Source organism: Miscanthus floridulus, chromosome 2 (assembly GCF_019320115.1).
Source record: "Miscanthus floridulus cultivar M001 chromosome 2, ASM1932011v1, whole genome shotgun sequence".
NCBI lineage: Eukaryota > Viridiplantae > Streptophyta > Magnoliopsida > Poales > Poaceae > Miscanthus > Miscanthus floridulus.
The window spans coordinates 106,197,719-106,269,807 of record NC_089581.1 but is presented as its reverse complement, the minus strand read 5'-3'; the positions used below and the strand labels follow the sequence as shown (position 1 = coordinate 106,269,807).

General features: G+C 46.0%; 3 protein-coding genes across 3 annotated transcripts; 2 read left to right on the top strand and 1 right to left on the bottom strand.

The window, feature by feature from the left end:
* Positions 1-5,624: 5,624 nt before the first annotated feature.
* On the top strand, positions 5,625-6,266 carry LOC136536843 (phosphatidylinositol-3-phosphatase myotubularin-2-like). The gene is made up of 2 exons (XM_066529001.1): positions 5,625-5,843; positions 6,060-6,266. The coding sequence occupies exons 1-2, from the start codon at positions 5,625-5,627 to the stop codon at positions 6,264-6,266; spliced, it is 426 nt and encodes a 141-aa protein (XP_066385098.1).
* Positions 6,267-54,341: 48,075 nt separating this feature from the next.
* Positions 54,342-56,183, bottom strand: LOC136536842 (uncharacterized). The gene is made up of 4 exons (XM_066529000.1): positions 56,020-56,183; positions 55,519-55,936; positions 54,626-54,752; positions 54,342-54,433 (listed from the first exon to the last, which is right to left on the bottom strand). Exons 1-4 carry the CDS (start codon positions 56,181-56,183, stop codon positions 54,342-54,344), a joined length of 801 nt encoding a protein of 266 aa, XP_066385097.1.
* An 8,388-nt stretch (positions 56,184-64,571) lies between these two features.
* LOC136539306 (serine/threonine-protein kinase BSK2-like) lies at positions 64,572-69,130 on the top strand. The gene is made up of 10 exons (XM_066531259.1): positions 64,572-64,871; positions 64,986-65,242; positions 65,326-65,461; positions 65,800-65,933; positions 66,174-66,279; positions 66,627-66,712; positions 66,987-67,175; positions 67,256-67,414; positions 68,160-68,273; positions 68,517-69,130. The coding sequence occupies exons 1-10, from the start codon at positions 64,787-64,789 to the stop codon at positions 68,766-68,768; spliced, it is 1,518 nt and encodes a 505-aa protein (XP_066387356.1). The 5' UTR covers positions 64,572-64,786; the 3' UTR covers positions 68,769-69,130.
* The last annotated feature ends 2,959 nt before the right edge of the window (positions 69,131-72,089 follow it).

Here is a 72,089-nt window from a genome sequence, read left to right as displayed (position 1 = left end):
AGGTAAAAGTTGATTGGCATTGCATACATCCTTGCTAAGGACATGTTTAGTGCATCTAGACATCTTTCACATTTAATAGACTCATTCATGAAAATCAAATGAATTTAATGATTATATGGTACCACTATTGCTTCTATGCTTGACTTGATCTAGTGGTAGCATATGACATATTTGTCGGCTTGTAAACCTAGTGTTTGATCTAGAAAATGAGCTATAAGTGTTTAACTCAACATGGTACAAGATAACCCTTATTTGGAGGTGTGAAGAATCTTGTCCTTGGATCAAACCGAGTTAAATATCTTTGGCAAATGATCTAGATTGGACCAAATTTTGGGAAAATGATCCTCACCCCATTGATTGACATTGATAATCTCAACCTATCTACTTTTTAAACCTTTGTGGTCATTGATAACAAAGGGGGAGAAATAGTGCACAAAGATAGTGAAAAGACAACAAAAGAGAGAGAAATAAAGATATAAGTGATAGAGGGAGAACTTGACATAAGGGGAGAGATATAACAAAGGAAAGGGATCAATTAAAATTTTGAGCATACAAGTAGGGGGAGCAAGCTCATGAACTTGTATGCTGCATTTGAATGTGCATTTCATATGTTTGCTTGCATGGCACAAGTTTTAAAATTCAATATCCATGCTTGTGTGGTGTATCCTAGTTGTAGGTTTGAATGATGAAATGAAAATCTAGCATGCATAAGTTTATCTAGTGATTTTATTTCCAAGTGTTTCCAAGTGGTATCAAGCTAACCATGGTGCTAAGGATGGTATAATGGTGCACTCCAATTAGTATCACGCTTCAAAGGTCCATCTTTTATACCATAGCATCATTTGGTAGACATTGTCTCCTATATTTCCTATCTAAGCATCTGTGCAAGCTACAATCCAAACTCTTAGCACATATGTAGCGGGAGCAATTGCTACCATTTGGGGTTCATGAAACTTGTCCATATCCTTTTACACATGGTAAATATGCTTGGGCAAGCAACATGGATTCAATTGAATTTCAATTCATATCTTTGTGAAAGGGTTGTCATCAATTACCAAAAAGGGGGAGATTGAAAGCTCTAGTTTGGTTTTGGTGAATTGATGAAACCCTAAGTGCTAATCTAGTTTATCAAGTAATCATGAGATAGGTAGCACATTACAAGTGGTGAAGCAAATGAAGATTATGACATGATGATGGTGATGCCATGGTGATGATTAAGTGCTTGGACTTGAAAAGAAGAAAGAGAAAAACAAAATACTCAAGGCAAAGGTATAAATGGTAGGAGCCATTTTATTTTGGTAATCAAGGCACTTAGTGAGTGTGATCACATTTAGGATCGATAGCCATTCTATTAAGAGGGGTGAAACTCGTATCGAAATGCGGTTATCAAAGTGCCACTAGATGCTCTAACTCATTGCATATGCATTTAGGATCTAGTGGAGTGCTAACTATCTTGAAAATGTTTGTGAAAATATGTTAACACATGTGCAGAAGGTGATACACTTGGTGGTTGGCACATTTGAGCAAGGGTAAGATACTTCACCAGTGGAGTGTCCGACCGTAGAGTACGGATAGTCTGATGGTGCCACCGGCGCCCTATATAAAAAAGACAGAGGTCACTATGAGTGACCAGATGCTGGTCTCGGAAGGACTGGCGCATCTGATCAGTAGAAGCAGTGAAGATGCTAGCATCAGTCTCTGACCGGACGCTGGAGGGCTGCATCCGGTCCTGCTGACGTGGTAGGGCACAGGGGAGACATCGAGTGACTGGACGCTGGGTGAGTCCGGTCTGGTCATGATTTCTCATTTTTGGATGCTTACTAAAAATGACCGGTCACTTCACAGCAGTGTCCGATCACCAAACAATGCTGGAAAAAATTTGCAAGCTTCAAAAATCCATTTATGGGTTAAAGAAAGCATCTCGGAGTTGGAACATTCGTTCTGATGAAGTGGTTAAAGGGTTTGGCTTCCGTCAGAATGAAGAAGAACCTTGTGTTTACAAGAAGGAAAGTGGGAGCGCTGTTGTATTTCTAATCTTGTATGTGGATGACATATTATTGATTGGGAATGACATTCCTATGTTGCAATCCATAAAGACTTCACTGAATAATAATTTTTCTATGAAGGATTTAGGAGAAGCAGCATACATTTTGGGCTTCAGCCAAGATACGTACATTGACAAGGTGTTGAAATGATTCAATATGGAACAGTCCAAGAAAGGGTTATTGCCTATGTCACATGGTATGCGTTTTAGCGATAAACAGTGTCCTTCAACAGCTGATGAGTAGAAGCGCATGAGTAAGGTTCCATACGCCTCGGCAGTTGGTTCCATCATGTACGCCATGATATGTACTTGCCCAGATGTCTCATATGCTCTAAGTGTTATGAGCAGGTACCAAGCTGATCCAGGAGAGAGTCACTAGACACTTGTTAAAAACATTCATAAGTACTTGAGAAGGACTAAAGATGTGTTCCTAATCTATGGAGGTGAGGAGGAGCTCGTTGTAAATGGTTACACCGATGCTAGCTTCCAAACTGACATGGTTGATTCACATTCTCAATCAAGTTTTGTGTTCACAATAAATGGTGGTGTTGTAAGTTGGAAAAGTTCCAAGCAAGAGACGGTGACCGATTCTACAGTAGAGGCCAAGTACATAGCAGCTTCTAGAGCTGCGAAGGAAGGTGTTTGGATGAGGAGGTTCCTCATTGAACTTGGTGTGTTTCCAAATGCGTCCAGCCCATTGAATCTACATTGTGACAATAATGGGGCAATTGCGCAGGCTAAGGAGCCAAGGAATCACCAAAAGAACAAACATGTACCATAGAAATTTCACCTCATTCAAGAGTTCGTTAGATGAGATGAGATCAAGATGTGCAAGATACACATAGATTTGAATGTTGCAGATCCTTTGACAAAGGCTCTTCCACAGCCTATGCATGAGGCGCACATGAGAGCTATGGGTATTAGATATCTTTGAGATTAACTCTAGTGCAAGTGGGGAGATTGTTGGGAGTATGCCCTAGAGATAATCATAAAGAAGATTATATTGCCTTGTATCCATGATATATTATGAGTTCATTGAATTTCCATTAAAGACAATCTGTATCGATTAGCAATTATGTGAATTGTTTGTGAAACTCTTTTACTTGTATGGTTATTCTAATGTTTTCCCTAGTCAGAGTTCATGTGAGGACACACATGAATAATGGATCAGCATATTATTAGTTGATGACTATGTTTCACAAGTCATAGACATGGAGATGTCAAACTAATAATGTGGGCACATGTATGACATGGGGCTGGACTGACCCAACGTGAGATGTTGTTATTATCTCTATTCACATCATGTATGTTTTGTCTATAGACCTGAGATTGTTGTATGTATTTAAGATGTGAAATGACCTACTCAGGGACTATCAAACGCTACTCCATAACAGGGTAGTTAAAAAGGTGGTTTTTGGGTTTGTCGGGAAACATGTTATGAGACATAGACAATCAAGATGAAATTTGCCCCTCTGTATATGAGAGAGATATCACTGGATCACTCTAATGATTAGATCAAAAAATGGATGGCCATGCTTGGGTTAAGTGTTAACCTATGAGTTGGACCAAATATCGTGAGGCAAGGGAATAACATGTATGTGGTTTTATGGTGGTTCGTCTGATATGATCTTTTCATACACATAGGAGTTGACATGCCTTGCTAGAGGCTGCTATCAATTAATGGCTGAGTAGGAGTACTCGGGCCATGTCTATGTGTGCGTTAACCCATAGGGTCACACGCTTAAGGGGCTGGAAGCCTAATTCGGATTGGATCCGAGTTAGACAAGGCTTAGGGTTACTAATGGGCCTCCAATTCGGGAGCTCATTAGGGACGCCTATAAATATGTGGGGTGGGCAACGGGGCTAAATAATCCATGCCTTTTGGCAGCCATCGCCGCCCATCCTACGCCCGTGCATGTTGCTCCTCGTAGACCTAGCAGTCCGAAGGCGCGATGCTTCCTCTATGTATGTGTGGATACCTCGGAGGTGCTACATCTGGAGCACAAGGATGAACCGCATGAAGGGGACGGACGTACGGACGACCTTGCAACTGCACGACACTACTACGACGCGTTTGACTACATCGAGTTGCTTCCGCTGCACCTATGCGTCTAGTGGTAATCCTGTGATCTATAACTAGCAGTAGATCCTAGTTTATGAGGTCAAAATTTGTTTTCCGACTAGCGTAGCATCCTCATAACCCTACAGTGGTATCAAAGCCATTTACTATATTGTTATTGGTTTAGATGAGTGCGTATGGAGATATACGCGGTTGTAGATGAGTCTCTGATCATGGTTCGTGATTTTACCGTGTTGGTCTTGTAATGATCTACTCGTACCGGTCGGAATTCCGCCATCCGAGTTAAGTGATACATGTAAATCTAGTTATGGCAAGATGAAGATCAATCAGATTGATTGAATCGAACCTAGGTCAAGTGCCGAGCACATGTGATGCGCAACGGTGATAGATTGGATCTACTGCCGGGCGCCGGGGTGTAAGAAAAAGTGATGTTCGGTAAAACAGTCATAACTTTTGCATACGACCTCAGATTGAGACGAACTCTATATGAAAATTGTAGAGAAAAAAATTTACATATGATTCTCACCGCCTTTGGCGGTTTCGCTGAAATTAGATTTGCGAAAAACAGCCAGGAAGATGGTGTTTTCGGCATTTTAAGATTAGACGTCGGAATCGGTTAACTCTGTTTTGCAGGAATTTGTGACTGGTATAGCCCTTATGTGTATGTGATGCATGTATGTAATTAATTCATGGCTTGCATGTCGTGAGTATGACAATATGGCTGGATCCACTAAGATATTGTCAAATTGATGTAATGGCATGCGTGCCAAACTGTGATGATCCTATCCGTGACTATGTAATCTTCTTCACTGCCTTGCGTTAGTGATAGCTAGTCTTGGTGGACTCATCACTGAAGGATGGCATACATGGATCATGGAGATGGAGATCATCATGAGGAATAGTTCGATGGAGATGGAGATCCCCAAAGGAACATTGGGCTATACCATGTCATATCTGTGTTAATTCTGTTCTTACTATGTTCTACTTTCACGTGCGATAATGTTTTTGTCTACATGCGATGGTGAAGTAGAATGATCCCTCGGCAATATTTAAGTTAAAATGCTTCCCCAAACCTTGCACTGTCATGTGTCTTGTACAATCGGTGGTGGGTCTATGAAATTAGGGTGCCATTGGTTTTCCTTGACTAGACAGGTTCGTATTGGATACTTACAGTAGAAGGGTTGGTTACTTGAACAAGGTCATCCTAACGGTTAGGGACCTTGGAGCATGAGTAGTTGGGCACCAAAGCATAGAGATGCTACCCAACAACAAGTGTCATATGTGATATGATTAGCAAAGAGTTGCTTACCAATCTACCATGTCTTCTAGCGGTGATGCTAAAGCTCACTAGTAGACTTGTTAGTTGTGGGTCTTGAATCACTAAGTTTCAATAGAGGGATATTGATTTTAGTGGGAGTAGATTATATTAAAGGTTTAATATTGTTTACTCTGTCTTGGATACATTGTCTTAGTATTTTGTATTACTTTTGTTGTAGATAAATGGTGCCTAGCAATCAACCATTTACTTTGCGTTCAATTCTTGAGAAAGATAAGTTGAATGGAACAAACTATGCAGATTGGATCCGCAACCTAAGAATTGTTCTTAGGGCTGAGAAAAAGGAAGAAATTCTAGATACCCCATTACCAGATGAGCCTGCTGATAATGCACCTGCTGCAGAGAAAAATGCTTACAAGAAAGCATGTGATGCTGATCTTGAAGTGAGTTGCCTTATGCTTGCTTGTATAGAACCAGATCTGCAGTTGTAGTTTGACAATAACCATGCAGCGCACGATATGATTGTGGCGCTCAATGATATGTTCCAGACTCAAGCTAGGACTGAAAGGTTCAATGTCTCAAAGGCTTTTGCTGAAACCAAGCTAGCAGAGGGCGCAACAGTTGGGCCACATGTGATCAAAATGGTTAGTTACACTCAGAGGTTGGAGAAGCTGGGCTTCCCAATTGGCCCTGAATTAGCTGCTGATTTTATTCTCGCATCTCTTCCGCCCAGCTATAGAAATTTTGTCGTGAACTACCATATGCATGGGGCGGAGAAGGGCTTGAATGAATTATGTGGCATGCTTAAAATAGCAGAGGCTGACATCAAGAAAGGTGCTGGCAGTAGCCATGTGATGGCGGTCTAAAACAAACCTAAGTTTAAGAAGAAGGGCAATTCTTGGAAGAAAAAGGGCAAGGCTAAAGATGAGATCTCTAAGCCAAACCCACCTGTGCCCAAGGCTGGACCAACTACTGATGCTAAGTGCTTTCATTGTCATGGGAAAGGTCACTGGAAGAGGAACTGCAAGTTGTACCTAGAATCCATAAAGGATCACGGCAGTAAAGGTACTCCCATAGCTTGTACACTTGTTGTTTATGTTACGGACATTTTCCTTGCTAATTCTTACATTAATTCTTGGGTATTTGATACCGGATCGGTTGCTCATATTTGCAATACGATGCAGGGAATGATAAGAAGTAGAAGCGTGGAAAAGGGAGAAGTTGATTTCCACGTGGGCAATAATGCAAGAGTTGCTGCGTTGAACATCAGGACGATGCAACTCCACCTCCCATTAGGATTTATTATGGAGTTGAATAATTGTTATTTTGTTCCTAGTTTAAGTTGAAACATTGTGTCACCTTCATGTTTGATGAAGGATGGTTATTCATTTGCGAGTAAAGACAATGGTTGTGTGATCTCTAAAAATGACATGTTTGTGGCTTCTGCATCCATTGTGAATGTGTTATTTATTTTAAATCTTGAAGATGCTCCTGTCTATAATATAAGTGCTAAAAAGCCTCGGCTTAATGAGTTAAGTCCTACCTATATGTGGCATTGTCGTTTAGGTCATATAAGTGAGAATCGCATGAAGAGGCTCCATTCTGATGGGCTTTTAACTTTGTTTGATTTTGAATCATACGAGACATGTGAGGCTTGCCTACTGGGCAAGATGACCAAGACACCTTTCACAGGTTTTCCTGAGAGGGCGGCAGACTTACTGGAACTCATACATACTGATGTGTGCGGACCAATGAGTACGACAGCAAGAGGCGGATTCCAATACTTCATAACCTTCACTGATGACTTTAGTAGATATGGTTATGTCTACTTAATGAAACATAAGTCTGAGACATTTGAAAAGTTCAAGGAGTTTCAGAGTGAAGTAGAGAATCAACATGGCAAGAAAATTAAGGCTTTGCGATCTGATCGTGGAGGTGAATATTTGAGCCATGAGTTTAGCAATCATCTAAAGAGTTGTGGAATTATTCCACAGCTTATGCCACCTGGAACGCCTCAGAGAAATGGCATGTCCGAGTGACATAATCGGACTTTGTTGGACATGGTTCGGTCTATGATGAGCCAGTCAGACCTACCGTTATCATTTTGGGGATACGCTCTAGAAACAACCGCTTTCACATTGAATAGTGTACCATCTAAGTCAGTAGTTAAGACACCACATGAGATGTGGACTGGTAAGAGTCCTAGTTTGTCTTTTCTAAAAATTTGGGGTTGTGAAGTTTATGTCAAACGACTTATGACAGATAAACTAACACCCAAATCAGACAAATGCTTTTTCATGGGATATCTGAAGGAAACTTTAGGGTATTACTTCTACAACCGATCAGAGGGCAAAGTGTTTGTTGCTCGGAACGGTGTTTTCTTAGAGAAAGAGTTTCTCAAAAGAGAGAAAAGTGGACAGAAGGTGTATCTTGAAGAAGTTCAAGATAAGCTAGTTGGGAAGGACTCTACGAGTGATGCTAATGTAGCAGAACAAGTTGAGATACCCGTGGCAATAGAAACACCACCACAACCACGAAGGTCAGCAAGAATCCATGAGTTGCATGGGGATTTGTTATTGTTAGATGATGATGAACCTGCGACTTATGCGGAAGCAATGATGGACCCAGATTCCAAGAAATGGCAAAGTGCCATGAGATCCGAGATAGATTCCATGGGAAACAATCAAGTTTGGAACTTGGTTGACCTACCGGATGGGGTTAGACCCATAGAGTGCAAATGGATCTATAAAAAGAAAAAAGGATATGGATGGAAATGTTTACATCTATAAAGCTCGACTTGTTGCAAAGGGTTTTTGACAAGTTCAAGGAATTGACTACAATGAGACTTTCTTGCCGGCAGCGATGCTTAAATCTATCCGAATCATTCTAGCAATAGCTGCTTATTTCGATTATGAGATATGGCAAATGGATGTTAAAACAGCCTTTCTAAATGGAAATTTGGATGAGGATGTGTATATGATACAGCCCGAAGGTTTTGTTGATCCAAACAATGCTGGAAAAATTTGCAAGCTTTAGAAATCCATTTATGGGTTAAAGCAAGCATCTCAGAGTTGGAACATTCATTTTGATGAAGTGGTCAAAGGGTTTGGCTTTCGTTAGAATGAAGAAGAACCTTGTGTTTACAAGAAGGAAAGTGGGAACGCTGTTGTATTTCTAATCTTGTATGTGGATGACATATTATTGATTGGGAATGACATTCCTATGTTGCAATCCATAAAGACTTCACTGAATAATAATTTTTCTATGAAGGATTTAGGAGAAGTAGCATACATTTTGGGCATCAAGATCTATAGAGATAGATCGAAGAGGCTTATAGGATTAAGCCAAGATACATACATTGACAAGGTGTTGAAACGATTCAATATGGAACAGTCCAAGAAAGGGTTCTTGCCTATGTCACATGGTATGCATTTTAGCGATAAACAATGTCCTTCGACAACTGATGAGCGGAAGCGCATGAGTAAGGTTCCATACGCCTCGATAGTTGGTTCCATCATGTACGCCATGATATGTACTCACCTAGATGTCTCATATGCTCTAAGTGTTACGAGCAGGTACCAAGCTGATCCAGGAGAGAGTCACTAGACACTTGTTAAAAACATTCTTAAGTACTTGAGAAGGACTAAAGATGTGTTCCTAATCTATGGAGGTGAGGAGGAGCTCGTTGTAAATGGTTACACCGATGCTAGCTTCCAAACTGATATGGATGATTCACATTCTCAATCAGGTTTTGTGTTCACAATAAATGGTGGTGCTGTAAGTTGGAAAAGTTCCAAGCAAGAGATGGTGACCAATTCTATAGCAAAGGCTAAGTACATAGCAGCTTCTAGAGCTACGAAGGAAGGTGTTTGGATGAGGAGGTTCCTCATTGAACTTGGTGTGTTTCCAAATGCGTCTAGCCCATTGAATCTACATTGTGACAACAATGGGGCAATTGCGCAGGATAAGGAGCCAAGGAATCACCAAAAGAACAAACATGTACTATGGAAATTTCACCTCATTCAAGAGTTCATTAGATGAGATGAGATCAAGATGTGCAAGATACACACAGATTTGAATGGTGCAGATCCTTTAACAAAGGCTCTTCCATAGCCTAAGCATGAGGCGCACATGAGAGCTGTGGGTATTAGATATCTTCGAGATTAACTCTAGTGCAAGTGGGAGATTGTTGGGAGTATGCCCTAGAGATAATCATAGAGATGATTATATTGCCTTGTATCCATGATATATTATGAGTTCATTGAATTTCCATTAAAGACAACCTGTATCGATTAGCAATTTTGTGAATTGTTTGTGAAACTCTTTTACTTGTATGGTTATTCTAATGTTGTCTCTGGTCAAAGTTCATGTGAGGACACACATGAATAATGGATCAGCACATTATTAGTTGATGACTATGTTTCACAAGTCATAGACATGGAGATGTCAAACTAATAATGTGGGCACATGTATGACATGGGACTGGACTGACCCAATGTGAGATGTTGTTATTATCTCTATTCATGTCATGTACGTTATGTCCTTAGACCTGAGATTGTTGTATGTATTTAAGATGTGAAACGACCTACTCAGGGACTATCAAACACTACTCCATAACAGGGTAGTTATAAAGGTGGTTTTCGGGGTTGCTGGGAAACATGCTATGAGACATAGACAATCAAGATGGAATTTGTCCCTCTCTATATATGAGAGAGATATCACTGGATCACTCTAATGATTAGATCAAGAAATGCATGGCCATGCTTGGGTTAAGTGTTAACCTATGAGTTGGACCAAATATCGTGAGGCAAGGGAATAACAAGTGTGTGGTTTTGTGGTGGTTCGTCTGATATGATCTTTGCGTACACATAGGAGTTGACATTCCTTGCTAGAGGCCGTTGTCAACTAATGGCCGAGTAGGAGTACTCGGGCCATGTCTATGTGTGCGTGAACCCATAGGGTTGCACGCTTAAGGGGCTAGAAGCCTAATTTGGATTGGATCTGAGTTAGACAAGGATTAGGGTTACTAATGGGCCTCCAACTCAGGAGCTCATTAGGGACGCCTATTAATATATGGGGTGGGCAATGAGGCTAAATAATCCATGCCTTTTGGCAGCCGCCGCTGCCCATCCTACGCCCGTGCCTGTTGCTCCTCGTGGACCTAGCAGTCCAGAGGCACGACGCTTCCTCTTTGAACGTGTGGATACCTTAGAGGTGCTACGTCTAGAGCACAAGGATGAACCACATGAAGGGGACGGACGTACAGACGACATTGCAACTACACGGCACTGCTACGACGCATTCGACAACATCGAGTTGCTTCCGCTGCACCTGCGCGTCTAGTGGTAATCCTGTGATCTATAACTAGTAGTAGATCCTAGTTTATGAGGTCAAAATTTTGTTTTTCGGCTAGCGTAGCATCCTCATAACCCTTCACATGCTTGGTGCCTGGCCGAGTACATGTAGCCATATAATTGTCGGTGAAGACTTTTCAGCTCTTCCTAGGATCCGATGGAGTCCAGGGCAAGGCTTGTGAACTAGTTCATGGCGATCGGCGTGAGCATGATGGGAAGATAGTTCACCATGACACTGGTGTCTCCTCCGGTGGCATGGACAGCAATGGCATAAGCCTATAGCCATTGTGTTGGGTTCATCCTTCCTTCATAGGGCTCGACCCTAGTGATTTTAAAACCATGGGGCCATTGAAGTGTTCGGAGCACCCTCGTGAATGCTGGGGGTCCTTCGGGGTTGGTAGCACCATCGTCTATAGCGTTGCCGGCGTTGAGCGGCTCAAGAGCTGAGTCTGGGTAACTGTACTCTTGCTCATACTCCTAGCGGCGGCGTACTTCTTCTTCATGGCAACCAAAGTGGCATTCATCGATACGTCGTCGTGCATATTGGAGATTGTTGAGGTGCACTCGGACGTCCTAGTCATGTTGGTGTTGATGTTCGATGCGGTTGCCCCTAGCTCCGCTGTAGCACCCGGTTTTAAAGACAAAACCAGATACACACTATATGTGAGCCCAGGAAGTCAAATCCCACATATAGCCACAAATAAGGGTAATATCAAGAAACAATACTTATTACATAACGTATAAGTAAAAGGAAAATAACCTTAGAGTAAAGATAGTGGAAAGTTGACTCCGATCTTCTGGCAAAGACTCCAAATTCACAGGGACGACTGACTGGGTGACCACAAGCCTAACTCCTCCAAACCAGCAATCTAGTACCCATCTAGGATTTTTATCCAAAGTATAGAAAAGTAAAACGAGCGTAAGTACATGTCATACTTAACAATTATATCATGGGGTTCATTAGACTCAAAAGGGCTGACACTGGTTTACTGCGATTAGCTTTAATAGGTTATCTTTTTAAGCAATTGAGTGGCACAAAATTTATCATTCCCATAAACACATGATCGGGTAAACATGATAATGTATAGCATAAACAATTAATCATTAGTATCATTATCCATTTGTGATCATCACTATTCCATAAGGGTCCAAGGCCGCTCGTGACCATGAGCATGGCTGATATAACAGTTTTATACTCTGTAGAGTTTGTACACTTTCACTATGAGTCATGATTTACCCTTTTGCCCAAGGTGATCAGCCTCTTGACCCACTACCAAGGAAGGTCGGTAGAGTTCACTATGAAGCATTTCAAAGGTTCGTCTAACAAGTTAGGGCCGCTAGGCGTATGTGGCCCATCTCTAGAAGTGGCACGTGTGGGCATCATAGCACGGTACACACAACCTAGCAAAAAAGAAACATACCCTCATGCGCCTTAAAGGTAACCACTAACAAGCTAGAAAAGGTCCTCATACTAAGTTAAAGCTAGAGCCATATAGCTCTCACAGTTGTACTATAAGTCCTGGATGATCGCTTACAAATAAGTCCTTAGGGAAAGGAATCTGAAGCATTTAGAAAGTAGCAAAACACTCTAGCCCCCTGTTTTCATGTTGCTAAAAAGTCATATTTTAATGTTTATTGCATATACCATTAGTCAAGTTACAAGATCATGGTTTTGATTAAGCACTAGCAAAAACTACCCAATGTAATGTCCTAAAGGTTTCAAGGAACAAGATATCAAATATCTAGGATATCCTTATTGGCATCAAGGTAGACACATGCAATATGAATTAAGTGATGAAATGTGAATAGGTAACAAGGATGGTCCCATGCTATACTTGCCTTACACACCGATCCTTCGGTAAGCTTTACTCTTCACGTCCTCCTTCTAGATCACCACGTGTATCTCACCGACTGGACGTAATTGTAGAACACCACACAAACATCCATACACATACATGCATAGCATACAATTGCATCTATATCAGAATAGTACACCAATCATATAAAAATAAGTAAAAGAGATTAAAATATGATTCTACGCATCGCTACGATCACACAGTCACGAGAGGCACACTAATCGAAGCTACGATTGAAAAGTTACGACTACCGAGAGATTTGCTTAATACGTGGAATAGAAAACTATAGGCTTTATTTATATTAACTATATGAATTCATATACAAAAGATATTTTACAAACAATATGGATTGAATTAAGTCAATTTTAGATTTAAATTATAAAATAATAGTAAAACAAATCATATTTTATGTATAAAACCAGTTGCATATTCATTAATCAAGATATGATTTAAACCATGTCATTTTAGAAATACAATATAGTAAACACTATTACTAACATGTAGATCTCATCGTTATGAAACAAACGCAACTTGAACGGACTATTTCGGAGTTAAAACAAAGAAATTATGATTTAAACAAGTTTTACTATAGTTAAATAATAGATTAAATGTACCCATGAATTTGAAATATTGGAAACATGCCTAACAGTTGTATAAACATGTAGAAAACGTAAATACGATCCTAACGCAACTCGAACGGGTCAAATCGGACTTAAATTGCAAAAAGTTACGCATGAAATAAGGTCTAATGGCATTCCTATAATTAATTGAACCCAATTTTGAATTTAAACAATTAAAATTCTGAATTTAAACGTATTTTGGACTATGCACACTAATTCTGGAAACTACAGGGTCCTAAATGAATAAAAACAGGGCTGAATTGTAATTAGTTTGAACTAGAACGGAGTGCGGGTTGATTACTGAAAACTACAGGGACTAAACTGCAAAACATGCGTGTCTTTGACTGCTGGGCTGACCCGGGTGCTGACCAGGCGAACATGTGGTGCTACGCGAGTGGTGCGGTTCACCACGCGGTGTGGGCGCGTGCTGACGCGGTGCCGTGGACCGAGTCCACGGGTCTTGGTGGACCGGTTACTTAACCCCGAAGGGGTATCTAATCTAGTCCGCTCATTCCAGATCTGACGGCGTAGGCATGATGGAAGCAGCGGGTCATTGGGGAAGACATGCAGGATGGCGGCGCCATGGCCGGCGGCGTGCCAAGCTTGGCGGTGGACCCCGGGGCGATGATTCCGGCCACCCCAGACCAAGCTAAGGGCACCTACATGTAGCACGGGGTCTCACGAACTCAATGGCTACCTATCAGGGCTAGAGACCATGTCGGGGAGGTGGTCCCGTGGTGGCGCCATTGTTGGCGGCTTAGGAGCTCGTTGCTATGCCATTCTAGGGCACCAAATGCGGTGGTAAAGGACCGAGGGTGTTCAGGAGCTCACCACGAGTCGTCAGGAGGGGAGCGTAGCGTCCAAGAAGATCTCCGAGGCACAGTTCGTCGGCGGTGGTGAACTGGGGAGAGAGAGAATACGTGGGTGAGGGAGAATCCATGCAATCGAAGGCCAAATCGAGGACTTGGTGGTACCTTCGGTAGAGTAGGGTCACGACGAAGTTCTAGGTCGCGTCGACGTCGAAGATTGGGCACCAGAGCAGCAGCTACGGGCCGGCGATGGCGAGTGCTAGAGCAGATGGGAAAGGGAGAGATGGAGGGGGCTCGACCCGGGCTTTATAGGCGGGGTGAAGCGCTATAGAAGGAAAGGGGAAACAGGGGCGTGGGCGGATTGGGCGGGTGCTTGCCTTGCATGTTCGATGGCGGCGATGACTTGCCATACACGGTGCGGTGGGCGACGGATGGAAAGAAAGAACATGCTGGGGAATAAAGGAAAGAAAATACAATGTAGAAGGAAGGGAAAGAAGAAGGGAGCAGGGCCGGCTGACGGGTGGGACCTGTGGACAGTGACGGAGAGCGGACGCGCGCGTGCGGTGCGGGCGTAGGCCGAGCGGGCTAGGGCACTGGTTGGGCCACGGTGTTGCATGCGAGAGGAATGAGAAGAAGGGGGAGGCGAGCGAGCGGGCTACCGAGTGGGCCGGGGAGGAGCAGCAGGTGTTCGCAGAAGGCAGGGAGAAAGGGAGGGCGCGGGGACTAGGCCGCCAGCGACCAGGCCAAGAAGAAGGAAGAAAGGAGCGGGCCGAGGGGAAAAAGAGGAAACGTGGGCCTTCGGGCCAAACGAGGGAGAGGAGTTTTCTTCTTTTTATTTTTTTTCCAAATTTATTTCTTTTCTTAATTCAAAACAAATTCAAATATAAACCAAATCATGTATAAATATGATTTAAAATACACTTTTTAGTTCAAACATAAATGAACCAATTTTGCATTGGTTTTCCGAGAATAACTTTTTTGAACTCTTTTATTTTTCTAATTTTCTTTTCTTTCTTTTCTTTTATTTCAAAGCCATTTTTAATTTCATTTCAAGAGCATTTTAACCATTTTGATTTTTCAATTAAAACCACTCAACCAATAAAATGAAATGCAATGGCATGTATGCTCAAACATGTTGCTACCTTATGATGTATTTTTAATTTAATGAAAAATTTTATTTCCTATATTTCATGTGCACAAAAATTCCAACTTAAATCATTTTAACTCTATTTCAAAAGAGGTAATTTTTAGGGTGTTACAATTCTACCCCCCTTAAGATGAATCTCGTCCTCGAGATTCAGAAGACGTCGACTAGGAGATAGGAATACTCCGTCCTTGGATTCTTCTTTACTTCCTCATGTAGTTCCATCGTCTTGCGTTGATAAAGATCCACATTACTTTGCGTACCTGTTGCCCTTACTCCAAGTAATTTACCTAACTATTTCCAAAATTTTGATAGGTACCTTGAACCACTCTCAGGTAACCCTAATCATTAGGCCATAGTTCTTTTCATATGTTCACCTTTCAACAAGGCTTCCTTATGTTCTTGGTCCAAAGGATGATCTACCACCAATCTTCAAAACATTAATGATCCTGGTGAAGTTGCTTGAACTGGGAATACAACTCTTAATCCTTAGTGTCACCCAAACCTTCTTAGCACAATTCTCTGTTGCTAAGGGCATCAGACATGACTTCGCTTCTCGAAATGATAGCACTTTTCCAAGTCATAGTCAATCTCATTCTAGCGAGGATATCACAAGCTTAAGACCAACTTAGTGAAGATGTCCTATATATTCTTGTGATCCTCCTAGATGTCACTTTTACTTTCAATAAGATGACACTTCCATGCTCTACAATGGATAGCTCTAGATAACATGTTAGTTCAACTCACGCATATAAGGACACATCCCACACCTTGATAAGATGCATTATTGTAGATACAAAGCTCTTGTCCTAATCTGACAAAGCTAATACCTAGGTTTTACTTTGACCTTTTGGACTCCTTCAAACACTTGACTGAAGTCTCTTGATCCAAACTAACTTAAAAGTTTCTCCAGTAGCTCTACCAAAATCTTGATGATCTTGGATAAACCTTTCTTGAACTTCTAACCAAACCTCATTGAAATTCTAAGTTCCTCTTGAACCTTTGGGTACCACCACGCTTCCGCTATGTAAACTCGAACGTATGATACTTCATTTTACAAATTCTTCAACTTGGCTACCCCCCTTAAGATAAGATAAAGTAGGGGACACCAAAGTATAGCTTGCATCGTCTTGCGATTGAAGTCTACTGTTGTCCAGAAATTCCTCATGACTTTTGATCGTCCAAAATTAGAGATATGAACCGATAAAGATGGGTAGCTCCAAAGACAGGATAGGAAAAATAGAAGAAAATCGTAACCTAACTATTTATTTCATTAATACTTATACCTTAAACCTATGAACTAAATGAAATTGTGGGAACACCCAACAAGATCATTGCAATCATTACAAAGATTCAAAACAATCATAAGTCATAATGACAATTCAATGAGACAGTAAAGATGCACAACTCAATTATCGACTCAACTTGCGATAATATCGTTTTTATTACATAAAGGGCACAAATTCCTAATTCTTAAAAATGGCATGATTACAGGGACATCTCTCACATAGGAGTGACATGTCATCCACTACATCAATTTCATCATGCGCTTCCTTTGTATTGTGTGTCACCATCACTTGCTAGTGGTAGTCATGTATTGACCTAACTCTGGCTACCTCCATGGCATAATTGTTGATTCTTCTATGGGCAAGATTTAACATAATGTCCTTCCTACTAGCAATGATAACACTTTCTCTTAGCTAGATCTTTAGTGATGCCATACTCCACAGAATTATTCCTTAGAGTATTGTTAGCTTGCTGACTCTGTAAGTTTATCTTTGTTTGACTAGACCACTTTTTAGCTCGCTTGATCTTTCGGGGTTGAAACTCCGTGTAGGTGATTGTCCACCCATCTATGCATACCTCATGTGGAAAGAGTAGAGTAACCTTAGCTTGAGAAACTTCCAATTCTTTAGAGTCTAAGTTTATCTGACTAGGGATTGGAGCTAGATGTGACGAATCCAAATGTTGATTGCTTCCCAATTCTGACTCTGGTGAGACCTCCTTTCTCTTCTTATCCACATTATCTTTAGGTACAGGCTGAATACCTTCATACTCAATTCTTTCTCCTAATGGTGTGGTTAGAAGCACTAAACGCTAGGCATACTTGATCACTCCTTTACATGCTAACATCCATCCCATTCCAAGAATGACATCAATGTCCACTAACTCTAATACAATAAGGTTTGCTTCAAATTTTACTCCTTTGATGTTAAGACAAACTCCTGGGCATTTGCGGTTCACCTTCATTTCTCCTCTTGGGGACTTAACTATCATTGGTTTCCTCATTGGAAGCATAGTTATCTTATGTTCCTTTATGTATGCACTAGAGATAAATGAATGTGATGCACTAGGGTCAAATAGCACTATGGTGGGAGTTGAGTTTACTGGAATGAAACCATACACAACCTCCTTAGCTCCATGAGTGGTCGTCATATCCACATTATTCAATCTTCCTTGGATGTAGTTTCTCTTTGCTTTACTTCCTTGCTCCTGTTTCTTCTGGACCTTCTGTTCTTGCTTCTGCTATGGGTGATCTTGGCATTCATGTGCCATTCTTCCAATATCTTCATTGGACTTCATATTCTTCCAAGCTTCTACTACTTATCTCTTCACTGGTCCCTTTGGTATGTTGGTTTGACCTTGTGGCAAGCACTGTTGAAAACTCCTAGGTTGAGTCATTCCTTCTGGTGCTTGTTGTTGCATAGCTACAAACTTCTCCTTGTCGAATGCAGTCAAGGACAACGTAGCTTGGTCCTCCTGATCTCTGATGCTGGTGGTCTCCTCATTACGACCCATCTATATAGACAAAGATAGAGGATTGAGAATAGAGACAAAGTTTTCATAATAGATAGAGGTTGAAGTGAGCTTAACTTTTAGCAAATAACAAGGTTAGAGAGAAAGTAAGAACTAAACAAAGATGAAAGCATGCTAAAACATCCAGTTCTATCTAGGCTTGCGTCCTACAGTCAGCATTGCTCTGATACCACTTTGTAGCACCCGATTTTAAAGACAAAACTAGATACACACTATATGTGAGCCCAGGAAGTCAAATCCCACATATAGCCACAAATAAGGGTAATATCAAGAGATAGTACTTATTACATAATGTATTAGTAAAAGGAAAATAACCTTAGAGTAAAGACAGCGGAAAGTTGACTCCGATCTTCTAGCGAAGACTCCAAATTCACAGGGACGACTGACTGGTTGACCACAAGCCTAACTCCTCCAAACCAGCAATCTAGTACCCATCCGAGACTTTTATCCAAAGTATAGAAAAGTAAAACAAGCGTAAGTACATGTCGTACTTAACAATTATATCATGGGGTTCATGAGGCTCAAAAGGGCTGACACTGGTTTACTGTGATTATCTTTAATAGGTTATCTTTTTAAGCAATTGAGTGGCACAAAATTTATCATTCCCATAAACACATGATCGGGTAAACATGATAATGTATAGCATAAACAATTAATCATTAGTATCATTATCCATTAGTGATCATCACTATTCCATAAGGGTCCAAGGCCGCTCGTGACCGTGAGCACCGCTGATATAACAGTTTTATACTCTGTAGAGTTTGTACACTTTCACTGTGAGTCGTGATTTACCCTTTCACCCAAGGTGATCAGCCTCTTGACCCACTACTAAGGAAGGTCGGCAGGGTTCACTATAAAGCCTTTCAAAGGTTCATCTAACAAGTTAGGGCCGCTAGATGTATGTGGCCCATCTCTAGAAGTGGCACGCGTGGGCATCGTAGCACGGTACACACAACCTAGCAGAAAAGAAACATACCCTCGTGCGCCTTAAAGGTAACCACTAACAAGCTAGAAAAGGTCCTCATACTGAGCTAAAGCCATAGCCATATAGCTCTCATAGTTGTACTGTAAGTCCTGGATAATCACTTATAGATAAGTCCTTAGGGAGAGAAATCTAAAGCATTTAGAAAGTAGCTAAACACTCTAGCCCCCTATTTCCATGTTGCTAAAAAGTTATATTTTAATGTTTATTGCATATACCATTAGTCAAGTTATAAGATCATGGTTTTGATTAAGCACTAGCAAAAACTACCCAATGCAATGTCCTAAAGGTTTCAAGGTACAAGATACCAAATATCTAGGATATCCTTTTTGGCATCATGGTAGACACATGCAATATGAATTAAGTGATGAAATGTGAATAGGTAACAAGGATGGTCCCATGCTATACTTGCCTTATGCACCGATCCTTCAGTAAGCTTTCCTCTTCACGTCCTTCTTCTTCTGGATCACCACGTGTATCTCACAGACTAGACGTAATCGTAGAACACCACACAAATATCCATACACATACATGCATAGCATACAATTGCATCTATATCAGAATAGTACACCAATCATAGAAAAACAAGTAAAAGAGATTGAAATATGATTCTACGCATCGCTACGATCACATAGTCACGAGAGGCACGCTAATCGAAGCTATGGTTGAAAAGTTACAACTACCAAGAGATTTGCTTAATACGTGGAAAAGAAAACTATAGGCTTTATTTATGTTAACTATATGAATTCATATACAAAAGATATTTTGCAAACAATATGGATTGAATTAAGTCAATTTTAGATTTAAATTATAAAACAATAGTAAAACAAATCATATTTTATGTATAAAACCTAGTTGCATATTCATTAATCAAGATATGATTTAAACCTTGTCATTTTAGAAATATAATATAGTAAACACTATTACTAACGCATAGATCTTGTCGTTATGAAACAAACGCAACTTGAAGAGACTATTTCGGAGTTAAAACAAATAAATTATGATTTAAACAAGTTTTACTATAGTTAAATAATAGATTAAATATACCTAGGAATTTGAAATATTGAAAACATGCCTAACAGTTGTATAAACATGTAGAAAACGTAAATACGATCCTAACGCAACTCGAACGGGTCAAATCAGACTTAAATTGCAAAAGTTACGCATGAAATAAGGTCCAATGGCATTCCTGTAATTAATTGAACCCAATTTTGAATTTAAATAATTAAAATTCTGAATTTAAATGTATTTTGGACTATGCACACTAATTCTAGAAACTATAGGGTCCTAAATGAATAAAAACAGGGCTAAATTGTAATTGGTTTGAACTAGAACGGAGTGCGGGTTGATTACTAAAAACTACAGGGACTAAACTGCAAAACACGCATGGCTTTGACTAATGGGTTGACCCAGGTCCTGACCAGGCGAACACGTGGCGCTGCGCGAGTGGTGCGGTTCACCACGCGGCATGGGCGCGTGCTGACGCGGTGCCATGGACCGAGTACACGGGTCCCGGTGGACCGGTTACTTAACCCCGAAGGGGTATCTAATCTGGTCCGCTCGTTCCAGATCTGATGGTGCAGGCATGATAGAAGCAGCAGGTCACCGAGGAAGACACGCAGGATGGTAGCGCCATGGCCAGCGGCATGCCAAGCTAAGCGGTGGACGCCGGGGCGGTGATTCTGGCCACCCCAGACCAAGCCGAGGGCACCTACGCGTAGCACGGGGTCTCGCGAGCTCAATGGCTACCTATCGGGGCTAGAGAGCATGTTGGGGAGGTGGTCCTGTGGTGGCGCCATTGTTGGTAGCTTGGGAGCTCGCTGCTTCACCGTTCTAGGGCACCAAATACGATGGTAAAGGACCGAGGGGGATCAGGAGCTCGCCACGAGTCGTCAAGAGGGGAGCGCAGCGTCCAGGAAGATCTCCGAGGCATGGTTCATCGGTGGCGATGAACTAGGGAGAGAGGGAATGCGCGGGTGAGGGAGAATTCATGCAATCGATGGCCAAATTGAGGACTTGGTGGTACCTTTGGTAGAGTAGGGTCACGATGAAGTTCTAGGTCATGTTGGCGTCAAAGATTGGGCACCGAAGCAGTGGCTACGGGGCGGCGGTGGTGAGTGCTAGAGTGGACGAGAAAGGGAGAGTTGGAGGGGGCTCAGCTCGGGCTTTATAGGCAGGGCGAGGCGCTGTAGAAGGAAAGGGGAAACAGGGGCACGGGCAGATTGGGCGGGCGCTTGCCTTGCATGCTCGACGGTGGCGGCGACTTGCCATACAAGGCACAGTGGGCGACGGAAGGAAAGAAAGAACGCGTCGGGGAAGAAAGGAAATAAAATGGGAGGAAGAAGGAAGGGAAAGAAGAAGGGAGCAGGGCCGGCTGACGGGTAGGACCCATGGATAGTGAGGGAGAGCGGACGTGCGCGTGCGGTGCGGGTGTAGGCTGAGTGGGCTGGGGCGCTGGCTGGGCCATGGTGTTGCAGGCGAGAGGAACGGGAAGGAGGGGGAGGCGTGCGAGCGGGCCACCGAGTGGGCCAGGGAGGAGCAGCAGGCGTTTGCGGAAGGGAGGGAGAAAGGGAGGGCGCGGGGACTGGGCCGCCAGTGACCAGGCCGAGAAGAAGGAACAAAAAACGCAGGCTAAGGGGAAAAAGAGGAAACATGGGCCTTCGGGCCAAATGAGAGAGAGGAGTTTTCTTCTTTTTATTTTTTCCAAATTTATTTCTTTTCTTAATTCAAAACAATTTCAAATATAAACAAAATCACGTATAAATATGATTTAAAATACACTTTTTAGTTCAAACATAAATGAACCAATTTTGGATAGGTTTTCCGAGAATAACTTTTTTAAACTCTTTTATTTTTCTAATTTTCTTTTCTTTCTTTTCTTTTATTTCAAAGCCATTTTTTATTTCATTTCAAGAGCATTTTAACCATTTTGACTTTTCAATTAAAACCACTCAACCAATAAAATGAAATGCAATGGCATGTATGCTCAAACATGTTGCTACCTTATGATGTATTTTTAATTTAATGAAAATTTTTATTTCCTATATTTCATGTGCACAAAAATTCCAACTTAAATCATTTTAACTCTATTTCAAAAGAGGTAATTTTTAGGGTGTTACATCCACCCTAGAGGGGTTGCCTATCGTCGTGGTGGTGGTCGATGAAGCGACTTGGGCGGCAATTGGATCTTTGCGTGGCTGATCGTTGAATCGAGGTTGTGGAGCATGAAGGTCTCTGATCCTGGTGGATCTCATTGACCTGACAGTGCACCGCTTTAAGCATGGCGGCAACCTTGGCAACCTCTAGTGTCTGCGGGAGCCGAGCGAGCTCGTTGGCGGCCACTGCCAAGTTGGCGCTTGGAGTCTTGTAGATGTCATGGCTGTCAACACGGACAAACTCATCGTCAAGGTTGTGCTGGAGTGGCCTTCCTTGCAAGTCAAGCTGTTGCTCGGCCCTCACAAGGGTAGCCTCATTTGCTTGGCGCTGTGCATGGTTGATGTTTTGGTTCTCGCGAGCGACATGTTCCTCCTTGGTTTCGCCGTTCTGAGGGGGCCTATCGATGCTGACGTTGAAGATTGCACCGCCATGGAAAGGATGGAGAGGAAGTAGCTCAGTGGTGGTTTCAGCAATGGTCTCCATTGAGCCTTGGGACTCGGAGTCTGGATTCTCCTCTAGGATGGTTTGGAGGGATGCTCCGAGGCATCGACCAACATGCAGCATGTTGACGGCCAGCGAAGGCTGGTTAGTGATCTGGTCAGGGGGGATGGACATCTCCAACCTGATCGGCGAATCTGCCCCTTAGGGCATCTTGGTAAGCGGTGGCGACATTGGTAACTAGAAGGGTAGGGCCATAACCCTTGGAGTCTCCCGAGCAGCCTTTGATAGATTTGGGTCAGAGGGTGGTCAGTGCTGAACCAGAGTGTCCAGAGCTAATTCAGCGATGGAGAGGCAATCGGCAAGCTTTTGACCAACCTAATCAATGGATGCGATGAGATCATCATTGTTGATCTACCTCCTCTAGTAGCGAGGAAGCGGGCGGCAAGTTGTCGATGAAGGCGACCTCAGAGGTGGTTCCAAGATTGGATCTGTAGTCGCAAGTGTTGGGGTGATTGCGCAGAATTGATCTGCACCGACTTGATGAGCTCTATGACTCCATCAGCATTGATGACCCATGAGATGATCTAACCATGAAGATCTAGCTAGGCTATGGGAGGGACGAAGAGCCTATAGAAAAGCCATCTTGTTCGACAAGGAAACAGCATGCACACCCCTACCTGGCGTGCCAACTGTCAATAGAATATCATCGACAGTCCTTCAAGGGGTATCCCATGAAGGTAGATTGATTGGCAGAGAGACGTGTAATCAAGAACAAGAAGGCAATAGAGACACATGAGTTAGATAGGTTTAGGCCATCAGTATGACATAAAACCCTACTCCTATAGTCTGTTGGTTTATATTGGCTATCGTATGATATTGTGTGAGTTTAGAGGGGGTCCCTGCCCACCTTATATAGTCTGGGGGTAGGGTTACAAGTTAGTTAAATCTAAGAGATAACCGAAAAGTAATAACAGATTATAGAAATCTTAGGATCATACATATCCTAACAGATCTCGTAGTATCTTTAGGATATCTTCCTGGTGTCTTGCGGGAGATGTCGAGCAGAGTCATGCCCCGCAAGGCTTCGTCTTGTGTGCTAGGCCACCGGTAGGGGCACAACCCATGTGGTCTGCCATGGGTATCTAGGGTCGTACCCCCCACATCAAGACAGTGAGCTCTCAGCCTACTGCGCCACCGCATGCTCGAGCAGCGTGTGAATCTCATGGTGGGCCCGATGATCCTCAAGCGTCGCAAGCCTCAGAAGCCCATAGAGCAAGGATGCCACAACAGCAATGTTTGGGCTCACCTAGGCAAAGTGTGGGAGGGCTTATCATCTATGATGATCCTCCGATTCACGTTGTGGGCCATGGTGTGTGCGCACCCACCGTCTACGTGGCACTCGATCTCTTGATTGAGCTCCGCGTGTTCCTGCTTGAGCTAGAGTCATGCTTCCTTGAGCTCTTGGTGTCGGGCCTTCAGCTACTCCACCCGCATGCGAGGCGGGGCCACTATCTCCCCCTCGACCTCATCGTCAATGTCATTCATTAGGGTAGCCTCCTCTTCGTGGATGCTCTCGACATGTCCCTCGGGGGTACCTACCATGAAACACTCACAAGAGGGGTGATGACTCCCCTTGCTAGAGTCAGAGCCAGAGGGTGACTCTGATTCTCCCATGAGGAGGTCATGGAAAGACTCCATGATGTATTCGGTCATCCCCACAAACCCGTCGTTCATGGGGGATGAAGACACGTGTTGCGCCATAGGGTGGCCATTGGTCTCCGCGGCGTTGCAGATGAGGTATTCCGGAGAGAGTGGGCCCCCCTCTGGCAAGCTATGCCATGATGTTGGAGAACAAGAAGGTGAGGCAGTGCATGTCCTCCTGGCATGGCTAGGGTCCTAGGAAGGCACCAAGCTGGCGCTCTAGCCTCCCATAGTCGAAGTCAAGGAGTTGGTTGCTTCCGGAGGCGTGGGCCTCTAGTGCATGCAGCCATAGCTCCTCAAGCGCCTCGGCAATTGCATTGAGGCTGGTGGAGTGGAGTGGTCAGACGGCGGCGGGAGCCATCACCAACTCTCCTTCCACCGTGGCGATGAAGTCTAGGTCCTCGAAATGCACATGCACATCCAGGACCTAGCTAAGGTTGTGATTAGCCATCCGAGGCCTAGTGTTGATGTTGAGACATGCAAAGGCCCCTACCTAGCTTGCCAACTGTCTGTGTTTCGAGTAAACACCAATGAGTAAATTTATATTATTGCGCATCTAGCCTGGATGGTGTGCTAAGAGGACATGAGGTTTATACTGGTTCAAGTAAAATGTCCCTATATCCAGTTTGTTGCTACTACTCGTGATACTAGCACTGAAAAGTTTGTAGTAGGGGTTACAAATGGGCGAGAGAGGGACATATCCCAAGTCTCTGGTGGAAAGAACGAAGGGGTACCAAGAGCTTGGTCATTGCTTGGCTATGTGTTCGAGGCTCGATGCTAGTGGTTTTGATCTTATGTGTTGCGATATGCGATGCCCCTTAATGGGACACCCTGCTTTCCCTTTTATGGACCAAGGGAAAGCAGGGGCTACAGTGGAGGGAAGAGAGGAAAAAATGAGGAGAGAGAGAGAGAGAAAGTCCTTTAGGGTTGCTGGGCCTTTCTTTTCCTTTGTGCAGGCCCCGCTGACATGGCAGGTGATGATAGGGATAGCTCCATGTTGGGCACCTGTCCATCGATGATGCCATGCCCTGGCATTGTCAGTAGGTTGTGATGTCCCACTTCGCCCCCATGGGCGGCGCAGCAAACCGGTGTGTTGATCAGTAGTCATACAGGGAGGAGGCAGCATAGTGACCGCACGTCCATCACTATGGGCGATGTGAGTTCCTAGGAATAATGTGTCGCGGAGACAAGTCATGTTGAGACGTGACCGCTCCCTGCACGATGCTAGAAGTTTGACCTTGGGTTGTACTTTCTGGCCTGTAGTGGTTGGCGACGGCGTGAGCTTCTATTGGGATCCATGCTCGAGGGATCAAGTGAGGCGGAGCTAGCCCAAGGACATCGAGCGAGGTGAAGCCTGCCCTCAGATGTCGGGTGAGGCAGAACTAGCCCTCAGACGTCAGGCGAGGCAGAGCCCTCCCTCAGATATCGGGCGAGGTGGAACCAACCCTCAAGGGTCAGTCGAGGCGAAGCCAACCCTCAGGTGTTGGCCGAGGCAGAGGCAACCCTCAGGGGTTAGCCAAGGCGGAAGCAACCCTTAGGGGTTGGGCGAGGCAGAGCCCAGCAAGAGGTGTAGTTGCGCTCTTGACTGCTCAGATGAATCAACATTGATGGTTATTAGCTCCTCCTCTTTGGGTACCCTAGTATTGGTCCTCGACACTGCTCTCCTTGGTAAGTTCGATGTGCCATAGTGTTTGGTGTAGTTTTTAGGATCCCATAGTGTTTTGGAGTTGGATGTCTCCTAACTCCACATGTTTCTTTATTTGTTTATGATTATTGTCAGGATTGGTCCTGGCAATGCATTTAGATTCCACGTTAGCATTGCTAAGTACACAACCAATGTTGATTATGGATCTGTCAAAATGGATGACCAAGATCATGATGTTTGGATTGATCTTACTAGTCACTGCTCTCTATCTAAATTTGTGAATGAAATGGCTGGAAAGATCATTTCGGGTAGTGGGCAGCAGCTAGTTGTTTGGGGTCTGGACAAGGAGAGTGGGACATAATGGAAGGTTACTACTGATGAGCAGTTTAGGGAGATGATAGAAGCTAGATGGGATGAGAAGGAAATGGATGTCAGCTATGAAGTACTTGACAAGGACAAGGTATCATCTAGACAGAATAGAGATGCAGCAGCAGGAAATGTGCCAAATGAGCATAGTGTTCATGCCACATCTGGTGTAACAGTAGAGCAAGGAAATGTTGAATGCACAGATGATGCTTATAGCAGTCCAAAGCATACAAAATCAAATGATGTTGTTATTGATTAGTCAGCTTTCACAATATTACCTAAGGAAAACTTAGATGGGGATGCTACTATTTTAGTGGATGAAGAACAAATCTATGAAGCCATGGGCTTCAAAGATGTAGATGAGGGGATAGCAGGTGCTGATGGTCCACTAGAGATTCCAGTGCCAGAGATTCCTCCTGAGGTGGAAGAAGAAATGGAAGCAGCATCTATCCCTGTTGATGACAATGAAGCAACTAAGCCCTTGTTTTTCTATGATAGAGACAATCCTGACATGTCTGTAGGCACACTATATCCATTAATGCCTCAATTCAGATTGGCAGTTAAGCAACATGCTATAGTCAAAGAGTTTGAGTTGGGCACTGAGAAATCTGATCTTGAAATGTTTAGAGGATTTTGCAAATCAAAAGGATGCAAGTGGATTATTAGAGCTAGAACTCAGAGAGATAACAGTGTCAGGGTATATATTACTAACTATTTTTTGTTCTAGAACATGTCACTATTTTTTGATCTAGTTAACCTGTTGTTCTGTGGTTTGTATGAAACTTAGTTCATAAATATAGTCTAATGTTGGCTTGCTTGTTTGTTTGTTTGCAGATACAAATAAACTCTAATGTGCATACTTGTGCCTCATGAAGGAGAGTTTTGAACAGGATGGCATCCCAAGCATGGATTGCAGAGAGAGCAGTGCCTCTGCTTAAAGACAAGCCTCAGATGGGGGCAAGGGAGCTCAAAGAAGAACTTGAGAAATACAAGATCAACATAAATTACCAGACTTGCTGGTATGGTAGGCAGAGGGCTACATATAAGCTTTTTGGTAAGTGGGATGATTAATTTGATTGGTTATTCAGATTCAAAGCAGAGATAGAGCTTAGGTCCCCAGGTAGTGTTGTTGAGATAGACACCATGAAAGTAGGCAAGAAGGTTCATTTCAGTAGATTTTTCTGTGCATTCAAGGGTAGTATAGATGGCTTCCTAGAGGGTTGTAGGCCATACATTAGTATAGATTCCACTGCTCTCAATGGGCAGTGGAATGGACATATGCCTACAGCCAATTCTAAAGATGGGCACAATTGGATGTTCCCAATAGCATTTGGTTTCTTTGATTCTGAGACCAAAGAGAACTGGATTTGGTTCATGGAGCAGTTAGGCAAGGCACTTGGTCCATTAGACAAACTAGCTGTGTGCATAGATGCCTGCAAGGGTCTAGAGGCTACAGTTAAACATGTATTCCCAAGGGTAGAGCAGAGGAAATGCTTTAGGCATTTGATGGACAACATGAAGAAAAGGTTTTCTCAAGGGTAGGGCAGTGGTTCATTGTTGGGTCAATACACGTGGCCAGCAGCTAGAGCTTACATAGAGGAGAAGTATGAGAGGCTCTTGGCCAAGGTTGTTGCAGGTTCAACAGACACCTTACCTTGGCTAAATGAGCATCACAAGTTACTCTGGGCTAGAAGCAAGTTCTCAGCAGACATTAAGTGTGTCTACATAAACAATAATCTTACTGAGTGCTGGAATGCTTGGATCAAACATCTCAAAGACCTACCACTGGACTGCCTTGTAGATGCAATTATGATCAAGACAATGGTCTTATTTGAGAAAAGAAGGAAGATCTCACTAGCTTTGACTGGTGTCATCCTTCCTGCTGTCATTCACTAGCTAAATGCTACCAGCAAGGGACTAGATCATCTCTAGGTGACTAAAGGGAACCCCCAAGAAGCTGAAGTGACTGTGATGTATAAGGGTGAAGAGATCAGAAGGCATGTTGTCTACCTAGATCTACAGGAGTGTACATGTAGGGAGTGGTAGGTTAGTGGCAAGCCCTACCCACATGCCCTTGCTGTGATCACCATTGAAAGGCAGCTAGACATGGAAAAGTATGTCAATGGGTACTACTCAGTGAAGAAGTTACAGGTAGCCTATGCAGGTGTGACTACCTAGCATAACTAACAAGCAACAATGGCCTACAGTTGACAAGGGCTTCAAAGTGTTTCCACCAGTGGCCAAGAAAAAGACAGGACCTAGGAGACAAAGGAAGAATATGATTCTTAGCTATTTGGAGAGGACAGGGAAAGCAACAAGGCAAGTGACATGTAAGGGTTGTGGTGAACTTGGCCATAGAGCCACCAGCTAGAGGTGTCCACTAATAGGCACCAAAAAAGGTATGTTTCTTTTGCAATTTCATCAGTTATTGTTACACTAATCTATCTAAGTTACTAACATATCATGTATAGGAAGAGGACCAAGAAGACAACCACAAAGTCTAGAAGGAAGAAGCAGAAACCTAGTGAGGATGAACTAGCAAAGGAGGGAGAGGAAACATCAGCTCCCACCACTAAGGCAGCAACAACAAAGACTACAAGGAAGAAGAAGAAAACTACTGACAAAGAAACAACTAAGGAGGGAGAGGTAGCAACAAAGGAACCTGCAAGGACACCAAGGACCAGAGCAGTAGCAGCAAGGGAGGTAGCAGCTAAGCAAGCACATGAAGGAGCTATAGGCCAAGCTGTGCAAGGATCGGCAGTGCAGGTGGATCAAGCACCAGGCAGCAAAAGGTTTGTTGCTTCCATTTACATCAACCAGCCACTAATGTACTGTGAGATGCACAAGCAACTAACTAATTATTCACTTGTAGGAGGCTAGACTTGGATGAACCAGTACCACTAGAGATAGTACCAGCAGATGAAGCTGCAGCAATGCAACTAGCCAAAAAATGACCCCAAGGAAGAAACAACTAGCTACTAAGGTGAAGAAGGCAACACCAACAAAGGCTGGCAACTAAAGCATAACCACTGTTTGAATGGTTGTTCTTTTGTATGTATTTTGGAGACAGAAACTCATATGACCAATTATGTATGGCTGTCATGGACATGTTATGTAAGGGATGGACCAGTTATGTATGGTTGTCATTGCCAGTATGGACCTGTTATGTATGGACCAGTTGTGTATGGCAACTGCTGAACCTAATAATGGATTAGCTTGGTATGCAAATTTCTGTCAATTTCATCATCTTATTGGGTGTCATGGAATTTTTGGCTGTTGTCATGACAAAAGAACCATTTGATGCAACATACAATAGGCAACAATATTCAGCATACATTTTTCCATTGCATTAACATGTTTAGCATACATTTTCCTACTACTGAGAACAACCATTCACTTGAACACATACATTATGGCAATAATGCATACAATAAATAACACTAAAATCAACATAATAAGCTAAGAAATCAGGGCATCTATCTTGGCTTCCATGCTGTTCTTCCCAGCACACTTTGACTGTGCTTCTTCTTCACCAAACCCCAAGCTTCTTCTACTTCTTCTGCACCCAGGCCAGCTTCAAGATCAATGACAACAAACTTCAACTCCACCAGCTTCTTCAAGTATGCTTTCTAGAATTCATAGAACCTACATCTACCAGCCATCTGCAAAATACCCAACAGTTAGGGTTCTTCAACCAAACCCAAAATCAAAACCAAAACAAAAAAAAATTCAAAATGGATCAAGGAAAACCCTTACCCCGGGCACATTTCTAGGGACACTTGAAGAACACGCCCCCCCTGGTTGCCGTTCTCCGTTGTCCTTACTATCAGCTCGATTACCCTCTCTTGCATGTGGGACACACGATCAGCGGGAGCCCAGTCTCCTTCTCGGTGTCTTCCTCCTCGATAGCCCACGATGCCATGCTCCTTGACGAAGAGGGCTCTGTCCTCCGAGCCATGGGGTGCACGGGGGACGAGGATCAACTAGGGAAATATGGTTTAGGGGAGTGCGGGCAGTACCTAGTATGGTCGTCCTGCGTCCAAGGAAGGGGAAGGAGACTCGATGTCATCGCCGCCGCGTCCGCCACAGCTGTCGTCGCCAGGAGTGGGGAAGATGGGGGAGTGGACTGGGTTTGACTCGGGGCTGGGCCGGCTGGAGACAGAAGAAGCAGGCGTGGACAGCATGGTCATTTCACGTGATAAGTTAGGGCTCCCAGACTCCCTGCCACGCCGGCGTGCCACCTCAGTAAAAATAGCAAAAACGTAGGAGGATAACTGTTTGTGATGACAAATGTATAGGGACGCGCACAAATGTGATAAACGAAGGAGTGCCATCCGTAAGGACGGCGAAAAGTTAAAAATCCCGGTAAAAAAAACAGCAAAACATAAGATAAAACTGGAGGGTACAGAGAGCCACCTAGCAACAACAGAACCACGAATGAAGAAATGCTAACCTACTGATAAATTCAAGCACGGAAAACTGATAAAGCCTCATTTATTGGATACAGAACAAATAAGCCTCCAATAACCGGGAAGCAATAACAGGTTAACACTTTCTTTTAGAATACTGTTACAAAAATCCAAATCTAATATATTAGTTTGCTATAGATAGTTTCTTAATAAGTTTAGGCCTTGTTTAGATTGGGGTTAGGAATCCGTATTTGGCACTGTAGCACTTTCGTTTGTATTTGATAATTATTGTCTAATCATGGTCTAACTAGGCTCAAAAGATTCGTCTCGTAATTTACAATCAAACTATGTAATTAATTATTTTTTTATCTATATTTAATACTCCAAAGATTTGATGTGATGGAGAGAGAATGAAAAAACTTGTAATCTAAATAAGGCCTTAGGTCGAAACCAATTTCACAAACCAGTGAATTGGATACAGCTGTTTTGATGGATAGGAAGAGCAGAGCCATGGGACTAAACAAAGTCCAATAGAGGATAGAGATGCCAGGTTCTTATGCGGATCCAGAGAAGGGCATAAGCACTAAACACTCGGTGAAAAAAAAAATCTACGAACATCAAAATCACAGTTGAATTTGACGCATATATGCATATGGAAAAAAATATCAGAAGCATCCAGCCACTAAGGCTGTGTTTAGTTCGCAAAATTTGGGAATTTGGCTATGGTAATATTTTCGTTTTTATTTGGCAATTAGTATTCAATCATGAACTAATTAGGCTCAAAACGTTTGTCTCGCGATTTTCAACTAAAATGTGCAATTAGTTTTTTTTCGTCTACATTTAATGCTCCATGCACGTATCGCAAGATTCGATGTGATGGCTACTATAGCACTTTTTGAAAAAACTTTTTGGGAACTAAACACGGCCTAAAGAGGTAACAGCAGCATTCATAGGGGGTGTTTGGTTCCACGGACTAAATTTTAGTCTATGTCACATCGGACGTTCGGATGCTAATTAGGATGACTAAACATCAGTTAATTATAAAACTAATTACACAGATGGAGACTAATTTAGGAGACAAATTTATTAAGCCTAATTAACCCATCATTAGCACATATTTACAGTAGCACCACATTGTCAAATCATGGATTAATTAGGTTTAAAAAATTCGTCTCGCAAATTAGTCGTAATCTATGTAATTAGTTCTTTTTTTAGTCTATATTTAATACTCTATGTATGTGTCCAAACATCTGATGGAATAGGGACTAAAATTCGGTCAAAGAAACCATTGGCAAGATGCAGAAGTCCCCCCCCCCCAACAGAGTGACGCAATGTTCAATGTTAGTAGTCCAAAGATTAACCTAACATAATCTACAACCGTACGTACCTGCTTTCTGATGGTGGCCTCTGACTCTCTCTCTCTCTCTGAGTCTGAGTCCATGACACAGCACATGGAAACCCCAAACCAGCGCCCTGTTCGTTTGTGCTTGTTTGGCTGATAAGTCATTGCTGAAAGTATGGTGTGAGAGAAAAATACTGTTCGTTGACTGAAAAAGTATGGCTTATAAGCCAAACAAGCCCAAATGAACATGGTGCAAAACGACCAGCACCTCCGAACTTATCGGGTACCATAAAAAGGGATGCCCTAAGCAAAAACCGAAAAAATCGCTTAGACCCTGTAAAAATCAAAGCCAAGAGACAACCACCGGCAAACCCCCACCTTATCCGAGGCTCAGCTGGGCCGCCCGGCCCACCTCGAACAAAATCCAGGCCCACCCGAAGCAGGCTCGGCCCAAAATGAAACCATGAGGCCTCGGACGGGGTACCGATTCTCCGTCTCGCTCGAGGCCCCGCACGTAAGGCCTCGGACGGGGTACCGATTCTCCGTCTTGCTCGAGGCCCCGCACGTAAGGCCTCGGACAGGGTACCGATTCTCCATCTCGCTTGAGGCCCCGCACGTAAGGCCTCAGATGGGGTACCAATTCTCCGTCTCGCTCGAGGCTCCGCACGTAAGGCCTCGGACGGGGTACCGATTCTCCGTCTCGCTCGAGGCCCCGTATGTAAGGCCTCGGACGGGGTACTGAATCTCCGTCTCGCTCGAGGCCCCGCATGTGAGGCCTCGGACGGGGTGCCGATTCTCCGCCTTGCTCGAGGCCGGCTCAGCGACAACCCTGTCGCCTCCGCCTCGACCGATTTCCCTGAGAGAACGTCACATCCAACTAACGCGACCAACCTCTCCCGTGACGTCAGCCGAACGACGGCTCGACACAGCGGAGTGACCGACGAGATAGGAGTCGCATCAACACCATGCCATCTGGGACAGGACGGGGCAGGGGTTACCGGCCGCTATGCTCGGCACTGTGCCCACGACTGGCACCCGTACTGCACTATCCTACCTAACCCCTGCTCTGAGGATAGCTTGGCATGGGGAGTCAAGTCTGGGTCCCTGTAGCCTCAGCTATCCGCTTTGGGGTCCCTGTAGCCTCGGGACTCGCGTCCACCGAGCCCCCCACAATGGTTCAGCCTCGGCACCAACTGGGCCTCGGCTCTCTACGTTGTCAATGTATAGCGACCGGCACGTCGTTCACAGTATGCGCCATGCCCTGCGTCAGGCCATCATAGAAGCTCCCACGTCGCACAGGATCAGGCGAGACCAGCGCGTTGCTCCAGTATACCGAGGACAAGGCCGCTTCATCGACCATGCCGCCACAGTAACAAGCTACAGGGCTCGGACATGCCGCCTCTATTCACATAATGCCACGTAGCAAACCCATGTAACGCCCCTATGCCTCCCTTCGACTATAAAAGGGAGTGACCAGGGCCGCTTATAGATAGGGACTCATGAAACACAGATAGGCACGCACACACGCAAACATCGCTCAGACAGACACAGACGCTCAAGCAACGCGCAACACTCTATAATACGCACACCCCTCCGCACTGCTTGAGATCAACATCTCAAGCAACCCACACCGCTCCACGCAGAGACCTGAGACTAGCTCCCTCTCTCGCCCAGCTTGTAAACCCCTACTACAAGCACCTCGGTGCAAGGAATACAAGATCGCTCTCTCAGACTGGACGTAGGGCACCTATTGCCTGAACCAGTATAAACCTTGTGTCTCTTTGCATCACCATCCGAGATTAGGGGCATGCAGTACACTTTCACTAGCCGGTTAAGGGCCCGCTGGTCCAAAACATCGAGAGTTGACGTGCCAGGTTGGGGCTCAACTGTGTGTCAGCTTCGTCATCCCAACAAGTTTTAGATGGCAGACCCCGTACGACCACTGTGTCTCAGCACGGTGATCTGGTTCAAGAGCCTAGAGTTCATGTCTCTAGGACATGAGTACGATATGGTACTCCTCACACCCAGAGCCCCACCAACCGATGATGACATCATGCTCTAGCAGCCTAGGCGCAGGCGGCGCCTAGGCCATCGCTCTCATCGTGCTCGCTAGGCGTGGTGCGGGTGGGACCACCCTGACACCGCGCAAGCTCAGGGCGACACACCGTGCTCCGCCGGCATCCCATGCCTGGCTGCTGGTACAGAGTCCGTGGTTGGGGACCTGTCTAGCTTAAGCCTAGCCAAGGGCAAAACGCCGGTGGCGCACAGCGACGCCCCGTCATCAAGCTCTGCCCCACCACCTCCTGAGGAGTTGACTCTAGCGGAGCGAAGTTCGGCGATGGCACCATCCCCGTACCCCTTTGGGTTTGGCAATATTGTCGCCGCCTATGCTTCTGCCTATGCTTCTGCTCACGCGGAGTCCTCAGGACGCCACCAACGTTTTGCCCTCGACCTCAACGCCACTACCTCGACCCACACCCACGTTGACTCCTCGGAGGAGGACAAGGCGTGGGCAAGAGCGAACTTCTCTGGGCTTCGCAACCCTAAAACTATGCGCCGCTTCCTGGCCACGAGCGACTACTGCTTTGGCTACTCCAACTCTGATGACAAAGGCACTTACGACCCCACTCGTGAGTGATTCCACGTCGAGCTCGGGATGCCGAGCACGGGCGATGAGGACGAAGGGGTAGGTTCTCGGTCCCCATCCCCTGAGGGGCGGGCAGCGCCGCACCTCCACGCGTTGAGCCCTGGGCAGCACGAAACGAGGACCTTGCCCCCGAGGAACTTCGACGTCTGGACCTGGAGCGGCTCCGTGAGCTTTAGGCCAAGGTCAAACAAGACTGACTCCTTCTGCAGCAGCTCCGAGACACTCTCGAGCAAGAGCAGCGGGGCCGCGGTGATGGCGGAGCAGCCCGATGGAGGGCTCGCGACGTCAACCGCTGCATCAACAACGACGAAGGGGATGATCAACCCCCTATCTTCCATCGCGCTAGCTAGAACATCGTGGCAGTGGCGATGCTACTCTAAACAATGCCCGAGCCCTCTACCTCAGAGGGGCGACGGGCCCACGACGAGCTCCGGGACCCCCTTGAGACTGCCGTGGTGCAGCAGGCCGAAAGTTCCACCTCTTGATGGTGCGGAGGCGCCTTGGAACTTCCCACAGCACTGCCTCAATAGGATAGGGAGGCCTCGGTTTGCCCCAAGCCCGCTCGGGCACCGACGGCCAACAGGGCCCCCTCGGTGCACGACCGCCTCGGTGATCGACATGAGGCGCAAAGCGACCATGATGTGGTAAGCAGACAACGGCACCACGACAACAAGGGGCCCACCCAAGGCTACCACCCACACTGAGGCAGTCACTACAACAGTGGGGAGGACCACAGTCCTTCTCCTAGGCCACCTGGCCCTCAAGTCTTTAGCAGGGCCATCCGCAGCGCTCACTTCTCAGCCTGGTTTCGACAACCGGCCAACCTCGCAAAGTATAGCGGTGAGACCAACCCCGAGCTGTGGCTGGCCGATTACCGCCTGGCTTGTCAACTAGGTGGTGCAGATGATGACCTGCTCATCATCCGCAACCTCCCGTTGTTCCAGTTAGACTCGGCGTGAGCCTGGCTCGAACACCTCCCTCCCTCGTAGATACACAACTGGCGTGACCTAGTAAAGGTCTTCGTCGGGAATTTCTAGGGCACATACGTGCGCCCGTGGACCTCCTGGGACCTTAAGAGTTGTCGCCAGAAGCTGGGCGAGTCTCTCCGAGACTTCATTCGACGCTTTTCCAAGCAATGCACCGAGTTGCCCCGCGTCGGCGACTCAGAAATTGTCCAAGCATACCTCTCCGGCACCTCCTACCAAGACCTAGTCCGAGAGTTAGGCCAGAACATGCCGACCTCGGCGGCCGTGCTCCTCAACATCGCCACCAACTTCACCTCGGGCGAAGAGGCTGTTAGGGCCATCTTCCCCGACAACGATGCCAAGGGGAAGCGGAGGGACAAGGCCTCCAGGGCCTCAGCTCCCTACCTCCCCAAGAAAAAGAAAAAGGGACACTAGGGGAAGCAGGAGGTCCTTGAGGCTGGTGTAGTCGCGACCACAGATCGCAAGAATCCCCAAGGCCCTAGAGGCCCCAGGCTCTTCGTCGATATGCTTAAGAAGCCCTGCCTTTACCATTAGGGCTCGGTGAAGCACACCCTCGAAGAGTGCACCATGCTCCAACATTACTATGCCAAGCTCGGGCTCCCCAATGACGATGCTAAGAAGAGCGACGCCGGCGACAGGGACGATGATAAGGATGACGTGTTCCCTAAGGTGCACAACGCCTTCATGATCTTCAGCGGGCCTTCAGCGTGCCTCACGGTGCGCCAATGAAAGAAGGAACGCTGGGAGGTCTTCTCGGTTAAGGTGGCCACTCCCCGGTACCTTGACTAGTCTCGAGAGGCAATCACCTTTGATCGGGATGACCACCCTGATTATGTCCCAAACCCCAGGCAGTACCCACTCGTCGTCAACCCATTCATCGGCAACACCCGGCTCACTAAGGTGTTGATGGACGGAGGCAGCGGCCTCAACATCCTCTACGCCAACACCCTTGAGCTCCTGGAGCTCGACCAGTCGTAGCTCTAGGGTGATGCCGCACCTTTCCATGGCATCGTGCTGGGGAAACGCACGCAACCCCTCGGGCGCATTGACTTGCCCGTTTGCTTTGGCACTCCCTCCAACTACCATAAGGAGGTTCTCACCATCGAGGTGGCTGGGTTCAAGGGAACCTACCATGCCATCCTGAGGTGCCTGTGCTACGCCAAGTTCATGGTGGTCCCCAACTACACCTACCTTAAGCTCAAGATGTCGAGTCCCAACGGCGTCATCACAGTTGAGTCCACGTACGAGCATGCATACGACTGTGACATCGAATGCATCAAGTACGCCGAGGCTCTCGTGGAGGCCAAGACCCTCATCGTCAACCTTGACCAGCTTGGTAGCGAGGCGCCTGACTCCAAGCGTCGTGCTGGGACTTTCGAGCCCATGGAGGCCGTCAAGCTCGTCCCGATCAACCCCACCGGCTCCAACGACCGGGCGTTGAGGATCAGTGCCACTCTCGATAGCAAATAGGAAGTCGTGCTCGTCGACTTTCTCCACATGAATGCTGATGTATTCGCATGGAGTCCCTCAGACATGTCAGGCATACCGAGTGAAGTCGCCAAGCATGCCTTGGATATCCGAGCCAGCTCCAGACCGGTGAAGCAGCGCCTGCGCCGATTCGACGAGGAAAAGCGCAGGGCCATTGGCGAGGAGGTGTAGAAGCTTTTGGCGGCCAGATTCATCAAGGAAGTGTCCCATCCAGAGTGGTTAGCTAATCTTGTATTAGTTAAGAAGAAAAATGGGAAATGGAGAATGTGTGTAGACTACACTGGTTTGAATAAAAGCATGTCCAAAAGTCCCTTTCCCTCTACCTCGAATCGACCAAATCATTGATTCCACTGTGGGATGCGAAACCCTATCTTTCCTTGATGCGTATTTCGGTTACCATCAAATCAAGATGAAAGAGTCCGACCAGCTCGTGACTTCTTTCATCAGCCCATTTGGCATGTACTGCTATGTGACTATGCCGTTTGGCCTTAGAAACGTAGGGGCCACATACTAGCGGTGCATGGCCCAGGTCTTTGGTGAGCACATCGAGCGAACCGTCGAGGCCTATGTGGATGACATCGTGGTCAAGTCCAGGAAGGCCAGTGATCTCATCGGCGACTTGGAAATAGCCTTCAGATGCCTTAGAGAGAAGGGCATCAAGCTCAACCCCGAGAAGTGTGTCTTCGGGGTCCCTCGAGGCATGCTCTTGGGATTCACAGTCTCAGAACACGGCATCGAGGCCAACCCAGAGAAGGTCTCGGGCGTGACCAACATGGGACCAATCCGAGACCTCAAGGGAATGTAGAGGGTCATGGGATGCCTCACAGCCCTGAGCCGCTTCATCTCGCGCCTTGACAAAAAAGGCTTGCCTCTGTACCGCCACTTGAAAAATCTAAATGCTTTTCTTGGACCCCCAAGGCCGAAGAAGCCCTCGCCAAACTCAAGGCATTGCTCACTAATCCTCCTGTCCTGGTACCGCTGGCCAAGGGCGAGACCCTCTTACTCTATGTCGCTGCAACAACCCAAGTGGTCAGCATGGACGTAGTAGTCGAGAGGCAGGAAGAAGGGCATGCTCTACCCATCCAATGACCTATTTACTTCATCAGCGAAGTGCTCTCTGAGACTAAGACATGCTACCCCCACATCCAAAAACTGATCTACGCCATAGTCTTGGCTCAACGCAAGCTAGGTTACTACTTCGAGTCCCACCCAGTGACCGTGGTGTCGTCTTTCCCCCTAGGAGAGATAGTCCATAACCGGGAGGCCTCAGGTAGGATAGCCAAGTGGGCCATCGAACTCATGGGGGAAGTCCTATCTTTTGTGCCTCGAAAAGCAATTAAATCTCAGGTCTTGGCCGATTTTGTGGCTGAGTGGACCGACACCCAACTGCCACCTACTCAAGTCCAGGCGGAATGCTAGACCATGTACTTTGACAAGTCCCTAATGAAGACCAGGGCACGCGCAGGTCTGCTCTTCATCTCACCCCTCAGAGTGCACATGCGCTACATGATTCGGCTCCACTTTGCCGCCTCCAACAACGCAGCCGAGTACGAAGCCCTCATCAACGTATTGCAAATCGCCATCGAACTTGGAGTACGATGTCTCGATGTGCGGGGCAATTCGCAACTCATCGTCGATCAAGTGATGAAGGAGTCGAACTACCATGACCCCAAAATGGAGGCGTACTGCAAGTTGGTACATCACCTAGAAGACAAGTTCGACGGTCTCAAACTCAACCACATTGTGCGAAAATTCAACGAGGCCACGAACAAACTGGCAAAGATGGCGTCGGCATGGGCCCCGGTCTGCCCGAATGTCTTTGCCAGATACCTCCACAAGCCTTCCATCGACTATGCCTCAGCGGTGGAAGAGGGGCCACCGGTCGAGCCCACCGCAGGCCCCAAGGCCCCCTCTGTCACCGAGACCCCTTCGGCTGAGCCTGAGGTCATGGAAGTCAACACGGAGCCTCCTGAGGCCAACTAGGGCATGGACTGGTGGGTCCCGTTCCTTGATTGTCTCATTCGAGGAGAGCTTCCTGTAGACAGGACCAAAGCTCGATGGCTTGCGCGATGAGCCAAAACTTACATCCTCAGCAACGGCGAGTTATACAGGCGAAGCCCATCTGGCGTCCTCCAATGATGCATCACCACCGAGGTAGGCCAAGCCCTACTTTGGGACTTGCACGTGGGAGCCTACGGGCACCATGCAGCACCTCAGACGCTCGTCGGAAATGCCTTCTACCAAGGGTTCTACTGGCCAACGGCGGTTGCCGATGCCACCAAGTTGGTATGCTCCTGCGAGGGATGCTAGTACTATGCGTGGCAGACACACCTCCTGACCCAAGCCCTCCAAACCATCCCCATTACATGGCCATTCGCCGTGTGGGGGCTCGACATGGTTGGGCCTCTGCAGAAGGCTCCCTGGGGCTATACCCATTTGCTAGTAGCAATCGATAAGTGCTCCAAGTGGATCAAGGCTCGTCCGATCAATCGAATCAAATCTGAGCAAGCGGTGCTATTCTTCACTGATATCATCCATAGGTTTGGGGTTCCAAACACCATCATCACTGACAATGGGACACAATTCACCGGCCACAAGTTCCTGATGTTCTATGATGACCACCACATCCATGTGGCCTGGTCGGCCGAAGGACACCCTAGGACAAACAACCAAGTAGAATGTGCCAACGGCATGATCCTACAAGGCCTTAAGCCAAGAATATACAACCGGTTGAAGAAATTTGGCAAGAAATGGCTTACCGAACTCCCATCGGTCATCTAGAGCCTGAGGAACACTCCGAGCCAAGCCATGGGGTTCACACCATTCTTCCTTGTCTATGGAGCCAAGGCCATCCTCCCCACTGACTTAAAGTACGGTTCCCCGAGGCTATAGGCCTACAATGAGCAAAGCAACCACACTGCCCGCGAAGACACCCTCGACCAACTAGAGGAAACCTGAGATGTTGCGCTGCTACACTCGGCCAAGTACCAGCAAGCCTTGCAATGCTATCAAGCCCAGTGCATTCAAAGCCAAGACCTGAAGGTGGGCGACCTTGTGCTAAGACTGAGGCAGAGCAACAAGGGTCGCCACAAGCTGACCCCACCATGGGAAGGGCCATACATCGTCGCCCAAGTGCTAAAGCCTAGGACCTACAAGCTAGCCAATGAGAAGGGCGAAATGCTCACCAACACTTGGAACATAGAACAGCTACGTCACTTCTACCCTTAAATTTCCAAGCATTGTAATCCTCGAAATACAATAAAGAAGCATTCTTTAGTTATTCTAATTTTTCGAGAAACCCCCCGAACCTATCGATGGGGGATCAGTGTTACCATAACGCTACAAGGGAGACTCGACTCTGCCTCTACAGAGGTGCCCACCACGGGGCTCGAACAAGACTCAGCTCTACCTCTACAGAACCGAGCCTCCCTCGGGGGCTAGAAGGGGGGACCCCCCTAAGTCCTAGGCACCATTTTTTAGTCATTTTTCGAAAAAAAAATTCTACGCCAAACTCTCTAGCGTGCTCTGACAAATTGATTGTAAAAAACCTAAGGACCAAAAGTCTGTCTCAGGGACAAAAGGCTGGCCGAGCCATGAGACGGCCTATGCCTCCGGGCTACGGCAACTCCCTCACCACCTTTTGCCCAAGGGGCAGCTTAGGCTCCGCGGAAGTTTTTTGCAACTGATATGTTCAGAGATGAGACAGAGGGCAGAGTGTAACACCTCGGGTGTCTAAATATTAAAATCTGACATGTCATCATATGCAATGCAAAGCATTTGGCATTTGGTGAAAACTTTGATGTGCATTTATTAAAACAAGTTTACATTTGTGTAATGAGTGTTGAATTGTATTGTTTGACTCAAGTTCAAAGTTTGTCTGGGTTTTGAATTTTTCGAGAAAACCCCGCTTTTCGACATTTAAACCCTACCCTGAAAATCCATTTCAAAATCTAAGCATATTTTGGGGTTGGGCCCAAAAGCAAAAGTGTAGAGCTTGGCAAGTTATACAAAGTTTGTTTTTGGAGTTTTTCAAGTTGTTTAGAAAAATTTTGAGTAATTCAAAAAGGCGTAATTCATTAAATTTCCCTATTCAAATTCAAAAGTTTATTTCAAAATCTAGACCGAATTAGGAGATGGTTATAAAAGCAAAGTTGTAGAACTTTTGATTTTGAACAACTTTTATATTTGGAGATTTTTGAGTTGTTATGAAAATTTGAGAGTAATTTGAGAATTTTGGTGAATGGCAACTTGTAATTACTGTGAACAGTGTCCACCGCCGAGGCTACACCGCCGGCGACCTTCTTCGGCGTTCCAGGCGCGCACGTGGACGTCCTCAGCTTCGCGCTGGCACGGAGACGTCTCCTGTGTGGCTTCCTTGAGCTTCTGAGTCACGTTATAAGAACCAAAACGCCGTCGTCGTCGTTCTTCTTTCTTCTCTGTTTTTCCAGTCATCACCGCCGCAGCTCCGTCGAGCTTTTGCCATCGACCTAGCGCCGTTGCCGTCTCGGCAAAGCGTGCTCCAGCTTCGCCGTATCTTTGCGCATCCAGCCAACCCACCAATTCGGCTAGTCTTGGTCGGGAACTCGAGTTGCATCGTCTTCTTCCTCGCGGCCGACAATTCCTTCGCCGAGCGCGATTCGCCGTGGCTAGAGCTATACGGTGCATCTTCATCCCTGGTTTTGGCTGATTCTATTTCGTCTTGATGCTATAGTACTTAATCCATAGCTGGTTGCTCATTTTGATCACTGCAGTCGACGGTACACCATCGCCGACGACATGTTGCTCCGCCGTGATCACCGAGATCGTCGTCACGCCTCTCCGTTGCTTCTCCAACCTTGCTCCTTGCTTCAACGTGTTCGGGGTGAGCTACTGGTGCTTCCTCGACCTTTAGTTTGCCCGCTACCGGTCTTTAGTCGCCGGCGTAGCGCTGCCGTGTCACCGCGTCCGCCATGGCCGACGACGAGCTAGTGTAAGGCCGTAATCAGTGCTGATAGGGACGTCAATCGATGCGCCTAGGCTTGGTGATCATTTTGGTACGTTGGCCGTCGCCGTTGATCTCACCGTCGGCGAGAAATCGCTGGTCAGAGCCATCGCTACCGTGGTCAACGTCGGAGGTTGAAGATGACATGTGGGACCCGTTGTCAGTGACTCAGCGTTCAAATGATTTTTCTATTTTCAGATTTGAATGAATAGTGTCTGTTTTTGTTAATTTTGTGTAGATTTATTTAGAGCTCCAAAAATTATGAAAATTTTTGTGTGACCTCTCTGTGATGTATAGTATTTAAGAAAAATATGAAATAATGTTTTTCAATACTTTTGAATGTGATAAAAATTGCTCAATTTATTAATAAATGGATTTCCATGATTTTTCCAGGCTTATCTATTTATCCAAAAATTATGAAATTTGTTTTGCCACTTAGTTAACATGTAATGAACATGTACTAAAATTTTGAGCTCAATTAGAATAAGTTGATTTATTTCATAATTTTGAATTAAATAATTAATGCATAAAAGCGAATAGTAACCTTTAATGATTTAGGTTTTTGTTTGGACTTTTGGATTGAGTAATGACCTTGGGTCATTAGTGATGATGATCCTTGGCAATTGATGTATGTATTATGAAAAAGATTTAGTTGTTGACTTGCAACTGTACCGCGAAGGAAAGTTGTATTCAAATTGTTAATTTTGTATCCATCATCGAGCATCATATTTAGTATTCCGCATCATGTTGAACATGGCATTGTTATTACGTGTAGTGAACGAAGGTGAAAACATGGTAGTTAATCAAGCTATAGAGGAGGTTAATCCATCTGTTGAGGTCGGATCGAATCCTTGTGTAACGTCGCAGGAGCCGGACTTTTCCGTCAACGAAGGCAAGCCCCGGATACATACAACCCTACCTTGTGTTTTATAAATAAATTTCGCTTTTGCTTTCCGTTACTGCATTAAGTAATTAGGAGTTAAGTAAAAGCCTAATTGTTGCATTACCACCCTTGTTATTCTATGTTTACCATATTACCAGTTTTAAATTCGTATATGTCTAGTTTTGCTTAGCTATGCGTAGAACGATGAAAGTCATGTGACTACCTACCACCTACAAGTTTTAAACGGAACATTGGTTAACTTTGTTAGCATGTGATATGGGAATATGGAGTAATAAATCTAGACCGGGCGGACTCGGTGTGTGTGAGCCACAAGACATGGAGGTCTTGTGAGCGGGTTCTTTCTGCCTATGTCGATTAAGGCACGTCCATTGTTGAATTGTATGAGGTGAGAATTTGTAGTACTAACCACATACTCCGATAAGCCTGAACTTGGCAATTCTATTACGAGAATGGCTACTCACGCACTGGGAGTGGAGAGATGGCGGGAATAGCGTGTACCCACATGGCCATGGGCTGGAATGGTGGAGTACTGTGTTCTCGGGTGGCGCGGACCCGTTCTTATTTTAGAGGATCTGAGGGTAGGTTGGTATATGTAGGTCGGGGATCTGCATATGTCGTGTGGTCTAGAATTCCCAGCTGGGTTTATAATCAGTTCGAATCATCGTTGCTCCTCGGTTAAGGAGACTCAACTCACTGTTCATCATCGTAGAATTAATAACCAGAACTTGAATAAGGCTTGTGAAGGTGCTGGATATAAAGTTTCATGATCTCAGTGCGGATCGTGTTAGCTTTGTATATAATTCTTAAGAAGTTTTCTATATAAAGAATGTTGTTAAAAGAGCTTTTATGCAAAAGAACTTTGATCATTGTTAAAGCTATACCTTGAATCCCTGAGCCTGCATTACCGAGTTTATCAGTTAATATTTTGGATAAGTCTTGTTGAGTACTTCTGTACTCAGGGTTCGTTGACCCCTTGTTGCAGGTGAGCCTCATGAGCAGATCTATTTTGGATCGTGCTGCATGACTATCGTTCGTTCTGACGATGAGAAGTAAATGTGTGATCCTTGGGCAGGATGTTTATTTTGTGTGATAAGTTTATGTTAATTATGCCACTCCACTACTACTATGGTTTGTAATAATTATCGAACTTAGTTGTAAGGTTTGAAACAACTGGTTTGTAAACTAAGTTATCATAAGACTTCCGCTATTTTACTCTGATGTATATATTTGAATAAATGTTGTAATACTGCAATGACTCTGTAACGTGATCCTGCTTGGAAATCGTGGATGATTCGGGGTTCCCCGAGGACACCCGACAGTCTTTTTAAGTTATTAGAAACATATGCATAAATGTCAAAAGTCGTTGGACAGTGATAGGTGCATGTGGGCCCTATAACTTAGGAAGTTCTGCCATAGAATGGTATCAGAGCGATCGTTACAAGGTTTTTGTTGTATTGTTTTACAAAAACTTCAAAATGAATTGGGATGACTAAATTTAACTTGAAAATTTAGTCCAAATTGCTTCTGACTTATCTTATTTCTTTCTCACCATTCCCTATTTGATTAAAAGGTTTTTGTGTGGTGGAGTAGTAATTATACTATGCCCTATATAAAAATAAATGTTGTTTAGGTGCATTATAAACTTTGATGTTTTTGTTCGTAAGAACGATGCATGCATCATGAATAATTCACTTGTTACTTCCTTCACCTCTTAGTCTGGAATTAAGTAGTGAGCCTGGTTGGAGGAATATAATCCATCTTAGCTACTTTTTGGATTTTGATCAAATGGTCTTACTTGGATTAAATTGGCTTCCTACAGTATGGCTCGTGCCAAGATGACGCCCCGTAAGTCCACCGGACCCAAAGGAGTTCCTCGTCACCAACTTGCCCCTAGAAATGATGGTGCTAGCAGTAGCAGTACTAGGCCTGATCCCCAGGCAGAGATATTGAGGGTTTCTATGGAGTTAGCACAATCTACGAGAGATAGGGCTTTGGATGTTATACAAATAGGAGAATTACAGGGTCAATAGAGGCAGCTCACCACCGCACATAGGAACTGCGAAAGTATGTTAGTTCGTACGGTGGAAGGAAGAAATGAAGCTTGGCACAGGGAAAATGTAGCTAGAGCTAGAACTCATGAGCTAGAATTCTATGTAGAAGATTTAGAAGAACATAATACATATCTACATGAGGAAGTTCATAGGCTTAGCAATCTACTAAATCCGAATCATGAGCCTCAAGCTGATGCCATGGACCCTAGTGTCATCCTTGCCGATGATGATGAATCAGGAGAGGAAGAAGAAGAAGATCCTGAAGAATTAGTAATGATCGATGAAAGCGATGATGAAGGCGGTAATAATTCCGGAATGGATATCGAGCCTGAAGTTTGAAGAAATTGAGGAAAAGAGTAGAGTTGTATAATAGTAGCTCTAGCTAAGTTATGTAGTTTTGTTCTCGTACTCGTGGGTTTGTTTGTACATTAGTAAACTCTATGTAAGGTGTCTAGAGTAAGCTTTGGAACAATTCAATAAAGACATGTGAATAAAGTTTGGTTTGTTATGAGCAGATGCGTCGTACACGGGGTTCGTTTATTCCGGGAACTTCACAAGATGAGGATGGTATTCCAGATCCGCCACCAGTTCCAACCAATTTAGCTGATGCTATAACTGCACTTGTCAATGTGACGGCTGAAAATTCTCGTTTGCTTCATAAGATGGCTCAGAGTAATCAGAATCAGATGTACGGAAACCGTGGATGACACCATAACCGACAGGAGGCTACATATGTTGATTTTACAGACACAAGACCCCTGGTGTTCACCAAGGCAGATGAACCATTAGAGGCTGATGACTGACTTTGAACCATGGAACAGACATTTGACCTTATCCCATGCACGGAGTATCAGAAACCTACATTTGCCACCCAACAACTTAGAGGAGCAGCAAGTGCTTGGTGGGCAAACTTAGTGGCTATGCAACCAGCTGGCATTCCAATAACTTGGGCTGAGTTCCGTATAGCCTTCAGAGCCCATTATATTCCCAAAGGAGTTATGGCTATGAAGCTAGATGAATTCCTTGCTTTGAAACAAGGAGATCAAACCGTGATGCAGTATGTGGGAAGATTTAATCATCTGTCCCAATATGCATCCGAACATATCAATACTGATGCCAAGAAGAAGAGGTGGTTTATGAGAGGCCTGAATACCAAGTTGCAGACTATGATGACCACTTGCACCAATGTTACTTACCATGAGGCAGTAAATATTGCAATTGCTTTAGAGTCAAAGTATCGGCAGCATAAGGAGCTCAAAAAGAAAAAGAGTGTGCCGTCTGGATCTTTTGGGGGAAATCAGAAGAGGCAGAGGGTGATTTATCATCCAGTACAGCATAATCGTCCTCCTTATCGTCCGCCGCAGTTCTAAGCTAGGCAACAGTCAAATGTCCGTCCTGCTATAACATATCCGAGTTCACAGTCAACCAATGCTCCTGGTGGCAATGCTCCAACATCCCAGGGTCACAACTATCTGTGCTACAATTGTGGAAGGACTGGTCATTTCTCCAGGGAATGTCCATATCCTAGGCAGGCTAATCAAAATTATCAGAAGGCTCCTGCCAATCAACAATAGGGTCAGACACCAAACAAGAACCACAATCAGAATGCTCAGAAGGGCAAAGATGAGAGGAAGACAGGACGGGTGTTCTATATTCAAGCTGGAGAAATTCCGGAAGGGGAGCCAGTGATGATGGGTATGTTTCCTATTGCCAATCACCCTGCAGTTATACTTTTTGATTCTGGCGCATCGCATTCATTCATCAATAGAACATTTGTCGTGAAGCATGAAATTTCAATTGGGGTAACAAAGGAAAGTTTCTTTATACAGTCGCCCAGGGGACGTCTGTGTACTAAGGAAATGGTATACCAGGTACCTGTAAACCTGGGTGGGCATATTTTTCCCACTACCATGATTATCCTTAAGGATCAGGATATAGATGTAATCTTGGGAATGAATTGGATGTACCAGCATAAGGCTGTTATAGATGCTTTGAATAGGACCTTAAGAGTGAGTTTGCCTGATAATAATTCTCAACTTCGTATCCAACTTTCAACCCTAAGAAAATTAGTGGGCAAGATTTGTGCAACTGCTGTCAAAGAGATTAGAGATATTCCGGTAGTGTGTGAATTTCCGGATGTGTTTCCTAAAGATTTACCCGGTCTACCACCTGATAGGAATGTACAGTTCAATATAGAGTTACAACCTGGAACAACTCCGATTTCTCGAAGAGCTTATAGGATGCCACCTAAGGAATTGGCTAAGTTAAAAACTTAGTTACAAGAATTGATTGAGAAAGGGTTTATCCAACCTAGTTCTTCACCTTGGGGATGTCCGGTAATTTTTGTGAAAAAGAAAGATGAGACTTTGGGGTTATGTGTCGACTATCGTCCATTGAATGAAGTGACCATCAAGAATAAGTATCCATTACCTCGGATAGATCTACTTTTTGATCAATTGGCCAGAGCCAAAGTTTTCTCCAAGATAGATTTGAGATCAGGATATCACCAAATCAAGATAAAGCCTGAAGATATTCCTAAAATGGCATTTACCACAAGATATGGATTATATGAATACTTGATAATGTCTTTTGGTTTGACAAATGCTCCAGCTCATTTCATGTATCTAATGAACTCAGTATTCATGCCTGAGCTAGACAAGTTTGTAGTGGTGTTTATTGATGACATTTTAGTACATTCCAAGAATAAGAAAGAACATGCGGAACATCTCAGAATTGTTCTGACCCGCTTGAGAGAACATCAACTATATGCCAAGTTCAGCAAGTGTGATTTTTGGCTTAAGGAAGTGCAATTTCTTGGACATGTCTTGTCAGCCAAAGGAGTTGCAATTGATCCCAGCAAAGTGAAAGATGTGCTTGATTGGAAACCGCCAGCCACAGTTCATCAAGTTCGGAGTTTTCTGGGTCTGGCGGGATATTACCGTCGGTTTATTCCAGATTTCTCAAAGATATCAAAGTCCATAACTGAATTGTTGAAGAACCAAGTTAAGTTTGTCTGGTCATCAGATTGTGAGAAGGCTTTCCAGACTTTGAAGAGACTGTTAACCACTGCACCAGTATTAGCCCAACCTGACATCGAGAAGCCGTTTGATGTTTATTGTGATGCTTCAGGTATTGGTATTTGATGTGTGTTGATGCAAGAAGGCCGAGTCATTGCTTATGCATCCCGACAACTTAAGCAACATGAAGAACAATATCCGACTCATGACTTGGAGTTAGCAGCTGTGGTTCATGCTCTGAAGATTTGGCGGCATTACCTGCTTGGTAATACGTGTCATATGTATATAGACCACAAAATCTTAAAGTATATCTTCACTCAGTCAGAGTTAAACATGCGACAAAGAAGATGGTTAGAACTGATTAAGGATTACGATTTGGAAGTACATTATCACCCTGGTAAAGCAAATGTAGTTGCAGATGCCCTCAGTCACAAAGGTTATTGCCATTGTCTGACAGTGAGAACAATGGGTTTGAATTTATGTCAAGAAATGGAAAAGTTGAATGTAGAAGTAATTCAACAAGGAAGTTTGACCAACATAATTATTGAAGCCACTATTCGAGATCAAGTTATTGCTGCTCAGAAGGAAAACAAGGGTATAGCCCATATCAAGGAAAGAGTCAAGAATGGAAAAGTGGAATGATTTAGTATTGACAATGAAGATGTGTTGTGGTTCAAGGATCGCCTGGTGGTACCAAAAGTTCCTGAGTTGCGGCAGTCAATTCTAGATGAGGCACATGCTACTAGGTTATCAATCCATCCGGGAAGTAACAAGATGTACCATGACTTGAAGCAAAGATTCTGGTGGACTAAAATGAAAATAGAGATTGCTAGATACATAGCAAAGTGTGACACTTGTCAAAAGGTGAAAGCTATACATTTGAGATCTGCTGGTGAATTACAACCATTACCTATTCCATCTTAGAAGTGGGAGGATATAAGTATGGATTTTATTGTTGGTCTACCCAAGACATCAAAGGGATTTGACTCAGTATGGGTTATTGTAGATCGACTCACTAAGTCAGCACATTTTCTTCCAGTCAAGACAATATATCCCACGATCCAATATGCCAAGATGTATTTAGCAAGAATCATGAGTCTCCATGGAGTACCCAAGACTATTGTGTCAAATAGAGGTACACAGTTTGTCTCCAACTTTTGGAAACAATTGCATTCTTCATTGGGTACCAAACTTCTGTATAGTACAACTTATCATCCGCAAACTGATGGACAGACTGAAAGAGTTAATCAAGTACTTGAAGATATGTTAAGGTGTTGTGTCCTTAACTATTCTAATAAGTGGGATGAATGCTTACCTTTGGCTGAGTTCTCATACAACAATAGTTATCAAGAAAGCATTAGAATGGCTCCATTTGAAGCACTCTATGGTCATAGATGTAGGACATCATTGAGTTGGTCTGAGCCTGGAGAAAGAAGATTCTTTGGAGTTGACCTTGTGAAAGAAATAGAAGACAAGGTTAGACAAATACAGAGTAATTTGAAGATAGCTCAATCCCGACAAAAGAGTTATGCGGATAGAAGACAGAGACCATTGGTATTTACCAAAGGAGATTTTGTATATCTGAAAGTATCACCAATGAAGGGAGTTACCCGTTTCGGTGTTAAAGGAAAGTTGGCGCCTTGATATATTGGACCATATCAAATTTTGGAGAGGTATGGAAAAGTGGCATATCGTTTGCAATTACCTAAACATCTCGCAGCTGTGCATGATGTGTTCCATGTTTCTCAATTGAAGAAGTGTCTCCGAGTGCCTGAACAGAATGTTGAAGTTAAAGGAGTGGAACTAGAACCAGATTTAACTTATTCTGAATATCCTATCCGAGTGTTAGATCAGAAAGATCATATTACTCAAAGAAGGACAATCAAGTTCTACAAAATACAATGGAATCAACATTCAGAAGAGGAAGCTACTTGGGAATCAGAAGATTACTTATTAGAAAAGTTTCTAGAATTTCTAGCGTCAGTATAGAATAGAGTAATGTTATTTGAGTTCGGTAGTACAAATTGTGTTTTGTAAAGGGACCTCAGCTATTTTATGGACAGAGTTTGTATGTGTTCTCGCGACACATTTCCTTTTCCATTACTTACCCTATGGCTTTGAATCTCGGGGCGAGATTTCTTTTAGGGGGAAGAATTGTAACACCTCGGGTGTCTAAATATTAAAATCTGACATGTCATCATATGCATTGCAAAGCATTTGGCATTTGGTGAAAACTTTGATGTGCATTTATTAAAACAAGTTTACATTTGTGTAATGAGTGTTGAATTATATTGTTTGACTCAAGTTCAAAGTTTGTCTAGGTTTTGAATTTTTCGAGAAAACCCCGCTTTTCGACATTTAAACCCTACCCTGAAAATCCATTTCAAAATCTAAGCATATTTTGGGGTTGGGCCCAAAAGCAAAAGTGTAGAGCTTGGCAAGTTATACAAAGTTTGTTTTTGGAGTTTTTCAAGTTGTTTAGAAAAATTTTGAGTAATTCAAAAAGGCGTAATTCATTAAATTTCCCTATTCAAATTCAAAAATTCATTTCAAAATCTAGACCGAATTAGGAGATGGTTATAAAAGCAAAGTTGTAGAACTTTTGATTTTGAACAACTTTTATTTTTGGAGATTTTTGAGTTGTTATGAAAATTTGAGAGTAATTTGAGAATTTTGGCAAATGGCAAACTTGTAATTACTGTGAACAGTGTCCACCGCCGAGGCTACACCACCGGCGACCTTCTTCGGCGTTCCAGGCGTGCACGTGGACGTCCTCGGCTTTGCGTTGGCGCGGAGACGTCTCCTGCGTGGCTTCCTTGAGCTTCTGAGTCATGTTATAAGAACCAAAACGCCGTCGTCGTTGTTCTTCTTTCTTCTCTGTTTTTCTAGTCATCACCGTCGCAGCTCCGTCGAGCTTTTGCCATCGACCTAGCGCCATTGCTATCTCGGCAAAGCATGCTCCAGCTTCGCCGTATCTTTGCGCATCCAGCCAACCCACCAATTCGGCTAGTCTTGGTCGGGAACTCGAGTTGCATCGTCTTCTTCCTCGCGGCCGGCAATTCCTCCGCCGAGCGTGATTCGCCGTGGCCAGAGCTATACGGTGCATCTTCATCCCTGGTTTTGGCTAATTCTGTTTCGTCTCGATGCTGTAGTACTTAATCCATAGCTGGTTGCTCATTTTGATCACTGCAGTCGCTGGTACACCATCGCCGATGACGTGTTGCTCCGCCGTGATCACCAAGATCGTCGTCATGCCTCTCCGTTGCTTCTCCGACCTTGCTCCTTGCTTCAATGTGTTCGGGGTGAGCTACTGGTGCTTCCTCGACCTTTAGTTTGCCCGCTACCGGTCTGTAGTCGCCGGCGTAGCGCTGCCGTGTCACCGCGTCCGCCATGGCCGACGACGAGCTAGTGTAAGGCCGTAATCAGTGCTGATAGGGACGTCAATCGATGCGCCTAGGTTTGGTGATCATTTTGGTACATTGGCCGTCGCCGTTGATCTCACCATCAGCGAGAAATCGCTGGTCAGAGCCGTCACTGCCATGGTCAACGTCGGAGGTTGAAGATGACATGTGGGACCCGTTGTCAGTGACTTAGCGTTCAAATGATTTTTCTATTTTCAGATTTGAATGAATAGTGTCTGTTTTGTTAATTTTGTGTAGATTTATTTAGAGCTCCAAAAATTATGAAAATTTTTGTGTGACCTCTCTGTGATGTATAGTATTTAAGAAAAATATGAAATAATGTTTTTAGTACTTTTTGAATGTGATAAAAATTGCTCAATTTATTAATAAATGGATTTCCATGATTTTTCCAGGCTTATCTATTTATCCAAAAATTATGAAATTTGTTTTGCCACTTAGTTAACATGTAATGAACATATACTAAAATTTTGAGCTCAATTAGAATAAGTTGATTTATTTCATAATTTTGAATTAAATAATTAATTCATAAAAGCGAATAGTAACCTTTAATGATTTAGGTTTTTGTTTGGACTTTTGGATTGAGTGATGACCTTGGGTCATTAGTGATGATGATCCTTGGCAATTGATGTATGTATTATGAAAAAGATTTAGTTGTTGACTTGCAACTGTACCACGAAGGAAAGTTATATTCAAATTGTTAATTTTGTATCCATCATCGAGCATCATATTTAGTATTCCGCATCATGTTGAACATGGCATTGTTATTACATGTAGTGAACGAAGGTGAAAACATGGTAGTTAATCAAGCTATAGAGGAGGTTAATCCGTCTGTTGAGGTCGGATCGAATCCTTGTGTAACGTCGCAGAAGCCGAACTTTTCCGTCAACGAAGGCAAGCCCCGGATGCATACAACCCTACCTTGTGTTTTATAAATAAATTTCGCTTTTTGCTTTCTGTTACTACATTAAGTAATTAGGAGTTAAGTAAAAGCCTAATTATTGCATTACCACCCTTGTTATTCCATGTTTACCATATTACCAGTTTTAAATTCGTATATGTCTAGTTTTGCTTAGCTATGCGTAGAATGATGAAAGTCAGGTGACTACCTGCCACCTGCAAGTTTTAAATGGAACATTGGTTAACTTTGTTAGCATGTGATATGGGAATATGGAGTAATAAATCTAGACCGGGCGGACTCGATGTGTGTGAGCCACAAGACATGGAGGTCTTGTGAGCGGGTTCTTTCCGCCTGTGTCGATTAAGGCACGTCCGTTGTTGAATTGTATGAGGTGAGAATTTATAGTACTAACAACATACTCCGGTAAGCCTGAACTTGGCAATTCTATTATGAGAATGGCTACTTGCGCACTGGGAGTGGAGAGATGGCGGGAATAGCGTGTACCCACGTGGCCATGGGCTGGAATGGTGGAGTACTGTGTTCTCGGGTGGCGCGGACCCGTTCTTATTTTAGAGGATCTGAGGGTAGGTTGATATATGTAGGTCGGAGATCTGCATATGTCGTGTGGTCTAGAATTCCTAGCTGGGTTTATAATCGATTCGAATCGTCGTTGCTCCTCGGTTAAGGAGACTCAACTCACTGTTCATCATCGTAGAATTAATAACCGGAACTTGAATAAGGCTTGTGAAGGTGCTAGATATAAAGTTTCATGATCTCAGTGCGGATCGTGTCAGCTTTGTATATAATTCTTAAGAAGTTTTCTATATAAAGAATGTTGTTAAAAGAGCTTTTATGCAAAAGAACTTTGATCATTGTTAAAGCTATACCTTGAATCCCTGAGCCTGCATTACCGAGTTTATCAGTTAATATTTCGGATAAGTCTTGTTGAGTACTTCTGTACTCAGGGTTCGTTGACTCCTTGTTGTAGGTGAGCCTCATGAGCAGATCTGTTTTGGATCGTGCTACATGACTATCGTTCGTTCTGACGATGAGAAGTAAATGTGTGATCCTTGGGCAGGATGTTTATTTTGTGTGATAAGTTTATGTTAATTATGCCACTCCACTACTACTATGGTTTGTAATAATTATCGAACTTAGTTGTAAGGTTTGAAACAACTGATTTGTAAACTAAGTTATCGTAAGACTTCCGCTATTTTACTCTGATGTATATATTTGAATAAATGTTGTAATACTGCAATGACTCTGTAACGTGATCCTGCTCGGAAATTGTGGATGATTCGGGGTTCCCTGAGGACACCCAACAGTCTTTTTAAGTTATTGGAAACATATGCATAAATGTCAAAAGTCATCGGATAGTGACAGGTGCATGTGGGCCCTATAACTTAGGAGGTTCTGCCACACAGAGGCTCGGAAATACAATAAAAATGATTAAAAAGCATAGACGCATAAATACTTCAAAAAAGGCCTCGACGACCACAAGTGTTACGATACAAGAATAATCCTAATTTATTTACATGGCCCCTTTGGCCTAGGTCAAGGCTTAGGGTCGCCAGCATCGGCGATCGGCGTAGGAGGAACCACCTCCTCTTCGAACAGCTTGGCCAGTGCCATGCTAGGGACCTCCGCCACCTCCACCAGCTTTGTGACCTCCTCCTTAGCCTCCTCGTCATCCTCAGCGAAGATGTAGCCGTCGCTGATGGCCTTGAGGTCGATGCCGGCGTAATGTGAGGAGACAATGGCCAGGGTGCGCTTGACGCCCATGTGCAGCGCCCCTCGGAGTCGCTCGTGCACTTGACCGCTCAATGCGATCAAGCGGCTCCCAAGGGAGCTACCCGACTCGACCCCCTCAACCTCTAGGGCCTCGCAGGCGGTACGGGCGGCGCTCTACAGCATGTTGTGCTCCCCGATCTTAGCCTCGAGCACCGCCTGCACTTCAACAGAGGCCTCAACTGCCCGGGAGACCTCCTTCTCCAACCCTACGCCAAGACAAGTAGGATGGGGTTAAGCACAAAAGAAAGTAAGCCAAACAGGGGCAAAGCCCTATGGGACTCACACTCGGCTTTCTCTTTCCAGTGTTGGACCTCGATCCAAGAGGCCTCAGCCACCCTGGAAGCCTCCTTCTCCAGCTCTACATCACATTGGGGAGTTAGGGGTCGAACAGGACTCACCCTCGGCCTTTCCCTTCCTGACTAAAGCCTCAGCCTGGGAGGCCTCAGCCACCTTGAGGGCCTCCGCCAGGGTGCCTTTTGTTAGCAGGTGCGCGCCCTGCTCCACCCCCAGCTGCCCAGCGGCGGCCTTCGCAGAGACCTCCAATTGTGTGGCCCGGGACCTGAAGGCGTCTCACTCGCCGGCCACCTGGGTCAACTCCTCCTCTAGCTCCTTGATCCGCGCCGCCAAAGGGGCGGCCTGCTCCTAAGCCATGGCTGCCTCGGTTGTCATGTCAGCACAGCGAAGGCGGAGGTCCTCCACCTCCGCGCTCTACGCCGATAGAAGCTTGTTGGCATGGGCGAGCAAGTCCTTCTACTGCTGGAGCTGGTCCCAGACATCCCTCTCCTACTAGAGGAACATCGACTTCCCAAGGGACCAGGCCTCGAGCTCCTAGATAGGTAGAACAGGGGTCAAGCACTGTGAGAAACCTCGGGAAAAAGATGACACCACACAAGAAAAGAAGGTGCGTACCTGGGCAACGCCGGGCAGATTGTCAGCCACAACGGACAGCACTGTCCACAGTGACCGCTTCGCTAGCTAGCGAAATTGCTCGAAGGAGCCCCAGCGCCCCCCTCGGCCACATCATCAAGGGTGAACAGAGGCTCCCCCTCAGGGTTGTCCTGGCTCCGCTGCAAGATGCGTGGGTGATCCCACCCGCAAGGCTTGGGTTGTACTCAGACGAGGGCCAAGATTCCCTCGCCAGAGGTCGGAGCTGGCTGCTCCGCGGTGTTGGCCGCCTCGGCATTCGCCACCTCCTTCCCCTAGGAAGTATCGTCGGATGAGATCGAATGGACCTCCACTTCCCAGGTGGTACTGAGGCTTGCCCCACCTCTGTCTCTGCTTCCTAGGCTACCGGCTCTGCCATGCCCACACCGGCCTCCGTCGCCTCGGCCTCGGTGGTCCCAGGGGCTTTGGCCTTCGCCACCTCAGCCTCGATGGTCTTGGACGCCCCGGCCTCTGTCGCCTCGGCCTTGGAGGTCTTAGGGGCCTTGGCCTCGCCCTCGGTGGCCTCAGTGACTGAGGGCGCCTTGGCCCTATTTGACTCGCGGGCCTCGACCTCAAGGGACGTAAGCGCCTCATCCCCTGCTCGCTGCGAGGCCGCCTCGATAGCCTCTCCTTGGGCGTCCAGCTCCTTCGGGTCAACCCTAGCCGAGGCCGCTCCATGCTGTATGGCGGCTTGCACCTCCATCACCCATTGGGCGGTGGAGCTGGCGCTCACCTTGAGCGCCTTATGTGGCGCCAGGGTGGGCACTTCCGCCTGACGCTTTTGGCTGAAGGAAAAGCACTCACAAGGTCAGTATACGACCAAAGGACAAGTGGGAGATGCTACAAACTCCATTAACAAAACACTTACCTCAAATGGGGACGCAACCACTTCTGCACTACGTCCCTCGTCCTCTGCAACGGTGGAGGCGGCAGCGATGGCACGCCCTCCGTGTCCACCGGTGCCGGCCGGCCCTCATCGGACTCCAATGCCCCCTCAACCCTCTGCAGAGGTGGTTGCGTCGCCCCCACCATTGCCTGCTCCACCTCCACCGTCGAGCCCACCGGACTGACGACGCGTTTCCCTAACGCCTGTGCCTTGGATGCGTTTCCCTAATGCCTGTTCCTCGGGCGTGTTGGCCTTGGCCCCGAGGTGGGCGATTGCCGGCCTCGAGGCATCCTCTCCTCCTCCTCTTGGAGACACCAGGCTGCTCGCCGATGCCCCGGGTGCAGTCCCCCTAATGTCAGGGAGATGGTCCAGGGGACCCCGCCCCACCAAGCTCTCGTCATCATCGCCCGAAGAATCCATCGACGGTGACAGCGACGGAGAAGACTCCACCGGGAGACCATCATGCCTCTGCTGTCGGCGGCGTTTCTCCAGCTCCTCACGCTCAAGGTTCTTCCTCTTGCACCTTGCCTCCTCGGCGTCCTTCCGCTTCTTCTACGCCTCGGCATTCACCCTGTTCACCACCCACCGCTCTGCGTCCTCAGGAACGGGTGGCAGGGAGGCTCGCACATCCCTCATCCCCTACAGGAACGACGAACGCAAATAAGGGAATAGGAAAATGCAAGGAGCAAGAAGGCCTCAGGGGCCGCAGCGGCGCGTGACTCACTAGAGAGATGTACCCCCTTATCGGGCGCATCAGGAATAGGGATAGACCACTGCTCCTCAGCTACCCCTCCACTGTCTCTCTCACCCAACATAGAAACTCCTCGTCAGAGAGGGCGACGGTAGACAACCAGACACCATCGATCGGCTCATCCGGTGTCATCTCGAATAGGCACTACCGCTGAGCCATCAGCAGCAGCACCCTCTGGCAGTGGAAGGCCGCCACGACCACAGCCGCCGTAAGGCCATGGCTGTGTAGCCTCTCTAGCGCCTCTAGAAGCGGCCGCAGCTTGGGCTGATCAACCATCAGGATGCCATACCTCCACTTCTTTGTTGGCTCTTCGCGACCCGCCCAGTATAGGGAGGAAGCCTGCCGTCATCATTGCGAAGGTAGAACCAGCTATTGTACCAGCGACGGTTGGATGATGTGAGCTAGGCCGGGATGTAGAGGAGCTGTCGGTCTTGGCGCACTTGGAGAGTGCAGCCGCCAGCCCTCATCGCCTTTCATGTGCCCGTCGTGCCCATCGTCTTGGTGGTGAGCCCTGCCCGAAAGAGATGGAACCATAGCTCCTAGTGGGGGGCAATGCCTAGGTACCCCTCGCAGACAGCGACGAAGATGGCCACCTACGCGATGGAGTTGGGGTTGAAGTTGTGGAGCTCCACGCCGTAGTAGTGAGGAAGCGCCCGCATGAACCGGTCCACTGATAGGCCAAGACCACGCTCGTGGAAGGCCACGAAGCTCATGATATAGCCATCGCGTGGCCTCAGCTCTGGCTCGCCCCCTGGAACGATCCACTTCGGTCTGTTGGGGTCGGTAATCGGGCGAAGGAGGCCATCATCGACAAGTGACTGCAGCGTCACTAGAGACACGTCGGACTAACCCTAAGGGTCTGCCTAGACGACAACAGCGCCGCCGGCCATGTATGCGGTGGAGAATGTGGCTACGGTGGTAAGGCGAGCTCTCGCTATCCCTCTCTCTCTCTTCTTTCCTCCCCCTTCTCCCTTCTTTCCCCGGCGCTCTCTGTTCTTAGCAATGGCTCGAGGGCAGAAAAGGCAAATGCAGGCAAGGTAAGAAGGAAAGGGGCGAGGCTCATCACGTATTTATGCGGGAAGGGGGCAAAACGGACGGGTGATGAAACCAGAGAAGTTTCCCTCAGATCTGGCACAGTTAATCCGGATCTGATTAAATCGCCCACGCATCCACCTTTTCCTTATTACTCGCGCATGCACAGTAACGTCCCATCCGCTGACATCACGTCGCATCCAACCACAGCGACGGCAGGCGCTGTTCCGTCTCCCTAAGAAAACCACCTCAAAAGGCGTGCCCACCGTTGTTAGCCGATGGGAGGGGAATATCCCCCACTCGATTCCTTTCAGACTAAGGAACTGGGCACCAAGCCCATTACGGTCCAGGGGTTCGAAGGCTAGACCCCTGAGGGTCTCAATTGCCACCCTAGGACAACAGAGTCAGGGATGACTATGGGCGAGCCCGTACATAGCCAAGGCCCGAGCAAGCGATTGCTCGGGATGCCCTAAGTCGTGTTCGAGACCAGCAGAGAAGCAGAGAGGTCTCTAAATGGGATCCCACCATAGGGAGGCACCGAGCCCTCGAGGCCAATCGAATGGCCCTAGGACCCACTAGAGAAGCCCTATGATACTTTTGGAGCATGTCTCTAAACCACCAATCGACCCCTATCGAATGGGGCACGGGCCTCCACTTGGACTTACCCGATAACAGCTCACCGGAGGTGTCACTGCTCATGCCCACCGAGGGTAGCCTGGCATACTCCACCCCTCCTTTTGAACAAAAAGGATGCGTGAGGGCCGCACAAAAAAGATAGGGAAACTCTTGATCGCCCTCTTGCTCCACGCAGAAGCTCAGGGGCCCTTCTTGCAACCAAACCGAGACCCAGCGACCTGAACTCGCACTCATGGGCTCGACAAACGCGATAAAACCCCTCGCTCAAACACGTGAAAAGCCCCTAGAGGAATAAATCGACTCCTCCAGGGCCTCGGGGGCTACACCCGGTGGGTGCGCTCACACGCACCCACCGAGGCCTTGAGTACGAAACACCATCCCGCCAGGAGCTACCGCGAGCCAAGTCTCGTCAAAACCTCAGGAAGAGCGCTCACGCTGTCCCCAAGGCTCGGGGGCTACTATTGGGTACCATAAAAAGGGGTCCCTAAGCAAAAACAAAAAAAAATCGCTTAGACCCTATAACAATCAAAGCCAAGAGACAACCACCGGCAAACCCCCACCTTATCTGAAGCTCAGCTAGGCCGCCCGGCCCACCTCGAACAAAATCTGGGCCCACCCAAAGTAGGCTCAGCCCAAAATAAAACCATGAGGCCTCGGACGGGGTATCGATTCTCTGTCTCGCTCGAGGCCCCACACGTAAGGCCTCGGATGAGGTACCGATTCTCCGTCTCGCTTGAGGCCCCGCACATAAGGCCTCGGACAGGGTACCAATTCTCCGTCTCGCTCGAGGCCCCGCACGTAAGGCCTCGGACGAGGTACCGATTCTCCATCTTGCTTGAGGCCCCACACGTGAGGCCTCAGACGGGGTGCCGATTCTCTACCTCGCTCGAGGCCGGCTCGACGACAACCCCGTCACCTCCGCCTCGACCGATTTCCCTGACAGAACATCATGTCCAACTAACGCGACCAACCACTCCCGCGACATCAGCCGAACAACGGCTCGACACAGCGAAATGACCAACAAGATGGGAGTCGCATCAACACCATGCCGTCTGGGACAGGACGGGGCAGGGGTTACTGGCCGCTGTGCTCAGCACTGTGCCCACGACTGACACCCGTACTGCACTGTGCTACCTAACCCCTGCTCCGAGGACAGCGCGGCGTGGGGAGTCAAGTCCGGGTCCCTGTAGCCTCGGAATCAACATACAAAGACCAACTGCTCCCTCCGAGCCTCGGCTATCCGCTTTGGGGTCCCTGTAGCCTCGGGACTCGCACCCGTTGAGCCCCCACAATGGTTTAGCCTCGGCACCAACTAGGCCTCAGCTCTCTATGTTGTCAACGTACAGCGACCGGCATGTCGTTCATAGTATGCGCCATGCCCTGCGTCAGGCCATCACAGAAGCTCCCACGTCGCATAGGATCAGGCGTGACCGGCGCGTCGCTCCAGTATACTGAGGACAAGGCCGCTTCACCGACCATGCCGCCACAGTAACAAGCTACAAGGCTCGGACATGTCACCTCTGTTCACACAACGCCACGTAGCAAACCCATGTAACGCCCCTATGCCTCCCTTCGACTATAAAAGGGAGTGATCGGGGCCGCTTATAGATAGGGACTCACGAAACATAGAGAGGCACGCACACACACAGACATCGCTCAGACAGACACACACGCGCAAGCAACGCGCAACACTCTGTAATACGCACACTCCTCCATACTGCCTGAGATCAACATCTCAAGCAACCCACACCGCTCCACGCAGAGACCTAGGACTAGCTCCCTCTCTCGCCCAGCTTGTAAACCCCTACTATAAGCACCCCGGTGCAAGGAATACAAGATCGCTCTCTCAGACTAGACGTAGGGCACCTATTGCCTGAACCAGTATAAACCTTATGTCTCTTTGCATCACCATCCGGGATTAGGGGCACGCAGTACACTTTCACTAGCCGGTTGAGGGCCCGTCGGTCCAAAACACCGACAGAACTATAGAAGCACAGGCTGGGGTGGGTAAGGGCGATGGGAAGGGGATCTAGAGCTCGGACAGTGGAGACTGAAGCTGCACACGATAGTAGATCTGATCCGACATTCCTGGAGGATAAGTTGCCCACCTCACACTCGCACAAAGATCCCCTCCGCCGTTAGGAGGTCAGCGTCGCCATTGTCCTCATCACAGGCGATCCCCTTGAAGCCTACATCGTTAGAGGCCGACATCGGGGTGGCGAGCAGGGACGCCGAGAAGTCCGGCGAGCTCTTCCCGATCTGCGCACGCCGACCTCGCTCGGCTCCCCATGGTTGACCGACAGCGGCGCCAGGAGATGCGAGGCGAGCAGCGAGGGGCGGCGGGGCTTGAGGCGGACAGGGGGTGTCCTTTGCAAAACTGCTTGCGGGCGTTTTTCATAAAAATGACAAGAACGTTGAAATATCTTGTACAACAGGGGGTTACGTGGAAAATAACTGAACATAAACACTGTAGATCACAACCAAACTGGATCACGAGTTGATTTCCACCTACGTGAAGGGCTTTTCTGCAAAACAGCTGAGGCCACAGGGAGAAGCCACGGATGCCCGAATTCTCTCCTGCGAGCAGACTCAAGTGGGTTTTAATCAACCCTGATTAAAATAATGTTTTGTCGCATGGATACATAATGGGACCCACGTAAGCATTAACCGATTTGCTGTGACTAATATTAATAGTTAGCTGCAAATACTTAGCTCTTTAGATCTAAACTGATCTAGCTAATAGTTTTAGCTAATTGTTAGCTACATGCCCTAACTAGTAGCTGTTTCACTAGTTGAACCAAACTAGCTAATAACAACTAATGTTAGTTGTAACCTAGCTTGCTAACTATTAGCAGCTAATGGATTCAAACATGCATTAATTGAGGGTTTTCAAATGATGTATACCTAAGAACACAACAGCAGCTCATTAATAGAGGACAACCAAGATCATTTCACATCTTCCTTAATATATGTGGAAATTCCTATGATCCCAAGTATTTTAGGACTAAGGTGGTACACCTAATTTTCAGAGGATTTTAGACAAAACAATTCTAGCTCTTTTCTATAAATTTGGTTAAGTTTAAAATCATTTGGCTTGAAATAATTTTAGAAGTTGATTTTATTTTAGGATGGAGGAAATGTGTGAAAACTCTACTATGCCAAGTATTTTATGATAAAGATATATACTACCTAATTTCTGAAGAATTTTAGATAAAATAATTCCAGCTTTTGCCCCTCTTGTCGGGAATCAAAGCAGCGCCCCCCCCCACCCCCCCCCCCCCCCCCACCCCCCAATCTTGACCAAATGATATACTTGTACAACCCGGAGGCACAATTAGTGGTGGAATTTGATTTGTTAAATACTCCAAAGCAGCAGTACCCCGTGTTAGGTAAAGATAATCCTTGGAAAGACCTAGAACCTTCGTAGGTAAGAATAATCAAATAGAAGGATATTGAATTAAGAGCTTGTTTGGATCCATTAATACTAAAAATTAGCTATTTAACTGCTAATTTTTAGCTAGAGCTGTTTAAATACACCTACTAATAGAGGTTATATAGTGAGTTGAATGTGTATATGAACTATTAGCACATATTAACAATTTCTAGCTTGCTAATGAAACTAATAGTTAGCAGCACTCCAGTTAATAATTAACAGATCTATTTGGATCTGGTACTAAGTTTAATTCCTCCCCTAAAGTTTACTCCGCGACCCATCGAATATTTGGACACATACATGGAGTATTAAATATAGACTAAAAAATAACTAATTGCACAGTTTGCGACTAATTTGCGAGACGAATATTTTAAACCTAATTAGTCCATGATTTGACAATGTGGTACTACAGTACACACATGTGCGGCTTAATAAATTTATCTCGTGGATTACTAATGGATTCTGTAATTTATTTTTTTATTAGTATTCGAATATTCCATGCGACATCCTAAAATTTTACGCCCTTAATTTAAACCAACCCTTACCTGTTAATTTTTAGTAATCCAAGCAAGCAGTAACGGTATTGGGTGCGCTGTGATTGGGAATCACTGCGCTTAGAAAGGCGCTCGCTAGCTAAGCAAGCGATGGGACCAGCCACAAGCCCACAAGCCGATTGCCGACCCAGCGCTGCTAGTGTGGACGCCGAGTTGACTTGAATGTGGCGCGGCAGCCACAGGGTGTGGGCCCGCCCGTAGTGTCGTCGCGTCGCCCCTGACGGGTGGGCCTCTGCCGGAGCGAGACTAGGGTGAAGGCAAACGGTGGGGCCGCGCGGAACAGAGAACAGCGCGGCCGTGCAGGAAGCCCACGTTTCGAGCCTGCGACAGCGACGTTTGCGACTCGTGTGGTCCCTGGCATGGCATCGATTGATCGATGGCTAGTGGCTGGCTGGCTGGCGAAACCGGACGCGGGCAGTCATGGATAAAGATGGCAACGGGGACCCGATCCCCGATTCCCCGCGGGGAATTCCCCTATTAGGGGGCGAGGATGGAGTCAAATATACTCCCACGGGAATCTAAACGGGGAGAAAACGTCCCCCGTCGGGTTTGGCGGGGACGGGTCTGGGGGAGCATTCCCCGTCCCCGATACCCGCATCCCCGCCCCGTTTATATACAGGCTTTGCTCTCTTTCCTGATGGCCCAACCAGCCCACGAAGGCCCAATGTCTTCTGAGTATATATAACAGCAATAACCCTAGTTCTACACCTTTGTGATGATTAATATCCTGCTTCTTGCTATTTAGCTATTTTTGGATTGTGATTCGTGGTGTACTCTAATATTGTGTCGATGAACTCATGTGAATGATGATGAATTAACCTGAATGGTGATGAACAAATACGGGGACGGGGATCCCCGACGGGGATTTTTCCCCTCGCGGGGGCGGGGATGGGGGAGAAATCGTCCCCGTGAGCTTTGGCGGGGATGGGGACGGGGATTTTTTCTTCCCGCGGGGACGGGGATGGGGAGGCAACCTCCGACGGGGAATTCCCCGTTGCCATCTTTAGTCATGGAGGCGATCACCATTCTGGCTGCATGCTGCTGCGCCCCTGCCGGTGCCGGCTCGCTCGTGTGCTGTGTGCGCTGTTGCAGGCCTTGCAAGTTTTGCTTGCTGCCGATTACTGTACGTAGGAGTACTCATTAACGCAGCTTTGCATCCCGCGAGGCCTTCTTTAGTTTTTTTCTCTAAAGTTTAGTCATATCACATCAAATGTTTGATATATGCATAGAATATTAAATATAAACTATAAAAATAATTAATTATATAGATTGTGACTAATTCACGAGATGAATTTTTAAGCGTAATTAGTCTATGATTTAACAATGTGGTGCTAAAAAGACAGCAGTCACACATCCGAACTTTGGTAGTACTTCTATACGTGGTCCAGCAACGATACGAACCAGCCAACCGAACAGGCTCGATGATGTTGTGAAGGATCCGAACAAGGATATATACCGTTGTCAACGTTAGCGCTCTGTTTGTTTGAACTGCTTATCAGCCGCAATATTTTTCTGCACCAGTAAATCGGCATTTTATCAACCACACAAACCATGCGATCATGTTTGTCTCTTAAAATTGGTATACCACCAAACTCGTTGCGTCTCGGAACATGAGCCCAAAAGCTGCATGCCAATGCCATTCGTCCGCTTGGTCCCTTGCCCATTGCTCTCCGACTCTCTGTTCCGAAGAAGATGACTAAGTGCCTGTTTAGTTTCATAAATTTTGCAAAAATTTTCAAGATTTTTCGTCACATCGAATTTTTGGACGCATGCATGAAGCATTAAATATAAATAAAAAATAAAACTAATTATATAGACGAAATTCACGAGACGAATCTTTTAAGCCTAATTAGACTATGATTTGACACTAATTGTCAAATGTTACAGTACCATTTCCCAAAAAAATTTCGCCAACTAAACAAGGCATAACAAAACCCTACACCCTCTCTGATTTTTCATGGGAAACCGTTTAATTTCAATCAGACGAAACGACACACCACCTTAAATTATACGAAATTTATTTTAGAAAAAAAGTACTAGGGCGAGATTTGGGGGGTTTTATTTATTTTCAATTTTATATATTATAAAAATAAAGAAAGGCGGAGGTGGGGATGCTTGGTGTTGCGGGCGCACCTACCGGATCCCCACCACTCCTGTGTGCTGCCGCGCTTCCCTCGGAGCCCTGCCTCCTGCCCTGCCGCCTCCCCACCTTCACGAGCTCACTTCTGCTGCTCCATTCCACGCTCCCCCGCGCTGGACTGGAGCAGAGCTGAGCGCACGCTCTCGCACTCCCATTCCTATCGCTCTTGCTTCGCTAAGCATCCTAGATCTCCATTCCCGCCCATGGGGTGCTTCCAGTCCAAGGTGGCGGGGCCCCTGCCGCCCAAGGACGCCGCCGCGCTCCCCGCCGACAAGCCTGCAGATCCCGGTAAGCCTCACGCCCCCGCCCCCGCTGCCGCTTAAACCCTAACCCCGCCGAATCCATCTAATCCGCGGCGCGCGCTTGCTTGCGTCTCGTTTGCTGTGTCCAATCGAATGGCAGAGGCGGCGAACGGCGGCGCCGACGGGGGAGGCGACGGCGACGACAAGGAGGCGGTGAAGCGCGCGGTGCCGGTGTTCAGGGAGTTCGCGCTCGCCGAGCTGCGCGCCGCCACCAAGGGATTCAGCGCCGACCTCATCGTCTCCGAGAGCGGCGAGAAGGCGCCCAACGCCGTCTACCGCGGCCGCCTCGACGGCGGCCGGCTCATCGCCGTCAAGCGCTTCTCGCGCCTCTCCTGGCCTGACCCGCAGCAGTTCCTCGTATGGATTTGCTTTGCTTGCTACGTGTGATTTCGTCCTGGCCCCGGATCTCGCAATGTGATGCAGTGTTGCTGGTGTTGCAGGCGGAGGCGGCGGGCGTGGGGAAGGTGCGGCACAAGCGCCTCGTCAATCTCATTGGCTGCTGCGCCGAGGGTGACGAGAGGCTGCTCGTCGCCGAGTACATGCCCAACGACACCCTGTCCAAGCATCTCTTCCACTGTACGTGCTCTCCGGGTCTCCCCCAATCCCTCCATATCCCTATCCACCTGCTATGGGTACTCCAGCCTTTTTTCTGTTGTATACGGGCCTTGCGGGCTGGAGTTGTGTCGTCTATGGTGACGTACTTGATGATGATCCTCGTGGGCGGATCACACCAACCGTGAATCTCAATCTCCTCTGCATTAACACAATGACTTAATGCACCTTATGTCCTTCACCATTGCTGCATTTGACCTATGCAGATCATGCAAAAGTGTGGTTTGCCCGGACTAGGTGGGTGTGTCCTGTCCGCCTTGTCTCCCTTGACTGACTTTGCCGTGCACTGCCTTTTCGTTCAGGGGATAAGCAACCGTTACCATGGGAAATGAGGCTGAGGGTTGCATATTTCATTGCGCAAGCTCTCGACCATTGCAATGCCGAGAACAGGAAAATCTATCATGATTTGAATGCTTATAGAGTACTTTTTGATGAGGTACACAACAAGTTTGCTGACAGCTTCTAGTTTTTACTACATATTTTTTTCTGCTGGCTCTTTTATTGTTACTACATTTTCTTCTTCTGTGAAAACCATTTTTTTGATCTGTAAGGTTTACTTTGGAAAATTTTACTGTCATCTGTAGTTGCCTATGTGTTTTTTCACTTGTTGTAATTGATTATTGTAGCTGTCTAAAGAATACCTCACCTGTTGTAATTGATTTCTATTCCCTATCAGGAAGGTGATCCCCGATTGTCAAGTTTTGGATTAATGAAGAACAGCCGTGATGGAAAAAGTTATAGTACTAATCTGGCTTACACTCCACCAGAGTTTCTGCGAACCGGTAAGATCCCCTTGGTGCTTACTGGTTACCAATTTACTTTTACATTCTTGATTTGCCAATGCCCTTGTTGGCACCCTGGTGTAGATCATTTGAGCTAATTATAAGCCCAATCAGTAAAAGTTAGATGAAGTTAAAAGCTGTTGTGAGCTAGTATGCCTCTTGAGAGTACAATTGTAAAACTTCCTGTTTCCTGATTGTTGTTGAATACATACTTTTGGGTCACGGTAAATTCTTTGCAGGTTTATCATCTATTGTTTCGTTCAAGTTTACAAATACACTATTCACAGTAGTACTGTTTACAATATGCTATTTTGGACTGCACTGAATAATTTGTGCTTGAATGACAGGCAGAGTAATTCCCGAGAGTGTGATATATAGCTATGGAACTGTCCTGTTGGATCTTTTGAGCGGAAAACACATTCCTCCTAGTCATGTATGCTTCATTTGCTTTTTCTCAAGAAGAATATATTTCTGGATTATCTCTTAGCAATTCCCTTCCATCACATTTCCTTTTGGTACAATGTTTACGATGGTGGACTGCTGTGTGCCTTGAACCATGAACTTGAACTGACAGCTGTTGCTAGGTGCTTCATTTTTCTGTAACATAATGACCACAACATCATTAAACAGCTCTAGGTGTTTATTGCTATGTGTCAGTATTTATTATGACAATGAGTTACCATCTCTTTTTTTTTGTGGAATTCTAGGCCCTAGATTTAATAAGGGGAAAGAATATACTGTTGCTGATGGATTCCTCCTTAGAAGGGCAGTATGCTAATGAAGATGCTTCGAAATTGGTTGATCTTGCATCAAAGTGTCTGCAATTTGAATCTAGGGATAGACCAAACATAAAGTATCTTTTGTCTTCTGTTGGTCCTCTTCAGAAGCAAAAGGAGGTGAGTAGCTAGAGCACCTTTTTCCCGCCGTTCATCCCCCTTCATTGCTTCTAGTAACATCGTGATGAATTCTAATGCAGGTTGCATCACATGTGTTCATGGGTATTACAAAAGCCACAGCAGTAATGCCAACCATTTATTCTCCACTTGGGAAGGCCTGTGCTGGTATGGATCTTTCGGCGGTGCATGATATTTTGCTCAAAATAGGTTATAAAGATGACGAGGGTGCAGAAAACGAGGTAACTAACAATAAAATTTATGCTGCATCTGACTTGTGCCATCAATTTGTGATAAACTTTCCTCACTTTTCTCTTCCACTTTGCTTTATTTTTCTGCTTGACTCAATTGATTACTTGTTCATAAAGGTTTATTTGTTGAATTGTTATTATGGTAACTCCCTGTTCTTTCCACTGAGAGCCTTGCATCATTGCATGGTTAGAAGAAAGAAGAAACGATGTGGCTCATCATTTGCATTTAGAATGTGAAATGTGTATATGTGACGTTTTCTCTTGGCTATGCAGAAAAGTGGACTTATATAAATTGCATCATGGTTTGTTTTAGTCTGAAAGGCAAATAATTTTGCATGGATAACCACATATTTTATCAGTATTTAATTCAGGAGATTGTAATGCTGACTAGGAAGGGCAGACCTGGTGCAGTGGTGAGAGCTGTCTCACTGAGTTACCAGGTCGTGGGTTCGAAGCAGCCTCTCCGCAGATTTGTGGGGGGGAAGGCTTGCCTCAGTTTTTCCCTTCTCTAGACCCCACTCATGTTCTGCCTCCGGCACTGGGTCTGCCCTTTATTGTAATGCTGACTAGACTTTGTACTTGTCTTCACATTTCATTGTGTGTGCAAAATCTGATGTATACTTTCAAATATTTTATTTGTGTCTGCACTTGCTCAAGTGTTTTGAAATTATGAAGTCCTACTTTTTTGCTTTTTAAGATAAGTCTATTTCGTCTGGTGCATGTTTAAAAACTGAAGTTATCCTTTCAAGAATGGACCCAGCAAGTGCAAGAGATGCTGAACACAAAGAAGTTTGGTGACATTGCGTTTAGAGACAAGGATTTTAATACTGCAATTGACTACTACTCCAAGGTATCAACATCCCTGTTCTTCTCCATTTGTGCGTAATTATGGTAGGAGACTATCACAGAAAGAGTCATCTGATGTAACTGTCAAACTAGTCACAAGTCAATGTTCCTAAGTGGTTGGGCCCTTGTCCTGTTAGCTCAAGTATTTAGCTACACATACAGCACAATTTTACTTCCTTACTCTTGATCAAAACCCCCGAAACATTGTATTTATAGCTTATATGGCAGCCTGTTTGTTCTAATGCAGCTAGTTGCAATGATGTCGACGCCTTCAGCTACAGTATTTGCTAGGCGCAGTTTTTCCTACTTGATGAATGGGCAAGCAGAGCTTGCTCTTCGGGACGCAATGCAGGCCCAGGTCTGCATGCCCGAGTGGCCTACAGCCTTCTACCTCCAAGCCCTTGCTCTTTCAAAGCTCGGCATGGAAACCGATGCGCAGGACATGCTGAACGATGGAGCTACATTTGAGGCCAAGAAGCAAAACGGCTGGCGTAGTTAGGAAACAAAGTCTCCCAAGTACTCCGTGTCGATGCCCTTTGAAAAAAAAGGTACAATGGCAAGTGTCCTCCAAATCAGATCACTGGGACGTCTGTTGCACTACTAGGAGTGGGATTGAAATGCACTGTTTTATCGTGCAATCTCCGCCCGATTGTTGATAACGAGTGGCGGTGTTATGATCAGGAGTGGAAGAATAGGTCGGGGGCTTTGAATGCGTAGCATACTCTTCCGTGAGCTGCGCTTTGTTTTGCGAGTGATGGTAGCAGGATCTGCTGATTATTGCAACTGCAGTTGTAATTAAAGGGATGCTTTCTAACGATTTCTCCTTTTGGTTTACGTGGAATCTTTAGGCCCCAGAGGACACATGAGTGGTGTGCAAAATCCGGTTCGGGTTCATTGTGAGCGGTTTGGCCCCCCCCCCCCCCCCCCCCCCCAACATCCACCCCACACAAAACAAACAACACACCAAAAACAAACCCCACACAACACCCCCCAAAACCACACACAAAACCCCCCCCAACCAACCACCCCCACCACACCCCCACACCCCCCCCCCCCCCCCCCCCCCCCCCCCCCCCCCACCCCCCACCCCCCCCCCAACCCCCCCCCCCCCCCCCCCCCCCCCCCCCCCCCCCCCCCCCCCCCCCCCCCCCCCCCCCCCCCCCCCCCCCTGCCTATGAACAATTCTGTTTGTTTCTTGATGGATCGAATCGATTCAGATAGGCAGTTGCGCATCCACCGATTTTTGGTTTCAAAGCAGCAGATACGTGCTTTGTATATGATCTGGTCAGGCTAAGTTTGCTGCGATTGCCGTAAAGAACTTGCACAACTGTCTGTTGGGAGCATACGTGGCGCGTAATTTTATTTTGAAGTAAAGTACACGAGCAACTTATCACTGGGTGTTGTTTGTGTTCTGAACTTTTAAAATTAATTTATTAATCCTTAAACTTGTCCCTGCACTTTTAAAATCCATTTTTTAATCTTTAAACTTATTCTAGAGTGTCATCCAAGTTCCTAAAACTCTCAAAATGTCATCTCAAGTCCACACACTTATCCTTATACATCATTTAGATCCTTAAGCTTGACATAGGGTGTTATTTGAAATTTCGAATCCAAGGGGTCTCCATGCCCGGACATCACATGCCATGGTAGATCTCCTATGGCTTCTCTCTTGACTAGTGAGTCCCAAACAAGGATCCGGCACATGTCGGCCTTTTAACACTCCATCTCCGTGCTACCAAGACCACACTAGTCCACCACCTCTCTATATCCTCCCGTTCTGAGTACGTGGACGATATGGTATCCCCGTGGAGTTGTCATGGGAGGCCGCCGAAGCAGAGCACACGTAACTGTTCCATTGAGTCATTGTGAGAGGACAACGGGGCAGAGCATGCGCGGTTACAAGACCCCGTTCATAGCGACAGAGCATGACATTAGTGGAAGTTTCTTAGCTGCGAGATCTGCTTGGCGGTGGTCGGATACCTGCATCATTCTTGATTTGAGTTGAAACTCATGGGCAAAGCAATTGTCTGTCTTCCTCTCTACCACTTAGGGGACACAAGTTTTCGGCATACCGCCTCCACCGCTGGGATGTCACGAGTGTCAAGGTGGAGGAGGATGGCAAAAATGGTACTTGGTAGGGATGTGACGATGGCTTCATCCTGGGATCGGGATCATTGCCTTCTTTTGACCAACGGGTCCTTGAACCTTTACAAGATCTTGTTGGTGGCGTGAACGAGAGAGGAGCTCCGAGACGAAGAGATAGAGATTGACATGTGGAACCCCTCGTGTGGGACTCACCGGTCAAGACCTAACCTACAAGGGATCCACTGTGACTTGCCACACATCGAGGTGCGGAGTAGATTTGGGTTTGTTTGGACCTAGGAGGACACCTCATGCAATGCTCAGGTATCTAAAAATGACATTTTGAAAGTCTAGGACCTACACGACACACTAGGACAAGTTCACGACTTGAAAAATTCATTTTGAGAGTTTAGGGACATAAAGGATACCTCAGTACAAGTTTAAGGGCCTCAGAAAACATAAGTCGTGTCGAATTGGTAAGTTTCTTTTGCAATTTTCTTAGACTAGCAAACGTACCCATGTGTTGTAACATGACAATCCAGCTTGTTTCATGATCCTATGGATGCAAGGCCCATAATGCTGCGCCCCTTGCGCGCGTGGCAGCTTCAGGATCTTTGTAACTGTCGAGTGACACAAAACACCCCATGTGGCAAACCAACACACATGACATTCAACATCATGACTAACTATCCAGATTATAATACTTACAGAAAAATACATAATTAGAAGAATTTGTATAGTTCCAATTTCTCTCCCTTCTAGGCTCAACTCTTCGATGTTTTGCTTGAACTTTTATCGGAGTTAACTCGTAGGTCATTTGGATTTGTCTGATCCAAGGTCTACTATGCAGCGGTGAATAGAGCACTACCTCGCATCCACCGGGACAACAACACCTGCAAAATAACTAAACGGCAACGCCGTGAGTACATTTCGTACTCGCAGGACTTAATTCCAACATATATACTTTTGGTGGATGCAAAGGGCATTTAATAGGTACTTGCACACTTGTAGAATAACGATGACATTCATTAAGAGTATGACATGCTCATGATCCATTTTAAGGTATTATCATTAAAAAGATATGTTATTCAAAAGAGCGATTAACAAATATACGCCATATTATCATCACATTCTATCAATTACACTACCATGGGTATAGAAAGTAGGAACAACCAAATGGTTCCGTCCCGAGGGACTTCAGGCTTTCAAACTCTGCAGAGGTGTACAACTGTACCCACACGGAAGAACAGGACTAACCTCCATACCTTGTGCACAAGATAAGGGTTGCCTCATGTCTTCCAACATTTCCTTAATCCGGCCCGAATGGTCGACGAAAGGTTCGACTGGTGCCTGGTCAATGTCCCAGACATTCCCGTCCGACACCACCCCCTACTAGTTTCATGGATAAACCAGTCGCAATTAGTTACTTGGCTTGTCGACCCCATCCACGACATGTGGTCTGTACGGGTGATTACTCGGACTCACGTATCCCAATAAACAGTCCTTAGCTGCTCCATGAGCTATGTCGTTTGAGATCCCACACTCACAATGACCTACCCCTCGCATGAGCAAAGTTACCAAAGTGGTATCCAAGTTTATGACCTTTGGTGTTATTGTGCCTTAGCCAGATTAGTGAAGCAAGTCAAGTTGTACCCTCATTGCTTTTGGTGACCATTGCATTGTTCTTGAGTAGCTTCTTGGGACTGAGTTGGTGTTGATGATGTCAATAGGATGAACT

Excerpts from the sequence above, each read along its gene's own strand:
- LOC136536843 (XM_066529001.1), top strand. The coding sequence starts at position 5,625 with ATGGTGCCTAGCAATCAACCATTTACTTTGCGTTCAATTCTTGAGAAA. Across the intron at positions 5,844-6,059 it reads CATGTGATGCTGATCTTGAA|AGGTTGGAGAAGCTGGGCTT; the intron begins GTGAGTTGCCTT and ends AGTTACACTCAG.
- LOC136536842 (XM_066529000.1), bottom strand. The coding sequence starts at position 56,183 with ATGGTGGGGGCGACGCAACCACCTCTGCAGAGGGTTGAGGGGGCATTG. Across the intron at positions 55,937-56,019 it reads TGGTTGCGTCCCCATTTGAG|CCAAAAGCGTCAGGCGGAAG; the intron begins GTAAGTGTTTTG and ends CTTTTCCTTCAG. Across the intron at positions 54,434-54,625 it reads CAGGAAGGGAAAGGCCGAGG|GGTTGGAGAAGGAGGTCTCC; the intron begins GTGAGTCCTGTT and ends GTCTTGGCGTAG.
- LOC136539306 (XM_066531259.1), top strand. The coding sequence starts at position 64,787 with ATGGGGTGCTTCCAGTCCAAGGTGGCGGGGCCCCTGCCGCCCAAGGAC. Across the intron at positions 65,934-66,173 it reads ATAGAGTACTTTTTGATGAG|GAAGGTGATCCCCGATTGTC; the intron begins GTACACAACAAG and ends ATTCCCTATCAG. Across the intron at positions 66,280-66,626 it reads ACCAGAGTTTCTGCGAACCG|GCAGAGTAATTCCCGAGAGT; the intron begins GTAAGATCCCCT and ends CTTGAATGACAG.